This window comes from Triturus cristatus, chromosome 1_2 (genome assembly GCF_964204655.1).
Source record: "Triturus cristatus chromosome 1_2, aTriCri1.1, whole genome shotgun sequence".
Taxonomy (NCBI): domain Eukaryota; kingdom Metazoa; phylum Chordata; class Amphibia; order Caudata; family Salamandridae; genus Triturus; species Triturus cristatus.
In genome coordinates this window covers 752,132,211-752,204,299 of record NC_140580.1, presented here as the reverse complement: position 1 = coordinate 752,204,299, position 72,089 = coordinate 752,132,211, and positions in this window count along the sequence as shown.

Here is a 72,089-nt window from a genome sequence, read left to right as displayed (position 1 = left end):
GAGTACATAAAGCAAATAAGTCAAAGTTCTTCATGCACAAAAAAGACACATTTTATGCTCTTGGAACAGATAAGGTAATGTCCAGGGACAAAAAGGACTGTCTTGTAATTTCAAATGCTTAAAAATGTCAATTATTCCAGAGACATTTCTGAGAAAGGAAGCTATGATGTATTACTCCTAAGAGAAAATGTAACAACTTACTTGATGCCAATTCTAAACAAATCAAAGGTTTATTAGGTTTACACCGCACCATCAATCATTAAAACTGTGCTTCAGTCACAGCACAATAGATTCCCATTCCTTCCCTACATTCACTCATTCATTCTCTCTCTCTCTCTTTCTCCGCCCCCACCAATTTGCGATTCCCTAATGCACATGTAAGGAGCCTTTCCTGAATGTGAACTGTGTATTTAGGAAACGCTATTACCATCAACTTCAAGTAAATGGTAACCATGCGCGACTTTAATTATTGCACACAAATGCATTTTTCAAAGTGCTTAACAAGCGCACAATTTGAATTTTCAAGGTGCTTCAGGGGGACCTTAGGACCCCCGGCAACCTTGGTTTGGCATTTGCTAATTTGCGATTACCAATTAGGTAATCGCAAGTTAGATAATGCAAAACCATTCGCATCTATGGGCCTTTCAGTCCGAAGGAATGAATGGAGTCATATTACCTAACAGCGATTCGCTATTTAGCGAATCACTGTTAGGTAATATTAAGGAGTCTTAAAATTTTTACTGATTCCTTAATACATTGCATTCTGCGATTATCATATGGCAATTCAGTTAAAATCGCAATTTAGTAATCGCAAAATCCTGCTTTCATACACGTGCCCCATAGTTCTTTTCTGGTAGCGATTCCTACAGAGTAGGAATCGCTATTAAGAATTCGTTATTTAGGAAATGCTAAAACATAAATGCTTTTGCATTTCCAAATTTGTGATTTCCTAATAGGAAATCGCAAATCAAAATATGCAAAACCAATGGTGCCTATGGGCCCAAGGCCACACTTGATGCACCCCCCAAAAAAGTAGTGCACATGTAAAGCGCACAAATGCGCTAGGGGCATGTGTGTGCTACGTATAATAAATGCATTAGGGTGCATTTTATTAAATTGCACCTGGTTACCAACGACTTGGATTTGATGGTAATAGTATTTTCTAAAAGCCCATTCCACATTTAGGAAATACTTTGTACATGTGCTTAAGAAATGGCAAATAGGAAATCCCTATTTGCGATTTCCTATTTAGGGAATCGCAATCTGCAATTTCTACTGGGTAGAAATCGCATTTGTCACTGCGTTTAGGTATTGTTCATATTGAAAGGCAGATCTGTATTTCTTAACGGAATAAAAAATTGCGATTCGGTCCGCTAAGAAATGCAATTTCCTTTCGTACATCTGGCCCAAAATTTAAATTCTGCAGAGGGATGGATTACCAAGCTTTGGGCCTTGGCATTGCTTCAATGCAATTTCGTGTTGTTAGAACTGCAGGAATCATGGTGGGTATGGTGGGTATGGTGAGTGCAAGAGAGGTCAAGTGCTTACTTACAGTCACATAACCCAGCAATCACAAGATAATTGCTAATCCGCCTTGTAAACAGTATCAACATCCTGCCTCATGTCATGGATGGACATCCTCAAAGTGGTATTGTGACCCAGGGGTGCTCCCCAGCTGTCTAAATAACTGTTACAGCACCAGGACAGCCCAACATATGATTGGGTAGAGCAAGGGGCTTCAAGTGGCAGGCAAATAGTCCACCAACCTATACATCCTGGAGGCACTACAGATAGTATGTGTGCTTCCCCGCATGATGATGCTTGTTTGCAAGTGGACTTTCATGCATATTGAGAACTAATAGTAACAAACCGTACAGATGATAACTGGTGTGAGGCAGTGGTCGAAGTGGGGAAAAAAAAGTAGGGGAACTGTGGGCGGAGACTCAGGGGGCGGGAATAACCCAAGGATTGGATTAGTGGGCGGAGTCGGAGGTGTGGCTAGAAATAGCAAAACATACCAATTTTTGAACGTTTGGCATTTCACTGACCAGTTACAGCTTATAACATTATTTAATTCAAAGAATTAATAAACATGTTTATTTGAGGTTTAATATATAAGTTGTTTATATTTAATTCATTTACAATGTGGGACATGTTTCCAATCACAGAATATTCCAAATACGCTTATAAGTGGAATCATAAGCCATTTGTCTCCGAGCCATGCAGTTTCTTTCATCTGTACTTCTCCATTTTTCTAACCATTTCTGAACATAAAATTCAGGTTTAAATTCTATGACAGGTGGCCCCACGATATTTATGAACATTGTAGAAGACAGACGATTGATTGATATTCTGTTCCGCAGTGGTGTGAGCACATCATTCATTACACTAAAGCCCCGTTCACATTCAGCAGTTGAGGTACAAAAGGTGTTTATAATGTGCATTAATGGTTTCAGGCTTTCAGAGATGCAATTTTTATTTTGTTTGTACTCTCTGAAACCAAGGATGTACTGCCTGGTATCAAATACATGCAACCTGCTACAAAGGTTTTGTAATTCTCCCTCACCGTATAAGATGTCTACTGGATCTGGCCAATAAACTGGTTGTAGGAGTTTCATTCTATGTACTAACTCTTTGTATTCTATTTCATCATTGTTTGTGGTTGTGCATCTAGAAACATGTCATCTTTTTTCGCAGGTTATTTGCTAAGCTCCTAAAGAACTGTGCCCTATTGATGCTAACACAGCCTTTGTTCTGTTGCAGTCCTACACCAGCAAACTGCATCCGTTCAGCAGCATCTAATGCAGTTGTAGCAAACAAAGGGCCCAGGTGCATCAGCCATTGATTCAAACACTAAAATCTGCATCTGTATTGAACGATCGGCCTCATATATGGTCATATCACGCCGCTGCAGCCTTCTGGATAGGTCACCCAATTCTGTGAGCGCATCATATAAAATGCCCATATTTTCAACAAACACCAGGGAGGTTAATAAACGGTTTAAACCAGCATATTTCCTCTGCTCAATGTCACTCCTCGTTGAGTCTTCGGAAGATTCCATGAAATGTTTAATAAGTCCTTTGTAGTTATTCCAAACAGCTCTCACAGATCTTTCACTTGAGGACACCCAACGTACATCTAGCACCTTTCCAATTGCCAGAAGTCTTACTTCTACCTCCAGAGCACATTCCCCAAGCTCTCTCTGATTTTTCGGAGAGGCATGGTAGGTGGTATATAGTTTATCAAAAAAAAATTTGAGCTGATTAATGCCTGCGACTTCTTTACAAACATCACCCACAGCAAGCTCCAGCTTGTGGTTAGCACAGTGCCATACACTCAACTGTGGATATTTCAGTTTCAGAAGAGTTGCCACACCGGATTTCCTACCTATCATATTGGAAGCACCATCTGTTACAAGCTGAACCAAATGACTTTTTAAATACTCATCAGTAAAACCGTGTCTCTCTAAGCATGCAAGTAAGATATCTAAGATTAGATCTGCTGCTGTGCTTGGCAACTCAACAAGATCCAAGAAAAAGGCCAGTGGCTCATTGTGTTTATCAATACATGCTCTTACACAGATAATTAGTGTGGTCAATTTACTATTTGTGAGCTTAGGGACATTTTTATGGGAATGGTGGCGCAGGGCAGCACAGCAAGTTACTTTGCTGCGCTGCCCTGCGTCACAGGGAAAGGGTGGGAATGTGCCGTATTTATCCAATATGGTACATTCCGGTTTTCTCCCCCTGCACTGGCGCCATTTCGACAGCCTAGCTTCAACGCAGGCACACTTGCCCCATGGTGCAAGGGTGCCTCCTTTGCATGCAGGATTGTTTTTGTGCAGGAAGGGGCACCTTCCTGTACAAAAACAATCTTGAGAGGCTTTTTCATCTTTCTATGTGGGCTGCAGAATAAAGCACAGTTTGAAAGAGGAAAAAGCGAGGAGAAATAAAGATATTTCTCCTAGTTATGCCTCCTCTGGGGCAGCGCAATATTTTGCCGCATTCCCAGGATTACTAGTCCTTGTAAATCTATGAATGCGTCAAAAACCGTGGGGGTTGTGTGGGAGACTTTTATTATTGCAGGAAAACTACTGCGTGACAAAGCCACTGCTGCTCTAGGGTGTGCTGCTTTGGAGACCTGCCCGCAAGACTGGTGGTGAACCTGGGTATGAATTGTGGTGGACAGGGCTTCAAGTTTACCCAACTGGCCACCGGTAGGGTTCACCTGCTGGTGCTAAGAGACCAGGGCTTCTAAGGTCTAGTGGGGCCTTCTAAAGTCTATCATGGGTGCTCCCTCAGGAGTGGTCTGATGGACAAGGCATGAAGGCTGAACCAGGTTCCCCAGTTCCAAATTTGGTAGCTCTGGCCATAATGCCACATCCTATCCCCACCGAACACCCTTCTGCCCCACTGAGTGAAACTCGCACTGTCTTCACCTACAACCCAATTCTGCCCCATTATAAGCACCTGGATGTGACTCATTTCAAATTATGCAGTGCCTGAAAAAAAGTAACAACATTCTGGGAAAAGCAAATACTCATAGGGAATGCAGGATTATGTAAAGCATGCAAAATATAATCAGGAACGACATGTTACCTTAATGCTTTTACTCTCGTTCAGAAATCAATGAGTATTTTTTGTCTCAAACATTGAGGACATGAATATAGGGCTCCTCCTGTACACATGTGTTAAGCAGGGCTCAGAGACAAAGGAACTCTTCAAGAGAATCTGATCTGACTCACGGAAACCCACATGGGCTCCTTCTTATCCACAAATTGTGCACTCTTGATTGTCAGCGCCAGGATGCCTGTTAGGTGAGAGTGCGCTTTACTAGTGAGATAAATAAATAAATAATTCTTATTCATGTCAGCCAGCTAGCTGCTCAAACATAGTATAGCACATATGTATTCAAGTGTCCTGCAAAGAAGAATGAGTGCGAGTAAGTAAATGTGGGTGTGAATGATTGAGTGCCTGAATGTAACTGAGCATGAGTGAAAAAGTGTATGTTGATGAAAGTGAGAGAAAGTGAGTGAGAAGGAGTCACGTAGAGTAAGTGAAACTGTAAGTTAGAATGAGGTAATCAAGAGTAGGAAAAAATGGTTAGACTGAGTGAGTATGTGATACCAAATGTTGAAGAGTGAGTGCAAGTGAGCAATTTTGAGTAAAAGGGAAAGTGAATGAGAATTAATAATGGGGGTAGTGAGCCTGAGTGAGATAACATGTGAGCAAGCAGGACAAAACACAGGCCATGGCAAAGTGGAGGTAAATATTTACTTATGGGAGGAACATATTGTGCATCTTGAAAAAAAATGTGGTCAACTCCTGGGGATGTTGTCTTGGCACAGTAATGGCTTTGGAGAGAATTTGTGTAAAAATGGGGTGTTGAAAATAAAATGCAGTATTTGACCCTATAGTTTTTTTTTCAAAATTATCTTGGGAGTAGCAACACCCAAATCCTCCGGGCCCTCCTTTATCTCTTCTTAGTCTTACAAGGCCCAGTAAATCGCACTCTTTTCCAAATCTCTTTCTAAATATTATCACTCTCAAAAACTGTTTTTTCTATGTAATTTTCCTTTGATGGGAAGAGGAGGTTTCTGAGGTGGTAGTATCAGGCAAGTGACACTACTTGGGCTCCCTCTGTTCGAGTCTTCACGGAGGATCCCTCTTCATTGCTACCTCCACCTGACCCCAGACTCCGCAACGCACTCCCTTGCAGGCTTGATTATCCACTACTCCTCTCCAGTGCACCTTATCTCACAGCTGACCTTGGGCCCCAGCCCCATATCAGGCACCATCGAGCTCCACTTTCATTTTTCCCGGTAAAAACATTAGTAAAATCACCTTCAAATTTAAAACATTGAATATAGCAGTAAATATAATTAGCACACACTTTAAAGTATGTTCCACAGTAGCCCTTATGACCCGACTGCTAATTAAATAAACAAAAACAGAAAGGCCATGACAAGGCCGGCTTTAGCGCTGATGCGAAAGTCTTTTTTGGCGCCACACCAATAATCACTGCCATACGCCACAAGTGCTCATCTCCCCATAGCCCTTCCCCCTCATGACCTCCTCCTCGGATTCCCTCACTGCCACCCTCCACCAGTGCCCCTCATTTCGCTGTAGCCCCTCCCCCTCATGACCTTCTCCTCAGAATCCCTCACTACCATCCTCCAGCAGTGCCCCTCATCTCTCCCTAGCTCCCCCCTCCCCCCATGACCTCTTTCTCGGATTCCCTCACTGCCACCCTCCAACAGTGCCCCTCATCGCTCCATAGCCACTCCCACTACCTCCTCCTCGGATTCCCTCACTGCCACCCTCCAACAGTGCCCCTCATCTTTACGTAGCCCCTCTCTCATATGCATTTCATTTGTTGTATAGCGGTACTCATATCAGTGAGTGTGTGTCCGTACTTTACACCACGCACACATTATACAGAGACAACGAATCATACAAGTATGTAAATCAGCCTACAGGGAATGTCACATAAGCCAATGAGGATTGCAAGGTGTATGAATCACATGTCATCCATACTGGTGGGCAGTTATTTTAAGAGGGTTTGATCTGGAGAAGCACAAACTCAGGATTTAAAGAGTACTCCAGTGGTTAGGGGTTGGCTTTACTGATAAAAATGTATATCTGCCCAAAGATACTCATTTTAGCAACATTAGAATAATGAAAGACTGGGGAAGTTCTAACTATATCACAAAACAAAAAACGCGAAGTTCTAACTATATCATTCATGTTTGTATGCAGCTCTTTGATGACAGTTCATTGGTCACTGTCCTATGTTAGGATTGTAACTTCTGAACTGCAAGTAACACAAGGATCTCGGTCACAATGACAGTAACCCACTGAGCTTCCACATAAAATACAGTTCATCTGCACTTAACTACTAACAGAGAAATGATTGCTCTCCAGCAGGATCATTAATAGCCAGCGTTATCTGGGCATTTTTTTATTGTCCTATTGTTGTCCTGCATCAGCCATGATAATGATAAAAACGGATTAAATGAAGCACACACGAAGTACATGTCCTGCTGCGCCTGTGCAGAATTTATAAAGAAAAACAAATAGTGACACATTCTCCTACCTACTGCATTAGTCAATCTTAGTGTCACAGCCTGGTGTGATAAACAGCTGCAGGGGTTGGGAAAGGTGAATCAAAATAAACAAACTTCTTTTCTCCTGTGCTGCATAGAAAAAGAATATCCACGCAGCAGGACAGTAGGCAAAGGTTACCGCGGCCAAAGAAAGGATTTGTCGCCTTTCGCCATGCCCCTGTTGGAGATGAAGGGGTGAAAAAATAAATAAAGCCTCGTTAACATGTAAATGGTCTTTTAAAGACCTGTGAAGTACTCAGGTACGGCTGCGATAATCTCTGAAACTGTGTGTGCGCGCCCGGGCTTTGAAGCACTTTGAGCCCCATGGCGTTTCGCGCCTGCCTTCAAGCCCTTACTAGAACCGGGCCTGAATTAGGGCAGTCCCGGGACGCTTTTTTTAAATCAAGAAGTAGGGGAACGGACTAGCATAGTTTTTAAAAGTAGGGGCACGCCGTGCCCTTCCGTTCCCCCCCCACTTCTAACACTGGTGTGAGGACCAGGCCACGTGTGTGCCTTGGCATCAGCTCTTGGGTCAGGATCAGGAGACACTTGCTGAATCCTATCACCAAACCGCAGACCTGCTGTGCTCTGCCTCTAGCCGGCTTCCGTGCAGTCATTGCGTCGTTGCATCACCTACGGCGACGTTGCACACGTGCGCTGTGACGTTCATCTGGCTGAAGAGCATTGTGTCTTGTCATTGGTTGTGGGCGTCCATTTTCACTTAAATGTAATATCCACGTGCCTGCACAAGCACACCGTGTCCTGCACCTGACCGGCAGTTCACACTCACCTAAAAAACGTAACCTGGTGGTGCATTGACACATTCTTCTCTGAAAACGACGAGGTTGATAAGGGTCTTGTGAGAGAAATCCACCCGTCTCCAATTTAATTTTCATTCCTCGAAACAGAATTTTGCTTTCCTTTCTTGACCCCGCTTGTCTCTGCCATCACTCACCTGAAGTGCTGACAAGGCAGGGTGCACAATATCTTTCCTCTGGCATTGAGTTTTCACAAATGACCCACATCACCCGTTGCACCTGGGTTTGTGTTGTTTAATGTTATATTGGCACGCCTGAGCAGTGAACCACACACCAGGTGTACCAGTGCAAAACCTTTCCAATATACAGCCAGGTTGGTATATTTCCAAGACTTGACTTCCCAGAGGTAGTGCTAACAAGTAACTTTGAGTAAACGTATTCAGCTGAATTCCAAAGTACCTGAATGTTACTGATTTTCTAGGCAGGTGAAGCCGCCAGACTATTAGGGAGTAACGTAGGCTACAGATGCACCTGTGTCTTTAAAATTCTTATCAGTCATGTGGGCGCTCACTGAGAGAGAGGAGGTGGTGGCTGTTGCTTTTGTCATGGTGCTTACGATACATAAGAGACAACCTAATGTTTCTTTAAGGAGCATTCCAGACCAGTGGTTCGCCAGCTGTGGTGCGTGGAAGCCTCGGAGTCCATGGTGTCTACTCAGGGGCTCTGTGATGTTTAGAAAACGAAATAATATTAACAAATAAATAAATTACACGTAAAGAACCAAGCAAAATATAAAATTGAATATTTTAGAACGTTCTGTAAGTGTGAATGAACTTGTATTTGGATGCTAAAAATTTGGGAGCATATTTACGAGCCTCTTGCGACACTTTTGCGCCACGTTGCACCATATTTACAAAGTGACGCATCTAGGCAGATGCGTCAACTTGCAAACTCTTGCACCACAATATACTTGCGTCAGGTATAATGTATACAGGGTGTGCGTGCCCCCACAACAGAGCCTCGTAGAAGTGGCACAGTAAAATCTATTAGATTTCACTGCGCCACTTCTAGGACGCCACTGCGTCAAAACCTTACACCTGCAGGCGTAAAGGTGATGCAGTGCAATGTGTATAGGCCTCCTCCATGCATTACTGGAGTTGCATCATTCCTACGACACAACTCCAGCTATGCATGAGTTTTGCGCCGACAGATACGTCAGGATTCCTGACGCATCTGTTACTCCTTGCGACACGGAGCATAGTACAGTAAATATGGCGCATTCCATGGTGTCGCAGGAGGACGCAGTGTCAGTCAGTCAAAATCACTTTATTCGATTACTCAAAATCATAAAAGCATGTTAAAATACCCAACACGTACAAAACATATGACACTCAAAATCCATTGTTAATAAAATACAGCTCTAAAAATACAGCAATTAAATATAAAATACATAATGTAAAAGGGAGAATCCATTATACAGCTATATAAGCAATTAAGATTTAGTTTCTTTTTCTCCTAGCTCTAACTGTTTCAACTATAAAACTAGCGATATTAAAAATTTCCCAAGGGCTAGTTAGCATCTGTAGATATGTTAAGGCTGGTCTAACCTGGACAAAGCCTTTGTCTTTTAAAATTGGAACGATAAAACGCTTCCGAATTGCAGATAGTGGTCACAAAACAAGTATCTTGCCTCGAAAAACTATCACAAGAACAGGGTCCCAGATCCTCTAACTTCTTCTAGCCCATGGGTTTGGCCAATAAAAAGTGTAAAAGGTTAATCCTAAACCTCGTCAGGAGAAAGCGATGTTGAGGCTTAGTCACTATGTCCAAATAAGGCTCCATCAGAAAAGAGATTTTTAAGATCTGATTGACACGGGCTGTTGGTTTTAATAGCTCTATCACCTCCCTTTCTGCGGATGCTAAACGCAAAAACTAAGTCTTTGTCCACCCCAGATCTTTTTTACATATTATTTCAGGGTTGTCAAAGACCTCTGGGTGACCTAGCATCCTTGCTCTGTTGTTCACATGACTAAACCATGGAATACTGCTAGCCCTGTCCAGTGCAATGCAATCATGTATGATCTCTTGGTTCAGCACTAATTCTGGGTTACACCAGATCAAAATCCATTTAAGAAAAGGGGCCATTTTAATTAAATCAGTCACATAACCAACACCCAATTCTTCATGGACTGTATACGAAGGCGTGGACTGGGGGACTGACAGCAGACTTCTTAAAAATGTGTTTTCCACCATTTGAAGTTCTGTACAATTTCTATACCCCCAAATATCGGATCCATAACTTGCAATGGCAATACACTTGGATTTGTATATCTGTATCATTGCCTTCATTGATTTGTCACCCAACCTTCAGGCAAAATCAAGTACCGCACCTGAGGAGCGTGCCATGGCGATTTTCTTTGCCCTCCTCTGCGCAGCCCCGGAACACCTCTCGTCAAATAAAACGCCTAGTTACGGAAATGAAGAGACCCTGGTTATTTCAATTCCGTCACAACTAAACGTCTTACTTTTACTAGGCCTTACTCCCATGATCATGACATGCGACTTGGTAAAGTTTACATTTAGGTCCAAGGAACCCATAAAATTGGCAAAGGAGGATAACAAACGCTGGAGTCCCACCGCGGTACGTGCCAATAGGGCCGCATCATCTGCGTAAAGTAATACAGGGATCAAACGGTTCCCCACACGAGGGACATCCCTGGCAGTGCTACACAAGACCAAATCTAGATTATTAATGTAGAGGGTGAATAACAGAGGTGCCAGGATTCAGCCCTGTCTGACTCCTCTGGTGATATCGATCTTCTGCGTTAAATTACCCATTTGGTCAAACCTTTCTGCTGCCGATAAGTCCCTCTGCAGATCAGACAGAAAGTACACAATGTTCTTATCCATACCCATTGCTAACATCAGATCCCAAAGCTTAGATCTATTTACTCGGTCAAATGCCAAGGATAAGTATATAAGTATTTCCCTATTAATAAATATAGGTTAAGGCACTGATCCAGGGTGCTTCTGCCCTTCCTAAATCCATATTGAAGATTTGAAAAAATACCACATTCCTTGAACCATTCGGATATCCTGTTGAGGACCACTCTCCCCATCACCTTAACCGTAGAATCAATCAGGGCGCAGTGAAAAGTGTTGCATCACTGTTTTATCGCAGCGATGCGGCACTTATAATAAATGAGGCCCTAAGATGGTATCCTGTTTGATTCATGGAAGCAATGCAAGTGCATCAAATAGAATCTAGAGTGGATGCTTGGTGGCCTCAATTGAAATTAGAAAAAACCCAACCTTCTCTTTAAAATGTAATTTTTGATTTTTAATATTTATTTCTGAGTGAAATAAAATATTTATTGATTTGTGTGTTTGTTTGATGAATGCTTATTTCTGTATTTTTCTGCATTGCTTTAAGATTCAACTCATCCACATTGATTAGACTAGGTTCCCCGGCTTACAGTAGTGACATAGTGAGGGTCCCCAGATTTGAGTAATAATTAAGGGACAGATGTAGGTAATTTCGAAATACCGAGTCCTTAATAGCAATTTTTACCGAATCGCTATTAAGGACTCGGTATTTCCGACGTAGGTAAAAAATCGGTAAAAAATACTGATTCGGTAATAATCGCGAAAAATTACCGATTTCATACAAATCGGTAAAAAATATTAACGATTCCACATTACCGATTCGGTAATACAGAATCGGTAAATACAGAATCGGTAATTTAAAAAAATCGGTAATCGTCAAATCTACCAATCCTGTGCATCCACATGACCTCCCAACCAGGAAGTGGCCACACCCATGCAGGTGCACTGAATTTGTAGCTGTTGGAGAGGTAGGGAGCAGGAGCAAGAGCAGAGGAGCTGCACAGCCACCACCCAGATACCACATAGCAACTGCACCATGGCCTCACAAGAGAAAGGGAAAGATGCTGCCGGAAGGAAAAGGAAGCAGAAGTTCAGTGAAGGGGAGTTGGAGGTCCTCATTGAGGAAGTAGTCAAAGACCATGACCAGCTCTTTGGCAAGAGATCACTGAACGTCCCTGAGTCCCAGAAAAGGAGCATCTGTCTGGCAATTCAGGAGAAGATCAATGCTATAGGCGTCACACATCGCACAATTGAGGACTTAAAAATGCGATGGTACGACCTGAGGGCACGTGCGAAAGAGAGGGTGGCTGACCGGCAGAAACAAGCGGGGAAGACAGGCGGGGGAAGTTCCACTGCACCTGCACCAACTGCCCTAGACCAACTTGTAGAGTCCACCCGCCTGCCAGAGAGCGTCAGCAGCGTCGGGGACGTGGATAGCTCAGCCACAGCATCCAAGAGACAAGGTAAGATGCATGCACAGCATGCTGTCTCCCCTCCCTAACCCCAATCCCCCTGCAAAAATTCCCACTCCAGAACATGTTTTGTGTAAGATCAGCAATGCATCATGGGAAATGTAGTCACTAACATCTGGTAGCAATCAGCCAGCCCCCAATAAGCATAGGCATGTCACACACAGCAATAGATGAGTTAGCAGAGGACAAACTGCTAGAATGTCAGTTGTGAAATTCATTTGCAGACAGATGCTGTGAGAAAAGTGAGTAATAGTACATTCTGTATCCACAGGGGGAACAGCGCCCCGGGCTGCAGAAGGGGAGACTGGCGAGTCCTCCAGGGAGGAACACACAATTGCGGAGAAAGCCATGTGCCCTGCAGACAGTACACCAACATCCCCACCACCACCACCAAAGAGGTACACAGTGGCCACACTCCAGGAGATGGATGCCACAGAGGAGGTCAGGCAGGAAGCCCAACAGCCCACACCGGGCGATGACACCCAGACATCAGGGGCAAAGTCCCCCGTGGAGGCAACCACCACAGGTGCACGTAGACGGCGACAGAGGGAACAGAGTCCTGACGCTGATGGATCCAGTGTTTTCTCTGGACTGGAGGGGCAGATGCTCAATGTGCAGCGCCTGCAGGGGAAGAGAATGAGGGCCATTCAGCAACAAATGGTGGCTAACAATAGGAAGGTCGACGCCATGAAGGAGGCCATCTACTGCCTCAACAATACTGTGGCAGAGGGATTGAAGGAGGTGTCGGAGGCAGTGAGGCAGTTATGTGGCAGGATGGATGGCGAGCACGCTGCAAGGCGCAGAGACAGGCAGGTACTTGCAGGCTTCACCAAGTCCGTGAACAGGCTGTGCAATGCAACGCATGTGCTCAGTCGCAGATCTGTGGCCATGCAGCTTGAAATGGCTAAGTGCAGCCGTGAGGTTACTCAGGGACTGGTGACAGTCACCAGTGCCATGGAGGTGATGCAGACACAACAAATTGCTGCCACTGGTACAGGGGATGTGGACGACAGTGAGGAGGCAAGCAGTCGCAGCACTGTAACTCCCCCCTTGCCAGAGAGCAGGAGGCGCAGTGTGAGGCATGGGTCTGCTGCAGGACACAGTGCTGGTGAGGACAGTGTGGCTGCTGAACGCAGCACTGGTGTGCGAGGTGCAGGAGATAGGCACGGCCCTCTACATTCTTTCGGTTGTGGGTGACGTAACCCATTGGACACATAGCTGGTGTTACAGTGTGCTGGACAATTGCCTGCTATAAGGTCTATTAAATACTGTGACACAAATGCATTAACACTCTTTGTCTCATTACTTACTCAGAAATAATTTTGTGTGATCTCTGACCGTCTCTGTCTCCCATCTGTTGCAGCAGCGCCGCCTGCTGCGCTGTGCTGTGGCCGTGTACCGTCCTCATCCTCATCGTCCTCTTCAGAATCACACATTTCCACAGGTGTCCCCCTCTTCGTGGCAAGGTTATGCAGCATGGCACATACAGCTATGATTTTGCAGCAGACCAGGGGCTGGTACTGCCGTGCACCTCCACTTTTGTGCAGGCAGCGGAACCGGCTTTTGAGGAGTCCAAATGTTCGCTCAACCACATTGCGTGTCGATCTATGTGCAACATTGTATCACCTTTCACTTGGGGTGGATGGGTGCAGGTACGGAGTCAGGATGAAAGAGCGCACTGCATAGGCACTGTCACCTGTGTGTGAGAAGTAAGTAATTCACGGTCTACAATCGGAGCAACAGGTGATTACTTGAGGGGGTGTCACATGTACTTACCTAGCAGGTAGCCTTCTCCAAATTCCCCTGCAAGGAGACGGGTATAGATCCCCCTGTTCCTGAATATGTATGAATCATGGGTGCTCCCTGGAAATTTTGCAACTATGTCGGTGATAATGTATGACGCATCGCATATGACCTGGACATTAATCGAATGTGCGGATTTGCGATTGAGGTAAATGTTCTCAGTCGCAGCAGGGGGGCAGAGTGGTATATGTGTCCCGTCAATACAACCAATGACGTGTGGGAACTGGGCCTTCTGATAAAAGTCCAACTTGGTCTTCAGCAGTTCTGCCTGTGTGCTGGGGAATTTGATGTAGTGTGGCATCCTTTGCAACATGGCGTCCAGGAATTTCTTGAGAAAACGCGACAGGCAACTCTGTGAGACTCCACCTGCCACAGCTATTACCCCTTGGTAACTGCCAGATGCCAGGAGGTGCAGGAAACAGAGTACCTGTACATGAGTGGGTATTGCGTGCGCCCTTGGTGCCTGGTGCTCCAGGATTGGGTGCAGGTCCTGTATCTGGTCCAGGATGGTGTTTGGGTGTAACCTGTACCTCTCATGGATCTCAGCCTCAGTCAGTTGGAACAGTGTAATGCGCACTCTGTACACGCGCGCCTCCCGTCTCCAGGTCCTCATTCCTGCTGCTCGCAAACGTAGACGCCTTGCTATCACGTAGAGGGCCGCCATTGTGTTCACACTGTTGCATTTTGGGGCTGTTTATATGCAGTGCACCTGATTATATGCAGTGCACCTGATTACCACCTGCTTTGAGTCAGTGCTATTTACCGATTCTTAAATACCGATTTTCAGCAAATTCGGTCTTACCGATTTTTGGTACATGGCATTTGTGATTTTTTACAGATTCCTTATTTTCCGATTCGGTATTTTTGTCTGCAAATTGGTAAATAAGGAATCGGTAACTGGTTTCCCTTATTTTTACCGATTCCTTATTACCGATGGCGTTCGGTAATTCCTACATCGCGCAAGGCTAAATACTGGTCGGTAACGCTGAAATTTACCGAATTTCACCGTTACAGACCGGTATTTAGCCACCTACATCTGGCCCCATGTCGGCTCCACAGAAGTCAAAGGGTTTCAGAACCGCTGTTCTTACTGAACAGCTACATTTGAACTTTTATTTCTTATTCCGAGAGGCACCATAATTTTAACATAAAATTAACATCTTTTTACCGAAAGCACTTGAATTGCATAACTTTGGAGGAGCGTTAACATATCTGGTATTTGTAGATAACAAAGGTTTTGTTTGTGGTTATTGGTGTGACAGAGCACTGCCTGCATTTATACATTAAACTCTGAGTTGATTGCATCAGAATTACACAACTTTTCGCCATTGGTTTATAGAGAAGTTAGTTTTGGAAGTTTGTGTAGAAGGTGGACCGTAGCAGATGGTTAATGGTGTGACAGTGCACCCAAGTGTTAATGTGGACAGTAACTATATTATCTACAATGCTACTACTGCTCCACTACTTAATTTGAGCACGTGGTTGCAGGTGGGGCCCACTCACAGGGCCTTAACCAGGACCGGACTGGGAACCCAAAGCAGCCCTAGCAATGTTTTCACATCGACCCCCACCTGGGGGGTGGGGTAGCTTTGGGGGGGGGTGCTAGCGTGAAGCACAGATGCTTAACAAAAATCGCCCCCCAGCGCTGCTGCTTTAGTTACTGGGGACCAATATTGCAGCATCGCTGCAAAACCGGCCCCAGGAACAAAACCGGCCCCCACTGCTCCAAAACCGGCCACACCCTTCCAGCCTCCCAGGCAAGCACCCAATGCTCGCTAAGGCCAGTCCAGCCCTGGCCGTCACAGAGACCCCTGAAGCCCTGTGGTGCAGTGGGGCCCCAACTTACTTCAGGGGCCCCCCCATTCAACCCAATGCCATTGAATATCTGGGAGATATGAGTGACTCAGATTCCCCTCTTCACATTTTGCAGGCAGGCCCCATCATTTTGCGTTAAGCCATTGGCCAACTGGCATGCATTTTTGGGGACCAGCACTTATTTCTCCTCATCAAATCTTGATCCACAGCGAGTGAGTGAAAGGCACACAAGGGGGAAAAAGGAAAGACAAGAAAGACTGAAAACCCATAGCAAACAGAGAATGCAGGAACCTGCAAAAGGGAAATAAAGAGGCATGGAGTGTCGTGGTGGGTGAAAGAGACTTGAGGTGGAATAAAGAGAATGTAGCCTTCGGATTAGGCACATTCAAAGCACCAGCTGAGGGCTTCTGACCAAACCTTGGGACCTGGCAGGTATTACTTTTCAAATTAAACACTTTATTACTATAGGAAAGTGTTTCAGGAATGCTAGTGAAGGTTGCTTTGTAGGTGAGGAAGGCCTCACAGAGCAGGGGTCAGTGCAAGGAACTGGAGTGTGGCTTGAGATTGGTAAGGAGATCTGCAGGGGTTGTGGACTGTCAAGCAGGAGCAGTTCATCAGCTGTAGCTGCCACCCCTTTGCGGCAACAGGGATGTTTTTTTGCTTTCACAAATGGCCATTATAGATGCCTTTTTTTATGAACATTCAAACATTCCATCCCACAAAGTCGCGAGTGACAGAGCTTTATAACTTTTCACAACCTTAGATACTATACTATCAAGGATGGAGGCACTGGCGTCCCTCGTGGGCCAGCATCTGAAACACGTTCTGCACCTATTCAAGACAGGGCTCATCACCATGGTTTTGCAGGCGCTCAGCCTAACCTCTATGTTACACCAACCTCTAGGCCAGTGATGGCTCTGGAAGAGGGGTGCCAGCACATTGTTTTTACTTTTTCAGTGTCTCTTCAGAAATATTCAGCCACTACTGCTCTCAACGTAAAAGGCGAATAACAAACTTTTCGCGTGCTGGTTGGTTCTTCGCTGTAAACCAAGATTAGGCTTTTTAACACCAACGTAAAATCGGTCCTTCTGTATGAGCAGAACCTTGGACGGCAACAGTGACCACCACCAACAAAGTCCAGACCTTCATAAACACCTGTTTGAGGAAAATCCTTCAAGTCCCCTGGCCAAACACAATCAGAAACAATGACCTAAGGCAGCAGACATTCCAATTCCCTGCTCATGAAAAAATTATGAAAAGATGTTGGGGATAGATAGGTCACCCCCAAGCCTGCATGGCAACCTTACCAGGTAAGCCCTGAACTGGAACAATCAAGGGAAAAGGAATAGAGAAAGGCCAAGAAACAGCTGGTCGAGGCCTTGTGTCTGACTGCAAGGAGATGGGTTACACCTTGAGACAGATTGAAAGAAAAGCCCAGGACAGAGATGGCTGAAGAGTCCTGGTTGATGGCCTATACTCCAGTAGTAAGCATCAGTAAGTAAGTAAGTAAGTGCCTCTTCCAAAATGTTTAACCACTACTGCTTACATTGTTGTGGTGAATAACATCTTTTTCGCGGGCTGGTTGGTTTTCCAAGGAATGTTAATGCTAGCCCATTAACAGTGTGGTGCTCTCATCTGGATTTGAAAGACTGTCTCTGCCCTCTCATCCACAGAGCTTTTTATCCTATGATTTCCAACAGGAAAAAAGAATGAAAGTCAAGAGCTTAAATTTCATTTTGCTTCTCTCAAGCATGCCAAGAGGCAGTATGGCATTGCTCACTTTATAGCCAACCACAGTTTGCAATGTGGGGCTTGTAGTTTTGCTTTTAACACTTCATTTTGGGCTCAAAACCTCAACATTCAAAGTGCTATTGACAAAAAATACCAGAATTGGCTGATGGTGTTGTACTTGACATGGAGCCATTTGTCAGCTTGTTTAAAAAAAATGTAATCCTGTCCAGTCCATTTCAGAAACTACTCACATGTAAAACAGAAAGAAAACTGCTCACATATTTTGTGAGTGTTCACTTTTTCATTTACATCATAAAGTAAAACAAGCATAGCAAATGTGAATTGTTATGTCTTTTATGTAATGGAAAGCTTTATACCACACATAACAACACAACCAAGGTACAAAATAAGCAGAAGCTGCGTAACCTTCCCTAACAGAAACAGTAAGTGAAGGACTGATGGCAGTAGTAGAATGAATGTCACATGATTCTCTTTCTCACACACACACACACACACAGAAACACACATATGCATACGCACATACACACACACACTCACGCATACAAATATTTACACACAGGACAGGTACAACACGGGTAGCTAACACAACAAATAGGGAGTGAGGGAAGTTAAAGGAATGGTGTGCGCTCTCCGTAAACAGACATAAACATATAAGAAATCAAAATCCCCGAAAGAAACAGCAAAATCTCTTGTATGCATTTATGTACTCGTAAAAGATGGTTAACCCTTACCTACGTAGTGTGACATGCTTCATCAGTGGGTTCCTCATCTAGCTCTGGGAAGTATCTAAGAGTTTTGCTGTTCACTGTTTGCATGGGCTCCTAGTCATGGGTCCTTGGTTTTGGGTGAGGTTATGCCCCTTGATATTAATAAAAAGACTAAAGTCCGTCCTCTTTGCAGACAAGAAAGATTCTTTGGATTTTCCCTTCTGGCCAGCACCAGGACGCTTCTTTGGTGAAGCAGCTGTAGCGCTTTACAAATGAGCAGTTCGTTTAAATTCTCTTGTGTGCATTTAAGCTCTCCTTTTGTTAATCTGTCACTGTTAGGCCCAGGAGGCAGCCGGTCCGTATCCCCATTGAGACAATGACTAACATCACCCCCAACTGCTGGATGTGAAAATAGACCTTATTTATTGGCAAAATACAACAACCAATGATCAAAAACAATGGGATGCAAACATCAATATGCAAAAACAACAGTTGATGGACAGAATGCAGAACAAATCCATCATTTTTTTGCCCACCATGCCATTCCAGTTTGAACCCAGCCATATGCAAATCAGTCTTGACCCTGTGACTCATGGGAACAGTCCAGCCCGAACTGCCAAGCCAGGTCCTCCCTGGACTAGAAACAAGCATCCTAGGGCCGGTTTCGGGGTTTCACCCCTCTTCAGCCAGGATAGCTTGATTCCAGTGGCATGGAGAGCACGGGACCCACGTCTGGGCATCCCCGTCCCACTCGGGGTGACAAATGCAAAAACAACAGTTGATGGACAGAAAACATGCAAACATCAATAACCATAAGCCATGATTGATAAACTACTTAATTTAACATGTAGACACCTGATCCAAACACAAATGTCAACTTCGTATATACAGATTACATTTTTAGTCTGTCTCTGCACTCCTGCCCCATCTAACTAACAAGAGAACCACCCATGGCCATTTGAAGGGACCCCCAGGCCAACACCAACACTCGAGTGCCTGCCATGAAGTGTTAATGGCGACTTTCCACAAATTCAAGGACGAGGGGTCTCACTTAAGCAGCGAGGGGAGGGTGAGAAGCTGAGTGCTATTCACAAGCCGCACCCTGTACAAGCCACTTGAGCACTCCCCCCATCCATCGCGTATCAGTCTAAAACGGAGAGAGACACAGAAGTCCTGTCCAGAGCCAGATAGATCTGGCCTGTACTACTTAAAAAAAATTATGTTTACTAGTTATTACTTTTTCGGTAACCTTAGTCAAAAACACTGCCCCTCCCCCTTCAAGGCGACCCAGTCCCCACTATTATAACTCAAAAGGAATGGAGGGTGGGGATCCAGCAGTTGCAGTGCCAGGACCTGCAGCAATGTGGAGAAAAAGACCAAATAACACATAACCAAGATTTAAGTATACTAGAACGGTGAAGATTACTGGAAAACCCAACATCAACACGGCAGGGCGTCCCTGCCATGATGCTTTCCATGTGCCGCATGTGCAGGATGCATGCCTTGCCCCACAAATGGTAAGGCCAGAGTGTCAACCAAACTGATGGTGTGAGGGCTCTGGGCACCCATGGCCTAACATCTTCCCCCGCCATGGGGGCGGGTACAGTTGGTACTTGCTCAATGGGTAAGCTAAAAATATTTGTATGTGTCCATGGTGTTTCCCTACCACAAAACCAAAAACAGGAGAGTGAAGCAACGGACCCTGCTTATTTTTTCCATCAACATGTTTGGGCACTCAAATATTGCCCCTGTGGGGTATTGTGCCTTCTACAGGAGTATAGGTATCTCACATCAAATGCAGCAGTCCCTGTTCATATTGCATGTCATGTAATTGCAGTCGATACATCCCTTGTGTTTTTTACCATTAAACGAGGCAACCACAGTGGAAACATCCCTTCACAGAACAGGCACATCTTGGGCAGACACAGTGCTAGAGCCCCTCTTTCAGAGGACAGGTACTGCAAGGGCGTCAGCAGGGCAAACTTACCATCACAAGAAGGGTAAAATCGGGCATCAGCAGTGCAATCTTTGGTTCCTTACAGAGGAGGCACAGCATGGCAGTAGTAAAGCAAGCTTCCTCCTCTCACAGAAGGCAGTAAGTGCAATCTTGTATTCATCATTGAACAGATCTAGCTGGGCAGACTAGTGCAAGCTTTCATTGCTCCCAGAGCACATACAGCTAAGGCTTGAGTGGACTGTAGGTTACAGACAAATCTTTGGAGAGGGTGCAGAAGGAGGAATGAGGGATGTATAGGTGGATGAGTGAGTGAATATGTGAGTTCTGACACCAGCCTCAATTAGGTGATATTTTTCATAAGCAGGGATTGATTTGTAAAAGAAAGTGCCACGGCTCAAAATTTTGCGGAAACCAACGGCTGGCGCTGTCGAAGGTCAGGGTGCTAAATACCAGGGCTGTGTTGTCTTGATTTTATCTCACACATCTTTTGTCAACCACCAGAAAATTCCTGCCTCTTTACCTCACTCTTACAGGTTCTTTTCCATTCCCGTTTTCTTCCTTCCTCATTGTTTTTCCATCTTTCTCTTCTTCCTTTTTTCCCCCTTTTGTGTTTTTCTCTGTCTTACTATGAAACAAAGTCTGTTAAAGAAAAAGAAGTGCAAGTCCCTTAAAATGAGTGTCGGTGTGCTTCACCTGAAACCAACGACTCAAATTAGACATTGCATGTAAATATCCTCTAAATTCAATAGTTGTTACTCAAACACCTGCTTTGCTGATTCTTTGGCTATCCACGTAGTGAGAAGCAGCTGCGATCGGTAGTAGGAGTACCTGCAGGGCGGTGACGTGGGGAGGGGGAGGGGCAGGGTGGGGGGTAGTAAACTATGGATTACGGAGGTTTACAGGTAAGTTAACATATAAATTAATAAAACGAATTTCGTTGCGTGCACTGCATCCCCAAATGCGATGCAGTGCACGCAACAAAATTCGTTTTTATTAATTTATATGTTAATTTACCTGCAAACCTCCGTAATCCATAGTTTACTACCCCCCACCCTGCACCTTCCCCTCCCCACGTCACCGCCCTGCAGGTACTCCTACTACCGATCGCGGCTGGTGAGAAGTAGCCGTTACCTAGTAGATCATTGCTATTTGAAGCAATCCAGCCACAACCTAAGCTACTTTTCTCTAGAGAGGCACACATGTGCCGACCGCTTTGAAAAGCATTTGAATGTGCATCAGGTGCTGTGCAATCGCAGCTTCGGTGCTGCTCTTGTTCAAAATGTTGAGGGCCGCCACTGGACGGAGGTGTTACATTTCAAGTAATCATACGTGAATGAGGGTTTTTTCAACTGCAAGAACCCTAGACCCTGGTAAAAACAGGACAAGTGATCCATTCTCCCCTGATTACTTGATAACTGAATGGAAGCCGAATGGATCCTAGCTTCTCTCTCCCCCGTTTGATTAAAATGTGTTACATTTCAACCACAGGGAGTTATACAATGGACACCCAGTGAGACAACCCCTGCTCATCTTTTGCGATGATCAATGAAGTGCATGAAAAAATTGAATATATTTTGATGACTTTCCTTGTCCACCTGCTTTACGGTAAACATCGTGGTATTACTGACTTTGAGCACATGGAGAGACATGCAGATGCATTTATGAAATCAAACACTGAACTGAAGAGTGTGTAGACAGGAAGGAGAAGAAATCCATATGCACCCCTCACAGCTTGTCAGAAGCTGCTTCATTGGTGCCTCTCTCATCAATTGCAAGTATTTCAGATTTAGGGATGCCCCTGGTTGCACCTGCAACCCCCACAGATACGTATGTGTCCCAATGGCCATCTATGTACTGCTGAAAGGCCTTGCATCCTGAGCCCTGATTCAGAGGCCGACCTACAGCTTCTCAGCTGGTTATTAGATAAGAAAGGCTGAGGATACACTCCAGCAGTGTGAACCCCAGAGTTATGTTTGGCCAGAACAACTTGTCAATGTGTCAATTAAAAGTCTAAGCTAATTCTCCATATCTGACATACTTGGCCAATCTGGTAAAATCAGTCGCCAAACCATCAGTTGCAGACCCTTTTTGCAGAAAAATAGCAATTTAAGTCCTGCCCAAGCTGGCTTTAGACTGAGCCTTAGCAAGAAATTGATTCTATCCGTCCTGACCAATGAGTGCTGCCGACAGCAAGGGATGGTGGGGTCTCAGCAGTTACCTTTTCAGAATGATTGGCACCGTTCCATGCTGGGAAGAATGGCTCTGGGGTGACCACACAAGCTGCTGCCTGGTTGTTGCTCAGAGCTTCTCATTTTCAACAACTTTCCCAGCCAACTGGACCAATTCATTTGTAACCATGAGTTGTGCTTTTCGGCGCGTGCAGAAACAACACATTTTCTTAAGCACTGAATCTTCCAATTGCATTGCTGCTGTGCAAACACTGGATGCACCATAAAATTTTAAAAAGAAATGGTGTCAAAACAAAGGTTTTAATTGTTTTGCCCAAACTTCTGCACTCAGGGCCTCTCTACAAGAAAATTATGCAGCTCGGCGCTGCAAACCATTTTGCTGTGCCGAGCTGCATCATTTTCAAAGTACTGGGATGCATCGTACTAACAACAATACAATGCATCTCTGTGCTTTCCCCTGTATTGACGCAGAATTGGCTGCCATGCACTTGCGCAGGCACCCTTACGTCATTTTGCAATGGTTCCTGTGCTACGGGGATGAATGTTTTTGTGCAGGAAGGGACACCTTCCCGCACAAAAACAATAATTTATGTAATTTTCCTCTTTCTATGTGTGCAGTAGAATTCTGCACACATAGAAAAAGGAAAAGACAAGGAGAAATAAAAGTATTTCTCCTCATTGCGCCATTCCTACGCCTCCCCTGTGGAGGCGTAGGATTGTGACCATTACCAGTTTAAAAAACTGTTGTAAATCTGGGACTGCGTCAAGTTCCAAGGATGTTGCATGGGAACATACACAGCAACACCCACGGAACGCCCCTTTCACAGAGTAATGCCTGAAAGGGGCCTATATTTACAAGGCCATGAAAAGCCACGCAGGGTGACTTTACGTGGCCTTGTAAATATGGACAAGCCCATTGCACCGCCGGTGCGTCAAAATAAATGAGGCACTGTCCGCGCAATCGGCTTGTAAATAAGCCCCTCAGTGCTTCTCGGAGAAACTGCTGTGTACCTGCCCTTGCCTATCTCAGTTTTAAGGAACTTAGGCTCAGTTGAAAGGAACTTAGGTAGCCTGATCAATTATTGCTTCGCTTTTGTGCATCAAACTAGACCGACAATAAAGTATTTCCACTTTTCCCTGAAATAATATTACCTTCCATTTTGCTGTTTGGATGTGTGAGGGCTAGTCTGAGTCATCTCCAGGAGGTCCAACAAACAGCAGCAAGCACTGACCATTGTGAACAGGTAATACCCGGAGCTCGCTCAGCTTCACTGGCTGCCTGTAAACCAGCGACCCAAATTTCAGGCCTTGTTTGTGGTACGCAGGCACTCCCGTACGCTTTCAAGTTTTTGTTCAACAAATGTCAGTCTAATGTATTGCACACACAATCTGCACTCAGCAAGCTTTACAATTCTCTTCTCCTCCAGCACTGCCTCCATAAAAACAAGCATTGGCAACACCAATGGGTCTCAGCAGTGCCCAAGCTAACGGTCTTGTCAATGTGAATGTCTTTTAGCCATGTTGTCTAGCAGTATATCTGCTGTTCAGCATGGCTGAAAATCACTGAAATCCCAGAATCACAGGATGCTGAACCGACGCCGAGTCTCTTCGCACCCCATGTTGTGTTTATTGTCCTGTCCCTCCTATCACAAAAAAAGTACTATGAGGTGGCCTACCCTGGCAACATCATACCGATTGTTTCTGGAATTTTCAGCCATTCTGAACTGAAGATGTGCTGTTAGACAACATGGGAGAAAGACATTCACATGGACAAGGCCAAGGGCTCAGGTTTTGCTGAGCTCTATTGGCTTTGCCAACGCTTGTTCAGTGTTGACAGGGTCTTGCTGAACAAACGTGGAAGTGATAGTGAGAAACAATTGAGGAGATTTGAAGTGAAGTGAGGATGTGGCTAATCACTTACGCTTCCCCTTGCATTCAACAATGAATGTTTCATTGTGCGATATAACTGGTGAGCACTTAAAGCAATCCAATAACATTGGCTGGTTTTAGCACTATGGCAAGAGAGAGGACGGAACAAGCGCTACAATACCATCTGATCGTGCAAAAGAAAACACACAAAAAACACAACGATGAGGGAGGTAGTGGGGGGACGGGTCAAGCAGGGAAGCGGGAGAGGATGGGGAGATGGACAAGCAACGACAGCAGAGGGTGGGACGCAGCAACAATGAAGGGGGAAAACAACTTTAATTGTGGCAGGATCAACAACAAAAATGAATTGTGTCATTGTGGAATGTAGCTGGTGAGCACTTTAAACGCTCCAATACCATCGGCTCAATTCGCACTATGGCAAGGCGAGGGATGGGGCAAGTTCTCCCATGCCATCTGATCACTAAAAAAAATATATAAACAAGTGATTTTCGTGTTTTAACAGATTTTCAAGAATTGCATTTGTTTATGTACAAGCACATGCATTTTAGTGGTATGTATGCTTGTGTACAAGGAAGATGGCCTTAAAACACAAGTGCTTCTACGGAGTGCTTGAAAACGAAGATAAACTAGCTGTGAAAACCAGGAACAGTTTAAGGAGAGATGTACTTGGTCCATGCGCTATGGGAGAGTCAAACACAAGTAGAGGGCATGACGCCTACATGTCATGACGAAAGGCATCAAAGAAAATGATAGTGACACTGAGGTTTATCAATGATAGGAGATGGGTGGCTTGTAAGCCCACAGATGGAACACCACACGTCTTTTCACGACACCGCATGCGTTGTCTAGCCGAGACCGAAAAACAATACATTTCGCACAGACAAAACCTACTGACTTTATAATTGCTTGTTGTGTTTAGAAATGGGGAGATTAAGTGATTTATTCATAATCACAAAATGTGGAACTGAGGCCGAGCCTAGGATGATGATATGGCGTCCTTTTGAGAGAGGATGTAGCGTAAGGGCCAGAGCTGCCCACTATGGAGCTGGTAAACAAGGTTAGAGTTTCGGCTTTGCCTTAACATCTTTGATTTTGGGCAAATCACTTAACCTCGTTGTGCCTACAAAAATGAATGTGTCCTTGTGTAAAGTAACTGATGCTAATGTAAAGCGCACCAGCACCTTCGGGTGGTGTCAGCGCTATATAAAACTACACAATAAAAAGTAATTGGTGCTGATGTAAAGGCTCCAATACCTTTGGTGGTGTTGGTGCTATATAAAATTGCACACAAAAAAGTAACTGGTGCTAATGTAAGGCACTCCACCACCTTCAGGTGGTGTTGGCACTACTTAAAACTGCACAAAACAAATGTAAAAAACGGAGTCGGTGGGGGAGGGGATCTGTACAACAGAGTTCAGCGGGGGCATCCAGCAACGGGTAGGAGGTAGACAGGCAACCAACAGCAAATTCAGGCAGTCACGAGGAGATTAAGTGTTTTGCCTGTAATCAGAAAATGTGGAACTGAGACCGAGGCTAGGACCAGGATGTGGCATTCTCTTCGGAGAGGATGTGGCATAAGGGCCAGAGCCGCTGACTATGAAGCTGGGAATACCACCTTCGGGTGGTGTTGGCACTAAATAAAACTGTACAAAAAAAAGCAACTGGTGCTAATGTAAAGCGCTCCACTACCTTCAATGGTGTTGGTGCTATACAAAACTGCACAAAAAAACAGAAAGAATCACAGTGTTAGGCTGGTTTACAGTAGTGAACGTGAATTACATCGCATCAGCAACCACATTAATAGGACTACTTTTGCCATGGATGCTGAGGGGCAGGCAGACCTTGAAGACATGAAGACTCAGTCTGGCTCCTTTGAAGTGAATTCAAGTTAAGCAACAATGGCGCACGTGAAACACTTTACCGGTGAATGCAGAAAAATAAAGAAAGTGTCCCGATGGGAGAAATTTGAAGAAATGAGTCCCACCCTATGAAATGAGAAGCAACAAGGTAAGAAACAAACAGTTCAACCATTTTGCACAGGAGAAATGTGGCTATACAATTACAGCAGAAGACACAGGTACTTTAGAAGCTCTGATATGCCCTTTGCTAATGCACACCTGATTCACTTGATGTCTGATTTTCCAGCTATAAACACCATTGCTGAACCACCACATATGGTGCAAACATGCACACACACCTAGTACCCTCAACAGTGGAAAATAAACAGACACAACACGTTTGTAAAGTATAGCGCCTATGCAGACATGCTTCAATCAGCAGATCAGCTATACAGTAACAGGACATTAAAAGGCAGGATACCACCACTCACCAGAACGAAACAGAGTACAATGGGGTGTTAAAGCAGTGATGGGTCGGGGGAGAGGATGATCTGTGGATGGGAAAGCACCGGGAGGTGTGGGGGAGGAAGCAGAGATGGCAGGGAGGAGGTGGGGGAAACGGAAAGCAGCAACGAAGGGAAAAGAAGTGACGGGGAGGGGATGTTCTGTGGATGAGGCACAAGGGCGGGTGGGAGGAGTTGGAGCGGGTAAAAGCACGAGCACTGTGTAGAGTGATGAAAAAGAAAGAAAAAAGTAGGTCCTAAAATGGTAATAAAAACGAGGCAGTGGATGTTTACAAGTACTTGCTGCATTCTCTGGGGGGACGGCTAAACACAAGAAGAGACATGGCGATGCATTCCAGCGACAAATGGTGACAAAGAATATGAGACCGATGATGGAGCAAGCAAATGGGTAGCCTGTGGGCGGGCTGAAGCCCACTATTTAAACACAACATGTGTCTTCGAGACAGTGCATGCGCTGTCTAACCAAGATCTAAAAACCATTTGACTATTATAAATATTCGGAAGATATCGCTATTTATGGCCTAACTTGTTAGTTATACCTGGGATCTATGGGCCTGATTCACAAAGGTAAACTTTGTGTAAGTTTACGAATGTTTGCTATTCACAAAGGTATTTTACAAGTAGTATCTTTACAGCTGCAGAGTCTTCACACATAGGACTGATCTATCTTTTTATGTGCGGTCGTAAGGATACTACTTATAAAATACTTTTGTAAACGTCAAACAATCGTAAACTTACACAAAAGCGTCAGATTGCCTTTGTGAATCAGGCCCTTTGAGTTCAGCATTGGAGTAAAGCCTTCAGATACGCAAGTATGAAGTGCATAATAAACATTTAAAAGAAAGATTATCCTCAGACTTTGTGACTTTCTCTGACTCTGAGGTTGGACAGTTTTGAAATAATAGGCTGGAAGCCTAAAAGATCGACACTGTCCACCAGTGCTGTTGTCACGGATGCCTCAGATTGCCACCTGTGATAGGAAGGAAATACATTATTTGATAATGATAACCTGGCATAGTGTTCTTGAAGTCCAAAACATTACATGTTTAGGTTGTTGATCTCATGCAGATGTTAACACCTCGCACTGGAACATGAACTTCTCACCTTGGTCTACTTTTTACCCAAACCCGCACAGGTGGGATTCTGTGCACAGGAAACATTTTGTGCAACTCTTACTGAGATGGGAGGGTTCATACATAAATGCAATTTGTGGAGACACTCACACAGATGGGAGGGATCCTGCAAAACAAAAGTGGTTTTGTGACCCACAGGTGGGAGCGGTCATGCACAGTGATAACTTTTGGAAGTACCACTGGAGAAGATGTGTTACCCACCATAATGTTCAACTCTTTCAGGAGACATGAAATCAAATAAAGAAAGTTGTTGCAATTTGCGCTCTTAAGTTTGAATTGAATACCACTTATCAGACATCTTACAAAATATCATTGCCAAATCTCAGAAAGGCTCACTACATGTATTGTGGCTGAACAAGGAAATACCCACATACAGTTTTCGACTTTTGACCTGCACTCTTAAGGCTAGTCATGTATCAGCACAATAGACAGATGCAGACTGTTTGTTGATGCTTGTTGAAGATATTTCTGACCTTGTTTTCTGGGACCTTCCTCCACATCCATGTACGTTGCCCGGCTTTAGTGTTGGCCTTTGGTGTGAATAGTCCACCATTGCTTCTTCAGCTAGAGAACAAGCAAATTGAAGTTTTGTGATGTGGCTGATGGGAATGCTGCTGTATTGGCTAATTTGAGGAACCAAGAATTTTTGTATCTTATTCACTACTCCGCTACTCTCTGACACACAAATTTTCACCTCTAGTCCAGACCTTCGTGATCAAGAAGTTTCCCTACCTTTCATTGTAGAAACTGATGGTTTCACCACTGCCATTGGAGGTGACTTGTCTCAAAGGGATGAAAAGATTGCAGCTTTGCACCCAGTAGCATTTCATTCCCAAACCTTATCAGAAACCAACAGCACTATGGATAAATTATTGGCCATTAAAGATGCTTATGGATATTGAAGACATTATTTAGAAGAAACTGACTATAAAGTTTGGATAGAAAAAACATTGATTTCCTTAAGTCAATGAGATGTGAAAATCTTAGATATGCTCATTGAATGTTATTCTTTTCTCACTTTCATTTGCACATCAATTATACACCAGGAAATAGACACAGAAAAGCAGACACGTTGTCGAGGAATGGAAAAGACATCAAAGAATCACCACACCTGTTAATCCTTCCAGTAGTGCTCACCAGTCTTATCACCAGTGGCGGCTCCTCCACTATGGTGGGGGAACGTTGCACTACTGCTTTTAAGCAATGCGAAGTAGAAACATAAAATCATAATAACTTTGAGTTATTATCATTTTACACTTGTGCTGTATTGCAGGTGGTTAGATGGGTGGGCAGGGCTGCTCTGCTCTTTGAGCAGGGAAGGAGTGGTTTGCCCACTCCTAAGTGCACATGACTGCTTGGCCGGCCCCCCTCAGGACACCCAAAACAGTCATGCGCACTTTCCCTGTTCTCCAGACAGGCTGCATTACAGCCTGTGTGGAGAAAATACCCAGGGCCTCATTCCCTGGTTGAGCGTTGAACCAGGATGCTCAGTCCAATCACAATGCTGCATTACAGCAGTGATTTGATTGGTCAGGGGAGCCTGGCTGCTTACCAATCACAATGCTGCATTGCAGTGTTGTGATTTGTTAGTGGGGCCTGGCTGTCGATTTCATCGAGGAAAGCAGGAGCAGAGATGCGGTACCCGGCGGCAAGGTACGTTTATTTATTTTTCTATATTGTGCACTCCCGTATCCCCTCTAGCACCCGCCTGCCACCCGTGAGCCATGACGGCCGCCACTGCTCATCACACCTGATATTTTCTTGGAAGCAGTGAAAGAGGCTCAAAAGGACATTCCTCCATCAGAGAGGGCAGCAGAAGAGCCACCATTAGGACACTGTCACCAACAGAATATTTACAGAGAAAAGGAGTTGTTTGTACCTACTAATGATCTAGAAGATCACATTCTGCACTGATTTCATGATTCTCCTCTAGCTGGTCCTCCTAAAAAATGTTGCACAAAGAATCAATTGCACATTCATTCTGATGGTCAAAGATGAGAAAGGAGACGTTTCTGATGATGGGGATAGTGTCGTGGCTTACTCAAGAATAGATCACAGGGGTTTGCAGGCCCACGTGAGAGTTACGAATCAGAGGGTGGCTTGGCACTTGTCGCATTCAGGGATATGGGGACTGAGAAGTCATGGCTGTCGGTATTGGCGTCTTGCCTGCCCATGATGGTGGAGGTTTCCAGTGTAGGGAATAGGGGTTAGACCAAAGCAAGATGGTGCCTAGTTTCCTTTTTGGTCAATAGGAGCAGAGCCATATTTAAGGACTGCATTCTCAATCAGTCTGTCTGTTAACTGTAAATATTGCTGGGTTATTTGATCCTCATTCCAGGTTCCATTCAACCTCAATTCAAGTAGCTTATCCATCCTGAAAGTTGGCACCTAGAAGACTAGTTTCTATGATATGCTGACAATTTGAGAATTTTAGATTTGAACCATGGGTGCCTAAAAGAACAGTGATTTTTTTGGGGGGAAAAACAAGAAAAAAAAGGTTTGGACATTAAAATATTTCATTATGTTTCAGTGTTTGTGGACCTTTAAAGGTTAATAACGTCTTTACTGTATAATTTATAAGCCTTCTATCCTGCCCTTTGTATTTTTATGATTTTTCCTTCTTATATTTTTTGTATGCAGTGTAGTTTGTGTGTATTTTTATGATTTTTCCTTCTTATGATTTTTGTATACAATGTAGTCTCTGTGTGGTTTGTTGCACCTCTAAACGTTTGGCAATCACCTTGTGGCTACTTGAAATATTTAGCGAGCACACAAAAGTGTCATATTTTACTTGCAACACTTTATAAAAGCTCACATACAAACAATATGCAAAAGGCTTACATCAGGGCTAAAGTAGGGAAGATATGATGCCCATCAGTGAAGTATTCAGAGGTGTTGCCCTGCTTAGCGCCTTGTACTCCACTGAAGAAAAAAAGTGATGGTGGAATGCTTGAATTTATATCAGCTACTGGTACTTACTGAGTGGATGCTCCCTTTAAAAGGACACTTAAAGTGATGGAAGGAATGCCTGCAAATAGCCAAACCACTGGCGATTGCTCAGGGTAGCATTTCAGCCCTGCTCCAGCCCGAATTGCCAGGCCAGGTCCCCTCAGATGGGAACACAATCAGCCCCACTCCATGAATGTCATTTGGGGTCGTCAAGGGTTGCAGCTGTGACCTCTAGCTTGCCCCTGCTACACCTGGCACTTCCTTTGAGACTCCTGGCTTCAGAGTAGGCACATGTTTTGACCCCTCTGAGACCAGGAGTCGCAAAGGAAGTGCCAAGAGCAGCAGGGAGCAGGCTAGAGGTCACAGCTGCAACCCCTGGTTACTCCCAAATGACATACATGCCCCACACTGGCACCAGCCTAATTAATGAAGTATCACTTGAGTCCAGTGGCACAGTGAGAATTAAACCCAACCCACATCTGGTCATAGCTATCACACTTACGTTATCACAATAAGCAAAGAAAAAATATTCGGTGGAATGCTTGAATTAATGTTAGTGGCAGTTGCATCACAGCCCATTTTGTTTTGCCCACTTTGCCACCTCGACTGAAACCGACCATTGGGAAATCAGCCGTGGGCCTAATCTTAGAAACAGTCCAGAATAACTTCCCGGTCAGTTTCCTCTGAGCAAGAAAACAAGCAATCCCGCACCAGATTTGGCCTTCGGCCTCATCAGTGGGATATAGCTTGAGTGCTGTGGCACAGAGAGGACAGGACCCACGTGGGGCCTTACCCATTGCACTTAGGGCATCGTACTGATGGACACAAAAAATTGTGGCTGGCATGCTTGAATTATTCTCAGGCACTGGCAAGTTACTTGGGTACTCCATTGAGACAGAAACAATCTGGAAACACCTTGTGTATTGCGTTTGCTTATGTACAGAAACTCTAGACAGGTGGATGCCGCATAAAGGGAGCAGAGGAACAATGAAGCCAGAGCAAAGGGAAGCAAGACTGCACTACACTGTTAGAAAGGAATCCAGATGACCACCAAAAGGGGAAACAACCTTTACAACGCAGTTATTACACTACAAAACCTTTACAACGCGGTTGTTACAATGACTGCCTTGTTAGTATGCGATGCATTTACATCGCAAGTCTTTACAATGACTTCCACTAGGGGGCGCTGAGGTATTGGAAATGAATTCCAACACCTTCCCTACTGATCCAGATCCATTGAACGTACCATGTTCTGGAAACGCTAAAACACCATCACCTTTCGTGTACTCTACCCAATTTTCCAACCAGACACAAGTATGATATCCTTGTTCCATCATCATAAAAAAAGCAGGCGTTTTTGGAGGTGGCATAATAATTCCCTCTCTAGTCACTATACGCTTATCCTTTTTAAAGAAATGTTTAATCTTTCTAATCAACTTCATTTTTCAGACTTCTGTGACTAATTAACAGACAAAATTCAGAAACTGTTGTGTATTCTATTCACTAAACTTGCCTATACCAGCGCGACTCACACCAACAATCCAATCAGAGCTCATTATGTATCTTCCCTCCCAACCAATGCTAGCACAGCTCTTGCCTACTGTCCAATCAGAGCTTAACACACACCCACTGGTCGGAACAATGCCAGTGCGGTCCTTTGTGATGTTAGTATTTGCTCCTACTACTGACCCTCCCTTTACAATCTGCTTTTGTTACACGCCCGCTGTTTCAACCAATACCAGTGTGGCTCTCTGTGACGTCAATATGACTCCTGCTACTGACCCTCCCTTCACAAGGTAATACGACAATGCATTTTCTTAACTTCTCTTAATCAAGCTCCTGTTAGTTACAACGTAAAAACAGAGCTACTCTGTCTGTTCCACTAAACCACAGATAGTTTCTTTACTCGCTTCAAAGAGCAAAAATACTTCCTTTCACTACGAGTAAAAAAACACTGTTTACCCTTCACTTAAGCTCGGGGAGGACCTTTTACTCCTCTAGGGATACTCCTCCATCGAGTAAGGCCAGAGTTTCTCATGTGGACCCTTCGCTATCACTCACACTCTACTTTTATACAATATAGTCCCTAATATAACACCTACAGCCCTCTGTAGCTTGTTAGGTATTATGACAACAGACGAGTAACTTTCTGCAGTGTGATTTCTTTACCACACTCTTCTAAATTCCATTCCCGGGATTTCCAGATATCTCTGTACCTGTATTTCCAGACAACATAGAACACAACACTAACTCTTAGTGTTAAACATATAGAGAGTAATCAATAATCAATAATCATCAAACTAATCAATAATAACCATCCTCTGCTACCAGAAAAACTGATCCAGCATGAGAGGCCAAGGATGAATACCTTACACTCAATCATTCAACGGGCCCATATGCATTTTACCTAAGTCGTTCATCCACACTCCCTGGCCAATCCGTTGGGGGGGTCCAAGTTTTATTATGCACTCAGTTCTGATTAGTTAGTCTTCTGTAATTTTTACCAACCTATAGCAACATTACTTAACTAACTAATCTTTCACTGATCAGCACTCTTTCCTCTGGTCGATGGACCATTAGTTGAGTAGTTGATGGTGATATTAACTTTTAACTAACTAATTCATAAATCTTTAATAAAATAACTACAGACTCTGTGTAAGATTCATGAGTTAATCTAGAATTTTCAATCATGATTTGAACGCTCACAGTTACAAATTCACAGTGCAAACTCCTTCATTTGTTGCATAGGTGAGAACATTTCATTTACCATTCAATTATCAACCCAAACACATTCGGCAACAAATTGCAAAAGAGTGGATAGATGTAGAGACAGCAGGTCCAAGATAAATTACATTTGCAAAGAATTATGCAAATTCAAGATAGGCTTCTAATGACCTAATCATGGAATACTGGGAAAATCAATTCTCTGACCAAAGAACTGATGGGGGTCACCTGAATAGGAATCAGGAGACAAAGACTATAGGACAGGATCAGGACTGGACGAATACTTACCTATCTTCTCTCTAGAACCCGACGCACCGGTACGCTTCCCTCTCTTACACTCTCTCCCTCCTCGATATTCTTCCGAAATCTTTGAATCTAATCAGGCTGTCACTCGGGTCTGAATCTTCTCAGTCTGTTCCCTCTCTTATTCTTCTTCTAGCAGCTATCGTCTCTCCGCATCTCTCTTGTCATCAATAATTCTGCATCGAACTCCTCTCGCTCTTAATCATTATCAATGTCTACTCCCTCTACTTCTTAAGCTACTCTAGTTATAGTCTTAATTCAACATGTCCCACCCTCTAAAGTTGTAATCTTTGTGAATTACTGCATATGATTGGTCGGGGCACAGGAAGTTTTATCATACCATGCTGACAATTTCACTTTTATTAATGATTATATTGTTTTGCAAACCCACCCCTTTTGGCTCATTTAAAGTCTTTATTTCCCATACACGTATTGTTGCAATCTTTTAAACTTCTTAATACAGTCTTCATGTATGAGGGATACATAGCACCACTTTCCCACATCGCATGTCCTTGGCATCTGGCCGTCGTTCAATTCTTCAGTCATCAGGCACAATTATGATATACTAGGCATGCGCGACTTGTTTGTTATCCACATGCCATTTTCTTATTATCATAATCGTATCAGGCCCAAACGCACACTATTGATAAAAGAATCAAAAACAGTTGTTATTTTCTTAAACATATGATCCTCACTGTTCACCACCCACTTCTACTCGATTCCATGTTATTGTTATTTTCTTGAGCAAAAACATTAATAATATCAGCCTTCTTTTAAATTCAAGCAAGCAGATGCTGGGCATGTGGTTCCTCAAGACCACATATTAGTCCTTCTTGCGCATGCCTGAGAGTTTTTCCCTCTCAAAGCGAGTTAGTCACGTTATTACTACGCAATGCTGGTTCACACATGCGCAAAGCGGCTTCCACACATAAAGCGAGTTTAATTCACTTTGCATTTTTATTTCACATTAATTCAAGCACACGTAAAGCTTTCCTCCCCATATTGGTATCTGGTGCCTGTTAATTTCATTCCACTCACAATTTTAATAGTTAGTAAATGTTAACGAGGATTGCTCCGAGCAAGTTTTGATTTCTTGAATCCTTGCTCCGTCACTACTGTTGCGCAAACTGGAGTAGGAATAGCAAATAATACTATTCCTAAGTCCAGCGCACCCCCTAGTGGAAGTCGTTGTAAAGACTTGTGATGTAAATGCATAGGGTACTAACAATGCGGTAGTTGTAATGACCGCGTTGTAATAGCACGCAATGTAAAACATTGCGTGGTAAACAGCTATATTCCACCAAAAAGTGACCGTCCATTGACACTGTCAGCAATGTTCCTGAAGAAGCATCAGTTCCACAAGTGTGCATGCTGCATCCTCATAGGCTGACTTCTTAGGTGATTAAACCTTTAAAGTGGCCTCACAATGGGTCACTTGCACCAAATGGTATGGTGCTATTTATTTCTAGAGTAAGAATTGTGAATTATAACCCAACATGTGGCATTGAGCCTACGTATTTATGACTAATGAACCAATTTCTGATGGCGAAGATCAGAGGTGGGGACTCTCTTTAGCACTTAGATGGACAGCGGTGCATTTTTAAGTGTCTTTATGCTGTTGTCCATCATAAGGCATGGCGTTCACCATCTAATATGGAAATACGATTGAAGTTTGCAATGTATAATAAATTAGCAGCGAATCACCGGGAGCTTGTGTACCACAGTTTAGACAGGTTCACTGGGTCCAAGGCAGAATATGTCGCTTCTGACGTGGAGGGACGTTTTTCAAGGGAATGGATGTAGGGTTCTTTTCGTGGCTCTCCACAGTATAGGAAATAAATACCTTGAAGAGGTCTTTTCAGTAATGTCCCAAAGCAAGTAGTCCATAATTTAGGATCTCTGGGTCTGCTATTTATTTCGAAATCTAGTGGCAAATTGGACTTTTTTAATGCTTTTTTCTACGTTGTGGTAGCCTCTCAGGTATGATTTAAAAAAACGTGTGCCTGCTTCGGATCTATATTTGCCGAACATTCTCTCTAGTTTGTGTCAAATATAGTATGGTACAGTAGGATATAGTATTGTATAGTATCATATAGTATGATGCAGCATAATGTATCTCATTTGTGCCAAACTTGGCAAGGAATTGTATTTGGTTTGGTATGGTGCAGCATACCATATCTAATTTGTGTCGAATTTCGCATGGAATAGTATTTGTGCTAAATATGGCAAGGAATGGTATGGTATACTATATGGTATGGTGCAGAACACCGCATCAAATTTGTGTCAAACTTGGCAAGGAATGGTATGGTATGGTATGTGCAGCATAGCGCATTTAATGTGTGTCAAATATGGCAAGGAATGGTGTATGGTATGGTATGTATGGTATGGTATGGTATGCAATGGTATGGTACGGAATGGTATGGTATAGTGCAGCATAGTGCATCTAATTTGTGTCAAATATGACATGGAATGGTGTATGGTATGGTATGTATGGTATGGTATGGTATTGAATGGTATGGAATGGTATGGTATGGTGCAGCATAGTGCATCTAATTTGTGTCAAATATGGCAAGGAATGGTATATGGTATGGTATGTATGGTATGGTACATATCTTAGTATATTATTTGCATGCCAAAGCATGTCTATGCTGCCAAATCCTGGGGTATACGGACGGTGGCATAAAGCAAAATGATGGCGCCCCCTGCAAAATGGGAAGAGGATCCACTATATTCATTTGCTTTGGGTAGAATGGGACCCCATTGAAGGGTTCGGGGCTCTATGAAGGGTTGTGGGTCCCCTCGGCACTGCAGGGACCCGTGTTACGCCCTTGAATGCAGTTTAAACAAAAAGGAAATAACTCTCTGTTCTTATTGCCAGCTCTGGAACAGGAAGTTCGTCTCTAAGGATTGAAATACTCTATTTTAATCTTGCTCAAAGTCTTTTCATTCAGTATTATGATTAGCAGGAAGAGTTGCAAATCCTCTGTTATGAAAGGAAACTCCCCAAAAAACTTTTCTCTCCTCCGAGTGTTATATCTCAGACGAAATGCAATTCACAGAATTTAGCTGCTTTTCTCATTTTGTTTATTGCTTTTGTGGCCAATGTTAAGTCTATCCCAAATAACGTTTTTATAGTTGCGCAGAAATAAACCGATCTTGGCAAGTATGCACCGACATTCTCTGTGTTCACTACTTCAGAGCAGATAGCTCTATTGCACTCTGGTGTAAAATCCAAGTGTCCACGTGACCTGTATGGGTCCAGAAAAAAACCTCTACCGCATGGCATGGTCTTTTATTTCACCTAGCGTTGCAACTTGTCAGATCCTCAAGGGTACATGTATACCCTTTTGTAATTTGGACGTACCTGTTTGTGTGCATCCTGTGTGCAAGGGGGCAAGTACGTGTGTTGCCTGTTTGCATGGGTGCCTGTATCTGTGGTATCTAGGTGTAATCGTCTGGTAATTCTACGTATATTCGCCCCTCCAAATATGTTGTCTGTGTGCCTGGTTGCCTTTATATGTGTTGTTCTGTGTGGAGTTTGAACCCTGCAGCTCTGTTGATTTATGGGAATGTGTTGTGCACCTATGTCTACATGTTGCGCACCTCATAAAACATACACAAATAATTTCCAAACCTATTGCCTTTGACAATGTTTCTTTCTACTGTGACTCTGTGTTCATTTCCATCTATGGGTGTGGTATTTTAAGACTATTTGTTCCAATAAACCTTCTAGTGGCGGTTGTTTATTGCATCTGCTGTCTTGTCAGCTGTTTTTGGTTGTCAATGCATATGGGATCACAGTGATAAGGTGATTGATGGCCTGGTGAGTAAAGAAAATAAATCATAACTTTTTTTTGTTCTTTTTCACCTCAGACTCTGAATCTTCTCTTAACCATTTCCATTTGTGCCCTTAGCTTTCGTAGAGGAAGACCTTTCGACCAAGGAGGCTGCATCTCTCACCCTGCCCAACTTCAGGAGCGATGTTGTAAATGCAGCAAAGAGAGATAAAAAGGGGTAATCATTGGACATGGTATGTGCTCCTTAAGCTACTCCCTTATTAAGCCTCCTGTCCCCCGATCCGCCTCATCAGAGGCTGCCAGACGTTCTTCCCCTTGGAGGCTCCCCGAGCCTTATCCATCCTTGATATATATTTAGAAGTGCATCAAGCCACTCTGAGTGAAGGGGGGCATATCACCCACCCATATTCGACAGGTTCCCCTTCTCGCCTGAACAATAAAATAGAAGAGCAACTTTCTCATATTGCCACATAGCTCCTCCGGCCCCTCCACTATCCTAAACATAATCAGAGAGAGGCTTACCTTAACATCCACCCCCACAATATTCGAGATGGTCTTACTCACTTCTTCCCAAAACATCTGTATTTCAGGGCATTCAATGAACATGTGCATGTCTGTTGCCTTCTATAACCCACTTTTGGCACACTTGGCAATGTCCGCTTTCGGCATCTTAGAAATCTTGTACGGCGATAAGTAGGCTCTATGAATGGAAAAAAAATGATTTCTTCTTAAAAAAGCAGGCTTGACAACAGAGAATAAAGTGTGCATTGGTACTTAATAGATATCTTATAACTCCTCCCTCGGCAAGCTTCCTCCCCACATTTCTTCAGCCAACTTGAATTCCCCGTCCAAAGTCTCTCAAATTTGCCAGTACCAGATTGATACTTCCTTCTTCCCTGGCGGTTTCGCAATAATTGTTCTTATAGACGATTCTTAGATCCCAAATCTGCACCCAACTTTTCAGCCGTAAGTACTTGAACCTCCCTCCCATCTCCATATTTACCTCGTCCCCAGAAAGTAGCCTGCTATCATGGGAGAGATCACCCCAGGATTTCATGCCTGCCGTCTTTGATGGTAGGGCCAGTTTATCTTTCAGACTCTCCAGAGTGCCCGGGGAATCCTATATAAGAACTAAATAACTGTAATATTCTGCTTTCATTGCACGTCTAATACTAGACCACACCTTTGCCATGGTTGCAGCACTTTCAACTTCACCTTTTTGAAAATCTATGGGTCTTTAAATTTAAACAGGGAGTGCATTGCCGCCCCTTTAACTCCTCCTAGCATGGCCTTCAACAGAAACCCAATATCTGAATAATCTGGAGAATTAAAAAGCATCCTGGCATTCTTCAGTTGAAAGACCCAGGAGAGATCCCTTTATTCTCTCCTTTTGCACAGATTTTTCCATGCAATCCTCGGCCCTTTATATGCCCATACAAATGACTTTATTGCCTGCTCTATTTTCTCTAACCAAATCTTATTCAGATCTAATGGAATTGTGTTAAAGAAAAAACTCAATTTAGGCAAAATCCCCATCTTCTCTAGACTAATTCTGCCAAAAATCGTCAGAGGCAGATGAGCCCACCCATGCATCACCTCGCTTTCTTCCACCAGAGCTTTCTCAAGATTTGCATTCGGATTTTGTTGATATCCTGCGTGATCTTTAGTCCCAAGTATCTCATCTCATTTTTAATTAAAGGGTTATCCCTCTTCTGGTTCGAGACCATGATTTGGGTTGTCCCTGCATTAACAGAATAGCCCGAAACCTTGCCAAAATATATTGCAATCTCCAGTAGAGCAGAAAGAGCTGTTAATAAATCGGATGAGTAAACCATGAGGGCATAAGGCTAAAGGGAGACTTTTTTATCACATCCAAGACAACGAAAGGGGCTAATTAAGGGATCCTGCCTAACCCTGGTAGCAAGGGATTCCATATAAAGATTGAAAATTAATTGAGACGGGGACAGCCTTGTCTAGTTCCTCTAGATGTTTTGAAAAGTGGTGTTAGAATCCCGTACACTAAAATTCTTGCTTACGAGTCTTGGTAAATCAAACAAACCACTCTGCAAAATGTTTCACGCATATTACATTGTTTTAAGATTGTAGTCAGATAGATCCAGTTAACTCTGTCGAAGGCCGTCATTACATCAAGAGTTAGAACTGCGAGTGTTTTAAGATTGTAGTCAGATAGATCCAGTTAACTCTGTCGAAGGCCGTCATTACATCAAGAGTTAGAACTGCGAGGGGGACACTGTAAATTGTGGCCAATTCAATGGAGCCAACAAGTTTGAAAGTTAATTTGTGCAGGAATCTTCCTCTCACAAAACCCTTCTGATCACAATGTAATAAAACCCACCCCCACTACCCCACTCATTCTTTCTGCCAACACCTCTGAGAATATTTTATAATGGCTATTCAGAATCAAAATTGGTCTAGAAGACTCACAACACGTGGGATTTTCCCAGATTTTAAAATCAGGGTAATGGTTGCTTTGTTCCAGGATTTCGGTAGCAAAACAGAGTCCTCCATAATCTCCCCAAACAAAGCTGTCATAACAGGTAGAATGGAATCCCCCAGAAGTATATATAGCTCCACTGGTATACCATGCAGACCTGCCGCTTTGACTCCTTTGCTAGATCTTATTGGCGCTCTCACCTCTCACTGATTAATCTGTTGATTCAGGTGAGCCTGTTCACTGGGTGTAAGACTAGGCACATCATACGCCCCCAGCCAGTTTTCACATCTTCCTTAGTAACTGTCTCCTCTTCAGAGAACTGCACTTCAAAGAACTTCTGAAATGCAGTGTTTATGTCTGAGTTACTCGTCCACTTCTCCCTGGTCTGCCACAATCAATCTCCTTAATAACATTCCTGACTTGGTCCGCCTTGACCTTCCAAGCTAGCAGCTTGCCTGCACTCTCTCCATACTTGAATTGATCCTGGACTATAATAGTTCATCTAACTGGTCCCTCAACAATCTCAAACATTTTTTTCTAATGGGAGTCTTCCTTCAGTACATAAACGCACCACCAGTTGTTTCTCTGGCTTAGCCATCTTTATTTCTAACGACTCACTTCAGTCTTATGTTTCTTATTTCTAAAAACTCATGAGGCTTGTGATTTTCCCTCTTATGACAGCCTTGAAGGTGTTCCAAACCAAAGTCAGAGTGGCTGATCCCATATGTGACTTTAAAAATTCTTCTGTCTCTGTACGGAGGTAGGAAACCACGTCACTATCCTACAGTAATGTACGATTAAGAGTCCATAGCCTTGCCTCTTCTTTCAAAATGGGTTTGATTGTTAATACTACTGCCAAGTGGTCAGGCAAATGGGCAGATAGAGTAAATCATCACTTTGGCTTTGTAATCAATTATGGTGACTCTATGTAGAGGAGCTTATACGATTTAGAAGATTGTGGCGTGGAAAGCCCCATAGAATCTTTTTCTGTTCTGTTTATCAATCCAGCTTCACTTTCAGCAGCAAGCAGGACTCGGTTTACTATATAGATCCAAACCCACTGATTTGAACTCACACTTAGAGAGTGTTGGTGGAAGATTACACAGTGCAGTCGGAGTACGGTCTGGAACCAACTACCTTCAATCATACGGTACATGATGAATTTTTGGAGTTTAAATCTGAAAAATTGTTCCCATGATTGATTAGAATTTAGGTATTAGTATTCTTAGGTTTTTTTTGTATTTCTTTAATATGTACCTCTTAAATGTAATGGTTTGTGATGTGTTATGCTGTAATCTTTATTTTATTTTAACTTAGTTGTATCTCATTATATTGATTGTGTTTTTGTTTGTACTTTAAGGACTTAAAACTGTATATTTTCTGATGTTGGTTGCATGGAAACAAATAATAAATATGAAAATATGTATCTGATAGAGACTACTAGCCGCAGATTCCTTAATATAGAATTATCCCCTGGCGTGAGACTGGACCCGGAAAACTTTCAATGCCCCAGCATCTCTGCACACCGGGGGGCGGTGCCACGCGACTCTGCCCTGACGTCGTCCGCGTGCATGACGTCAGCGAGGTCACATAAGCCCCACCCCGGCCCACTGACATCAGTTTCCTTCTTTTCCGCATGCAACGCGGATCCGGATCTTGTCCCTGCCTGTTTTCAGGCCTTCTTTTTCACGCTTCGCGTGGTGGGACAGTGTGCGAATGCCTACGGGCTTTAAGGCGTGCAAGTCTTGCGTGCGTCAGATGTCAGTGATGGACCCTCATCCGATTTGCATGGGGTGATTGGGCGAGCACCATGATTCCACGGATTGCGACGCTTGCCAGCATCTGAAGCCTAAGTCCCGGCGGGAGCGCTGGATCAAGCTTCTTTCGGCCCGGTTGTCCAGGTTGTTGTCATCTCCGCGTTCGTCCCCCGAGGAAGGGTCCATGCATCGCCACTTTCACTTCTGACATCGCCTGTCACCGAGGCCCCTAGGGTGTTGCTCGCCCGTTGGTAAGTCATACAGCTTGTCCCCGAGCTCTGGTCCCCGCTTTGCGGAGGGCGCAGGTTCTTCGTGGGACATGCGGCCTCATCCGTCGCCACTCTACCCGCTGTTTCCCAGCGCTGGGGTGACTAGGGCCCAAATGGAGGCCTATGCTGCGGCTCTGCAGGCTTCCTTGGTCCCTCCTCCTCCTGGGATGCCCGCGGATCCCTTGCCACGTGCGGGGCCTTCCACGGCATCACCGGAGGCTCCGGCCCCTGCGCCGATGGGTTCGGCTTCAGATGATGGAAATGTGGTGTAGTAAGGACTCCCTTAATACGTACATACATTGTTAAGTTAGCATAACCACGTCAGAAGTTAGAAAGCCATCTTGCTGCTTTTGCACACGACACTGCGTTCACATGTTATTGCTTAAACGAACTGCTGACTCGAGTTTTGCCTCACACGAGAGCAATCTGTTGTTACCATCCCGAGCTCTGCGAAGCGACCTTGGTCTGCACACGATGTGACAAACAGTCTGAGTTGTTAGACAATGCATGTTTTCCACTCTAGGTTGATCGACCCACTATTTAGTCATAACACACGAGCAGCTGCACATACCTGAAAGTTGGTGCTTTTAATATCACGGACATCATGTTTATTATTCAGACCGAAGACGAGCCTTCCTGCGAGAAGACTCCTGATGCTCCTGTGATGTGATTTCACTAAGCTGATCTTTGAGGTATGGGGTCCCCTATTCAAGCCTAAGAGACCTTCTGTTAGTCTAATAATAATATTAGCCTCTTAGTAAAGGGAAAGTGGTAGTATCCACTGTCATTATAACATGATCACCCCTTTTATATTCTATGGAATTGTAACTATGTTGATGGTTTTGATTTTAATCATTTGTCTGCTTGTATTAGCCAAAGTACTGCATATTAGGACACGTGGTCTATAAAAATAAACTCTTTTTATTTTCACCGTGTCTCTGTTGATTCTTGTTGTGGACTGATGTGAGAATAATATACGAACAGGTATTTCCGATTCCCACCATTCCTGAGTATGTACTGAGTCGCGTGTTCTGGGTTGTCTTTTCATTGGGACCGCCGAGCTAAATCTCGGATAACGAATGGGACACTTATGCTAGCCGGATACTGGGTTCTGGGTTCTGAGGTGAGTTTCTGGTACACCACAACTCACTGAGGTCCTGGGGTTCTACGCATAGTTCTGTGTATAAGCAGAATCCCTGCAACATGGCGCACCTAACGTTTGGTCTATGAGTTGAAACGCCTTAGTAGTGCTCGCGTTTGTCCACAACACCCTCATTCTTGTTTCCGGATAACAAGTCTGACGGATTTAAACCTACCTAGGTCTATTGATATAGGTTCTTTCAAGCTTGATAAATTAAAAAGGTTATAGAACCCTTGTGCTACTGATAGTTTCACGTGTGTGTTGTCCTAATGTCGGTGGATATTGCGGCACATAGCCGTGCAGCTCTGAAACGTCATTTGACGCAGTATGGGGTACCGGACACTGGTATGAACGTCATCTTTGTAGTGGGAGCCGATGCGGCTCATCCCTATGAGTTGTTCTACTCTTGGGTGACGATTCCAGCGGTGGGGGATGATGACACCTTTCATTCTTACACTGCCGCTGCAGTGCCGGCGAACTATACGCCGTATAGGACACAGGAAATACCAATATCTGCTTGGCAGCACCATATTTGGTTTAATGGCGCCCTTCCCCATGTGGTTATACCGCCGAGAATGGGCCCTTTATCAGTTGCAGGGGCCACTTTTCCGGTACTAGCCGGATTTACGCCTCATCCCCGTTACCTCACGGTGACGGTGGCTGAGCTGCGTGTACTACACACTGCCCTCATTACGGTATATAGGGCGTTAGTGCAGTATGTGTCGCGCAATATGCAGGCGGGGGCACCTGCTGTTGCGGGACAGCCTACTGATCATCACGCGGTGGTCATTAGTCCTGTTATGGTCAATTCTGTTATGGGCAAGCGCCCCCAAACTAAGGATGATTTCCCCTTTTGGCTTGCTGAAAAATTTGACCAAATAGAAGCGGTTTATCCGAATACTACTCCTGTGGAGAAACACAGGATCCTCACCATTAGTTTGCCTAAGGACTTGGTCCCCCACATTGATGATTGTGCAAATTGGGGCAAGGTCTTTGCAGCGACGTACGCGCAGTGCTATGGCACTCCGTCTATGTTGCAGCTGCCCTCCGTAATCAAAAGAGTTCCAGAGAACCATGGTGCGGAGTCTGCGATAGAGTTAGGGATGCGGCTCCTCGGGCAATTTGACCTGGTGGCTACCATGATAATTGGTAACCTGAAGGGTGATGCTTTGCATTTCCAGGTTCGTAATGAACTGAAACGAGTTCCTGAGGAGGACAAACCGCAGGAAGTTGCGAAAATAATCGCAGAGGCATATCGGGATTTGGGTCGTAGCTCTTTAGGAGTTAAGCCTGTAATAAAGAATCCCGATCTAAAACAGCAGGGTAAGGCAGAAACGTCTGGTAAGGACGACCGGCCCTTTTTTCCTAAACAAAAATGGCAGGTTAAACAACAGGGAAAGCAGCAGCAACAGAAACAGGGCTCTCGGCCTGCCTCTCCCGTACAGTCAAGTAGCGAACGCACTTATGATCTGCGCGATCGTGCTGCTATAAAGTCTCCTGATAGATTTCAGGTTTCTGAACAGCGCTCTCCTCGTTCTTCACAGGAAACATCGGCTACACAGTCCGGTGGCGGAGGCGGTGGCAAAGGTCGGGGTGCTCCACAACAGCGTGACCAGCCCCGACAGACTGAGGGTAAAGGCAAGCAGGACGAATTTGCACGACAAAGACCCCCGTTTCAGAAGAAGAAAGTGGCGGCTCTGACGGCAAGGTATGCCTCAGATAGTGCGGACACAGCTTCGGAACCGGACATGGGCGCTGACGCTCCTGGACAGCGCAGCGGAAATTACCATAGTCCGTCAAGCTCTGCGTCCATTTCTGGCGGTGACAGCAACTGATATATCGGTTACTGTGGAAACAGCTGACACCAGAGTGGTTCCCCCTGATAGACTTTATGAAATAGTCTTACTAATTGAGGGTGACATACAACGTACAATAAAAGGGATTTTTTGGGATAATCTGACCACCGCCTATGATATCCTCCTAGCGGAGGCAGATTGGCCCCCAGCTTTCATTTTAGAGGCTCCTAGAGGGGAGGAAGTAATCCTCCCGTCCTTTGCGCACACAGTGCCTAAGGACCAAGCTGAAGTGTATGCTGAGGAGTGGGCGCTTGCGCTTGCGCCGGCGGTGTATCGTACTCAGGTGGGATGGGACAGATTGTCCCCCTGCCATGAGATTCCATTGCGGTCTATGCCCCAGCCTCAACCTCAATATCCTATGCGTCGTGAAGCGAGACCCCACGTCGCGGCAATCCTTGAACAATTGGAATATCAGGGTGTTATTGAAACATGTGTGTCCCCTATGAATAACCCTTTATTCACTGTAACGAAGCCTGACGGCTCGTACCGTTTAGTTTTGGATTACCGGCACCTAAACTCCCACTGCCGGACCTGCGCGGTACAAAATACACATAGCTCGGCTTTGGTCGACAGTCTCGTGCGTAAGAGATTTAAAACGACACTTGACATTTCCAATGGCTTTTTTAGCCACAACCTGTCCACACTGAGTAGCCAGTGGACAGCGTTTACTTCAGGCGGGAAACAAAAACAGTTTACAAGATTAGCCATGGGTTACAAAAATAGCCCTGGCGTCTTTTCTGCTCGCGTGGTTTCTCTTTTAGAAAGAATAGACCCCGAAGCATACTCATATGTTGACGATATCTATCTTACGGATGATGAGCTGATGCCGCATCTGTCTCGGGTTGACAATATTATCGTGAGTTTTGCTGACTATGGCTACAAATTCAATTTTGCGAAGTCACACATCGCAGAATATACGGTGTTGTTTTTGGGCTACGAGCTCAACAATGAAGGTAAGGGGTTAGCCCCCCACTTTCTGGAAAAGTGTGCACGCTTAAGTGCTCCTACGACACTGAAGAAATTACAATCTCTGCTGGGTTTTCTGAATTTCGGCCGTACGTACATTCCTGATTATGCCCAGCGTATCAAGCCGCTTTACGCCTTGGTACAGCCTTCGTTTTCGAAATCTAGCTGGCAGCTAGAACACTCTGCTATTTTACAGTCTTTACAGGCTGACCTTCTTGCTTCACAATACTTGCTGACACGTGATAACCGCACTAACCTGGTAATAAGAATAGTACCAGGCGCGGTGGGGTTCACGTATTTGACGTTTAATGAGGGCGACACAGTCTCCATTGCGTACAAATCCCACTTGTACACCTCTGCTGAATTACGCTTTTCCACGGTCGAAAAAGTTCTGACTGCTGTGCAGATGGCGATCCTCAAGGAACGCGCACTGTCGCATGGGAAACAGATTCTGGTTGTAACTCCATATCCTGCTTTAGAGGCAGTGACTAAAGCAAGTGTACCCAATTCTAAAGCTTTGCATCCACGGTGGATACAATGGGCTACAACACTGACGTCGCCAGACGTCACTTACATCTTTGATGCCTCATTACAGACTCAAGAGTACTTGCAGTATGAATTCGTTCATCCGGCACCTCTGTCTTTGCGCCCGCTCGAAGAATACCATTATGTCATATACACTGACGGGTCTGCGCAACCCGCAATTGGATCGAAGCACGCTTATTCAGCGGCTTGCGCAATTGTCGTGGGTACATTCGTAAATGGTGACTTCCAATCTGATGCAGTGCATACGCAGTCATTGGGTGATTGTACCGCGCAATTGGCGGAGCTCCGGGCTCTGGTGCTTGCACTGGAGTTTGCTGATCCCCGAGTCACTACTCTTATAGTGAGTGACTCCTTCTACTGTGTCCAGTCCTACAATGACAATTTACACTTCTGGTCTCAGAATGATTACCGCGACACTAAAGGTAGCACAATTAAGCATAAAACGCTTTGGGTTCGAGTGGCGGACTTTAAAGAACGTCTCCCTCTCGTTAGTGTTATTCACACTCTTGGTCACCAGCGGCTTGGTGTCCATGCTGTCGGCAACAGCTTAGCTGACGAGGCAGCAAAAACAGCAGTGGCTACATACTTAGTGGCAGCAGTTACAAGATCCAAAAGTAAGATTGATGATGACATCTTGGCAGCTATTGCTGCTACAGAGAAGGGAGGAGATTACCCGAAGGGTTTTCCCTCTCGGTATATTTATCATTTAAGTCCTGATAACGTCCCATTAGTGAGGATTAACGATGTTGGTGATAGAATAATTCCCAACGCGGACTGCAGACCAGCACTGATCTTGGCTGCGCACGAGGGGTTGGCGTCAGCCCACGCCGGTGTGTCAGCTACAATATCTCTGCTACAACAACGTTACTGGTGGTTTGGTTTATATAAACAAGCGCGCGCTTATGTTCTTGATTGTGACATTTGCCAACAGATTAAACCTTCTACTGTTGCGCGCCCACCACAGACACAGGTGTACATCTCTAATAAGCCATTTGGTTGTGTTTATTTAGATCACTGCGGTCCTTTTTCTTCTGATACTGCGTACAAGTACATCTTGGTTGCAGTGGATTCGTGCACACGTTTTCTATGGGTATGGCCACAAAGGAGTGCTGACTCGCGGACTGTCATCAGGGATTTGCGTGTCTTTGTGGGAACTTTTGCGTGTGGTACCTTCCATTCTGATCAGGGCCCTGCGTTCGCCTCTAAGGCTTACAAGGAGGCTATGAAAAATTTTGGGGTCCTAGTCAAATTTTCGTCTCCCTACCGACCTGAGGGTAATAGTGTGGTGGAGCGAATGAACCGTGACTTAAAGCAATCATTGACAGCACGTGTTTTAGCCACAGGCCGGAACTGGCTAGCCCATTTGTATAACGTCCAACGTGCACTAAATAATCTCCCTAGAAGGTCTCTGGGTGGGCGGACCCCGTACATGATGCTCTTCGGAATCAGAATGTTTGTTCCAGACCTTGATGGTCTAGACATTGCGGCGTCGACCGCACCCTTTGACGTAGATGATCACTGTGCTGTTTTGCAGACTCTACAAGAAGCCAGAGACTCTCTTTCGAAAGAACATTTGCCCTCCACGTCTGAAGCTGAGGTTCAGATTCCGGTAGTCGGCTGGCTACCCCGAGTTGGTGATCTGGTCCGTGAGAAGGTGGAGAACAAGAGTTCGGCCCCTCTTATCGTGCACCAGTTCCAGTGCTTGGAGTGCAGGGTACAAGAACAGTCATTTTACCTCCACTTCCTGGTCGCAAAGAAAACAGGTACATCTCTATTGACAATGTCAAACTTCAGCGAGTGGCCGATACTTCTTAGTATGACTCCGGCAGTTTCATGCCAGACAATGCAAAGAAATTCAATGATGGTTCCTGCTTCTACCACCTTGTCTGATGTTGCAATCGAGATGCATTCAGTTACTGATCACTTGCTGATACCACCGGCTGGTGGTTTGTCCGATGAGACTGAGTATGCTTATCCTACACGTGGACCTTCGCCTGTTTTACAATCTACAGCACTTGGCCAGTCCCGTTTTTCCTTTGACACTAACTCTTTGCCCTCAACTCCCCCATCTAACATTGCTGTTTTTGTGAGCTGGTTTAAGAAACATTTTTTGATAGCTCCTTGGACATACATCTGGTTGATGCTTTTTGGTATTTTTTTGTTTATGTCCATTGGATTTGTTGTAGTTTTCTTCCGTTTGGTGGATGGCCATTATCTCAAAGAGAGATCGACAATTAGACTTATCAATGGAACTTTGGCCCCCCACTCCTCATCCCACATCATGAAAAGGGACCAGACTTTTGTGAATATTACTGCCTGGCCCGTCATGGATGGAATCGCTTGGGATGCAGTTACATTTCAAATTCATGGGCCTACAGAGGTCATTAATGTGCCTAATGTATTTTGTGTTTCTATGGGTGATGCAGTTAAACAGAACATACGTTCTGATGATTGGGATGTACACGCCATTGAAGCACTGTTTTCAGATTTGAAATATTATGCCGCCTTTGATGCTGAGGATTTGTATGACAATGCGGCTAACTATGCGGAACAGTATTGTTTTCAACATTATGGCAATCACTTCTTGCATAAATCAAATTCGTTTAGAAATTTTGTAAATTTTACCCAGTGGGAACATTGTCCCACCCCCTCGTTTGGCAGTTCACACACATTAGTTGATAAGTTTACTTATTTTACTGATTTCAGTGTTTCAGCCCCGGCATCCTTTTATTTTAAAGTTAAGCCTGAGTCTGCCTCCAAGGTTAGACTGACACACACCAAATTGCTATATTCTAAGTCCTTTATGGATGAGTTGTCAATCAAAGGTTATGATCTATGGAAGGCTACTATTGATCTTAAGTCGGTTTTGGGTTCCAAACCGTGGCAGGTTCAGGGAACTGAAGCTTTACACCGTGCCTGTTTAGTACCAAATCATATGTTGTTTTTAAATGCAACCATCTTCCAAACCACCTGTTTCGGATTGGCCACTTCTAAAAAACTAAATTCGCCTTCTGTGCCGGATCTGGGTGCTTACCCAAATTGGAATAATCACACAGATCTGTCCCTTCCTGCTTTGCAGTTATTGGTTTCCAATTCGTCTTTCAATATTTCGAAATTTAATGGTGAGGGATGGTTAATTTGGCAAAGCAGTTCTGATACCTGTCAACGTCGTTTTCTAGGACTGAAACCGGGGTATACTCAAGATCGCGTGGACCCCCGGTTTGAGTCGTCACATACGGTAACTACATACTCTGTGGGGAAATTATGTCAGTCCTGGCTGCGACATTCCACCTTGGCATCTGTCAAAGTTCATTTATCAAAGTTACATGACAAAATAGATTTGAATGATTTTGTTAAAGGTCCTGTGGGTGGCAGATCCAAGAGATGGGCGTATGCTATTTACAACGAAGTATGGAAACTGTCGCAAATTGAGGCAGCTTCAAGATTGAGAGCTATTGATCAGGCTAATATGGAAAAAGTATTAGCAGTTATTGATAACAGCATTAACACTCTTTCTTCTCGCATTTATACGTTAGATAATATTGTATCTTCAATTGTTGATATTGTGCAGGATGATATGTCTGTGTTGTATCATGGTCAAAACCAGTTGCGTTCTGTTATGCAGTTTGCATGGACATTACAAACATTGAAGGCAGGGAAGGTCCCTTGGGACTATCTGAATACAACATCGTTATTTCTTCCCTTTAACCTTACTGACAAACAGCAGTTCATGTCCATGAAGGATGCTACATATTCCTTGCTCCATATTGAGAAATTGGAGCCGTTACCTTTTTCTGTTGCGGAAGTCGATTCCGCTGTGTGGCTCTTACACGGATTGATAAGTCTACCGTTTGCGCTTTTTAAGTTTACCTCTTGTATGAAACACTATGCTTTGGGTAGATATGAACAGCTGGGCACCGCTTTCATACATGAAGTCTGGTCCCTCCCCTTTACGTATAGATGTACAAGGGACGGTACTGAGGTTTATCTGAAGGGTGAGGAATGTACAACGTCACCTGATCATTCTGTTGTGTGTAGGCACATTCAATTGCACGGTGCTTGTAATGTACACGCTCCGAACTTGGCCTGCGTCCTCAAAGGTATCCCGGTACCAGTGATTACGCCATCTTTCACGCTGCTTGCAAACGGTAGTTATTTAATTTTAAACAATGAAGCTTGCTGCGGGATGTTAGTAGGGATCCCGTATATAGTAACTGTAACACAGAGGGTTGTCTGCTGCAATAACGTCCTGTTTCCACCCCCGCATGGGAGGCTGGATGCTTCTATCTGGCCTTCAATTCCAACCTTGAAAGCAGAGTTCGACAAAATGAGCAGAATAAGACTGCTATTGTCCCAAAAGGAGGTGCCATTGACTTCCTCCCGGGAAACATTTGTCCTTCACGTAGCAAATACGCGCACCGAGGTACAGGCGCTTTTGAATACTGACCTCCCCCTGCATTTTGGTGCTTTGATCCAAACAATTTTCAATGCCTCGTCCACGACTGGCCTGGCTCATTTTTTTAAACTTGTGGGCTCGGGCCTCGTGACCTCTTTCCAAACTATTTTTGGTGTGATTCCGGCATTTTTTCATTCTATTTTCTCCAGCGTCTTTGGAGGTGTCCCGTTAATTCTGGCTCTAGTGGCAGGTGTGCTACTTTTACTTTTCATCTTGCGGAATGGCTGCTCTTTCTGTGCCACACGACAGCCTGTCCCGTCTGCAGCTTCTTCGTGACAGGATGCTTAATTACTATGGTGTCCTGCCGTTGGCGACTTTGAGCCTGGCATATGGATTATCCTTCCGGTATTCCTACTTCACCTGCGTGCAACCTGTCTTCCACTGCCTAGATTGTCCCTTTGAATGGCCTATGGATTTGTGCTTAACGAACATGGTGTCTCCGGACCCGGATTTTGATCGACTGATGAGGCCCTTAGTGTCTCACGAGTCTGCCTGTTCTGGTGTTCGGATTATGGCCTGCGGTGCGGCGCATGGTATCCTGGGTAATTGGGACGCCGTGAGAGCGGCATATGACTTCTTGGATATGAGTTACTTGGAAGTACACGCTGGTTGCCCTCTGATGGTGCTAGAGGCTCCGCTGATAGAAGAACACGTATGTTCCTTTTCTTTACTTAACTGGATGGCTGAAACCTTCAGTGGCCGTGCCAATGATTTTCTGCTGGAAGCAGTGGCCACATATGCTGCATATACTTTTATGGATTGAGTGAACTTTCATCCACAGTGTTTTCCTCACGTGTCTTGAACTGTCCCTGTACGTCTGCACTTCTGCCCGGTGAGGCGTTTTTTCATTTTTTCACCTCCCACGGCACGTTTGAGGTTTTTTGTTTTTTCTATCTCTTTTTGGTTTTTTCCTGTTCGAACTTTGCCTGAACTGACCTGTTCCTTTTTAAATTGGATACGCCTTGTTCTGCTCTGTTGCGCTTGAACTCTGCGTTCTCTCTTTTCTTGCATACTAAGTAGTGCTTCGATCAAGGGGGCATGTAGTAAGGACTCCCTTAATACGTACATACATTGTTAAGTTAGCATAACCACGTCAGAAGTTAGAAAGCCATCTTGCTGCTTTTGCACACGTGTACTGCTCGATTTTTCCGGTCTTATTGTGTTGAAGGGTGATTTAGGTGACTTCAGTCTCTTCCCATTCAAGTCTAAGGGTTAGAGTAGTGTATAGAGCCTATTTATTAGGCACTTCGACATGATCCTGTGTTCTTCCCCATAGATCAGGGTTTGCATATACATCCTAGGGGATAGATTCGTTAGTATTAGGGGTAATCTGTTCTGTAGTGAGGGTATTTCATGGAGCCGTGCTGAATTCAGGCCTGGTAGGCCTTAAACGGGAGAGACTCCATCTTTCCTCCTGCTCTGGCAGCTCGGGATGTTTCTAGGTCATAGGCAGTGTTTTAGTTAGGAGGTGTTATTCGCTTGGAGAGAACCGGTTCAGGCCGGCCCTTATCGAAGGATTGTATTTTTCTTCATGCCGAAGACACTACATCAGGCCGGCCGGCTGGGAACGTGTCCTTGGCACGGGGAGGTACAAGAATTTGGTGGGCGGCAGGTTACGGGCTGGAATTTTCCATGAGGAAATGCACGTCTATATTAGTAAAAGTTTGAGGCAGATACTGGCACTTGCTTCTAGTCCATGGGCGGCACCTGGCCGTTAGTAGTAAAGCTGCTACTTATTCCAGGGAAGACAGATGACAAACTTGGAGGTGGAGAAAAAACGAGAAATAGATATTCCAAAGAGAAGAGAGTAGCCGATGAGGAAGAGGTCCCAGTGACCCGGAGAGGGAGACGGGAGTAAGCCCGTGATTGCGGAGGTGTGACTTCCAGGCGAAGCTGAGGCGCAGACGAGAAGGGAACCTAGATGACCATTGAGTGCAGGCTACATACGACCAAGGTGATGTCAACCCCTTACTATTAGAGTGTACAACTCAATCTCTCACTTTTCTTTGCAGGTTATGTGATATGTATTATGTTCCGTGAGTGTGTATGTAATAACTAAATAAAGTAGTAAAGCAATATGTGCTACGTGTTCTTGTGTAAGAGGGTAACCTATTCTTCTAGTCAGCTGTGACTTGACATGGACAGATGTTAATCCTGATCAGGTAGGTGGTAACTGAATAAGGGAGAAAGGAGCCCTTCGAACTGGGGAACAAGTTGTGCTCAACTAGCTGTCTTTGTGTGATCTGATATATAGTAACACTGATTATGTTGTGGTAATTATAGGATGAACTCGTGTTAAGGCTGCCGTCTGGGCAGGAAGTCCTGGGTCCGTTTGGGACCGCGAGGCTGTGACTGCCGTCTGGGCAGGAAGTCTGTGGCTGCCGTCTGGGCAGGAAGTCCTGGGTCCGTTTGGGACCGTGAGGCTGTGACTTGTCTAAGGCTGCCGTCTGGGCAGGAAGTCCTGGGTCCGTTTGGGACCGCGAGGCTGTGACTGCCGTCTGGGCAGGAAGTCCTGGGTCCGTTTGGGACCGCGAGGCTGTGGCTGCCGTCTGGGCAGGAAGTCCTGGGTCCGTTTGGGACCGCGAGGCTGTGGCTGCCGTCTGGGCAGGAAGTCCTGGGTCCATTTGGGACCGCGAGGCTGTGGCTGCCGTCTGGGCAGGAAGTCCTGGGTCCATTTGGGACCGCGAGGCTGTGACTGCCGTCTGGGCAGGAAGTCTGTGGCTGCCGTCTGGGCAGGAAGTCCTGGGTCCGTTTGGGACCGCGAGGCTGTGACTTGTAGGTCTTGGTATATATATTATATAGTAGGAATTCCCTGTCCTTAGGTGGTACATATATGTGGTTATTTAGGTGTGAATAGGCCCTAGGGAGGGGGTAACGTTCTGGTTTGGGTTAGAGAGGCTCTGCTGAGCGGGTTCTATCTGATCCGAAAACCCAAGCAGAACATTTGGCGTCACGAACCGTTTACGAAACCTGTGTGCGTTGTGGTTGTCTTGTGTTTGCTTTCGGCGCGTGCGTGGTTTTGTTTGCATTTTATTTTTGTATATTTGTGTGTATAGTTTTTATTTTTCTTCCTTCTTTTCTTTCTCTTCTTTTCTTCTTTTTCCTTTTTCACGATGTTTTCTAGAAGGTCTAAATCTACTTTTAAGTTGCCCGTTGATATTCCCGGATGGGATTCAACGCCTTATGAAGCCTTGGCCCGTGAGTGGGCTGATTCTACTGGTTTGAGTGAGAATTGGAATTCTTCTTTGGAGCTGGCAGAGCCGGCTGATGTGATTGCTTGTTTGCAGAAGGCACCCGTATCGAAGGGTGAGGAGATTCCCATTTTGGGGCGTAGAGGTTGGATTCTTTTGTCTGCATACAGGATTCTGCATGAGAGACTGTTGAAGCTACAGATATCTCTTAAAGATGTGGAAGCGCACTTTGTTGAGATTCAGAATTCTCATACTTTGTTGCGGTGTCAAAATAAGTTGCTTGCTGATAAACTTGAGACTTACCAAACTATTGCCGAACGGGCGGCTGTGCGAATTGCTCGTTATAAATACAAGAACAGGCGCGGTCGGGTTTCGACGCGAAAGGTGCGTCTGGTCGTGGCGACAGCCGGGCTGGATTGGAATCCTGATGAATGGGATGGTAATATCTGGAACTCGACTGATTCTTGTTCCTCGGGTGAGGAGTCTGCCAAGCGCGAGTCTTCTCGCTCCCGCCATGATTGTAAGTCTGCTTCTCGCACCTTTGATGGTGCACCCCGTGATTACGCTCGTTCTTCGAGTGGGATCAATGCTTCTTACACTGATTGTCCCTCTACGAGTACTGATCAGGCTCCTTGTGATGCTCGTCCCGCGGTTTCTGCGCATCCAGTTTTCCGTCGGAAGTTGCAGCAGTCTCCCAATGCTCTGCAGGGTATTTCTTTGGACTGTTTAGAAGACTTTACTCAGCAGGAAATTAGTGATATTTTGCAGCGATTTCGGCAGCGAGCTGGTGAGTCCTTGCTCACATGGATGGTGCGCCTTTATGAACTGGGCGCTGCTGGTATTATGTTGGATACTGGCGATTGTTTAAAGTTCTGTTCCTTGAGTTTGGATTCTACTGTGCAGGATCATTTTCGTAACTATAATGGTGTTGGTCAGATTTCTTTACTCCAATTGGCGACTGAGGGTTGTAATCTAAAATATCCTACTGAATCTGACTGGCCTGTGAATGACAAGCCGTGGTATACTTTGCGTGATGCTGCTCAACGTCTCAAAGAGGAGGTGATGAAAACGGCAATTTTTCTGGGTACTGCTGACAGGTTGCTTGATGGTTCATTGACATCTTCTGTGCGGAACCGTATCATTCGATCTTCCCCTGTTGCCTATAAGCAGGTCATGACGACTTTATTGATTAATCAGACTGGTAACGTATTATCTACGGTTTTGGAATCGGTGCACCAACTCGGTGAGTTGGGTGAGTGGTTTAAACCTGAACGTCAGTCCCGGCCTGACACTCGTACTCCTGGTGAAAATAAACTTACTAGACGTGATATTTTTTCTGGTCTTCTGGCTGATGGTGTGCGGAGGGAGGACATTGATGGTGAGACTACCGCTCGTTTGTGGGAGTTATTTCGCAAACGTGGCTTGGATCGAAAGGAGGGTGCCCGGCGTGTTCGGACCACTGAGTGTGATCGTGGTGGTTCTGACGGTAGCGGTGATGACGACCGCCGTGGGCGCTCTGTTCGTCGTGATGATCGACGTTCTGCACGTGATGTGTCCCCCCGTCGAGAGAGAGACAGGGAGAGAGAGGGGGAAAGAGAAAGGGGGAGAACTGACTATGTTTACAGCAGACGTAGAGATGATAGGGATCAATCCCCTGAGGTGAGGAGGAGAGAGGATCGTCACAGTTTGGTCGATCGTAACCCGCAGTACAATGCAGAAGATACGAATCCGTTCCGTACTGGGAATGGATATGAACAGGAGGTACCGATACCTAAGAAACGTGAGAGTCTTTATCCTGATTTATCCTGGTACACAGAATGCAGTAAGAATGACTAGGAAATAGGTCAAGCTCCGGTACGCAGATGGGCTCACAGAGATAATAGACCCTATGTAGATATTGATATTTATTGGAGACATCGTAATATCCAAAGGGCCCGAGCATTGGTAGATACAGGAGCGGAGGCCACTCTTATTCATGGAAAATCAAAGAAGTTTACAGGTCAGCCTTTTACTATTACCGGATTAGGTGGAAAAGAAACCCCTGCAGTTCAAACTTTGCTTGAAGTGAGAATAGGTAGAATTCCCAGAAAAGAGTATTCTGTACTAGTAGTGCCACTTCTAGAATTCATAATTGGGATTGATATTTTGAGAGGAATGACTTTGCATCTAGATGACGGATGTTACCAATTTGGAACAACGCATTATATATCGTCCAGACCTATACGGGTTGGTCGTTTAAGAATGCCCCCCATACAAGTTCCCCATGCGACAAAAGTGGTTTGTCAGAAGCAGTATCGTATTCCAGGTGTTCATGAGGAGATTAGTACCACTATTCAGGAGTTAGTGGATGCAGGAGTCATAACCCCAGTTACTTCTGCTTGGAATAATCCTGTTTGGCCGGTGCGTAAGAGTGATAACTCTTGCCGCATGACCGTTGATTATCGAGAATTGAACAAGCACACACCCTCTTTGACTGTTGCAGTACCGGATGTTATTACACTTATTGAGAGAATCCAAAAGCATCCAGGTACATGGTACGCGTCCATTGATATTGCTAATGTTTTCTTTTCAATTCCGATTGCCCCAGAGTGTCAGGAACAATTCAGTTTTACGTGGAACGGGCGTCAGATGACGTTTAGAAGTCTTCCCCAGGGCTATGTGCATAGTCCTACGATATGTCACCGGCTGGTGGCAGAGCATTTGGCTGAGGTACCGGTTCATCCCCAAATTCAGATATGTCATTATATTGATGATGTTTTGATCCAAGGCGAAACACAAGAGGAAGTTCAGACCCAATTAGACAGAGTCATTGAGTGCTTGCGTGAGAAATGTTGGGAAATCAACCCAGATAAATTGCAAGGTCCGTCCCAGGCTGTAAAATTTTTGGGTATTAATTGGCATGAAGGGCACCGTGAAGTGATCCCCCAGGTTAAACAGAAGATTCTTGATTTTGCAGTTCCTAGAAATAGGAAAGAAGCCCAGAGCTTCATTGGTCTGTTTGGCTTTTGGCGCCAGCATATTCCTCATTTGAGTCAAATATTGGCCCCCTTGTACCGGGTCACGCGTAAAAAGAATGCATTTGAATGGGATAAACCACAGCAAGATGCGTTTAGTCTGGCAAAAGAGGCAATTCAACATGCTTTGGATTTATGGCCTGTACGTGATGGTGACGTGGATTTGAATGTGTCTGTACAGGGCCTTTATGCAAATTGGAGTTTGTGGCAGAAACAAGGCAGGAGTAAAGTACCGTTAGGTTTTTGGACCAAAAAGTTACCTGATGCTGGTGAACGTTACACACCCTTTGAGAAACAGTTACTTGCTTGTTATTGGGCTCTGGTGGATACCGAGCAATTGACTTTGGAACATGATATAGTTCTGCGTCCGGAAATTCCTATCATGCAGTGGGTTCTGAGTTCGCCGAGAACTCACCGAATTGGACACGCTCAAGAGGCGAGTGTGATTAAATGGAAATGGTACATACAAGACAGGGCACGTGTGGGCCCGAAAGGAGTTGCTTCTTTACATGAGCAGGTGGCGCGAGTGCCATCGACTGAGACTGAGAGTGAATGTTCCGTACCTTTAGCACAGGAGTCTCCTGTCAAGTGGGGTAAGCCTTTTGATGATTTGTCCGCAGCGGAAAGAAACCATGTTTGGTTCACTGATGGTTCAGCGAGGTTTATAGGGATGACACGGCACTGGAAGGCGGTGTCCTATAATCCGATCACACAGAAATTGTTGAGCACAACTGGTGAAGGTAAAAGCAGCCAATTTGCCGAGCTTTACGCTGTTTACCAAGTTTTGAAACAAGAGTTACCTGGTACATGTCATATTTTCACTGATTCTTGGTCTACTGCCAACGGACTGGCTGTTTGGTTGCCAACTTGGCATTCCCATAATTGGAAGTTACATTCCAAAGAATTATGGGGAAAAGAGTTATGGCAAGAAATTTGGGAGATGCTCCCACAGAGTACTGTTACAATCTTCCATGTGGACGCTCACACCCCGATAGATTCTCTTGACAAATTTTTTCATAACATTGCAGATGAGAAGTCTAAAATTGCTGAGGCAGTGGTGGACAGGCAAGATTCTGATATTGCGGGATTGGCGAAATGGGCACACCAGAAGGCAGGACATTTTGGAGAGAAGGCCACTAGCAGGTGGGCTGCTGATCGAGGAATTTATATTCCCTTAGATTTAATCAAAAATGTTATTTTACACTGCCCCGTTTGTCAGCATATCAGACGGCGTAAGGTGCCCCAAATTGTTAAAGGTCATTTACATCGCGGCAAATTGCCCGCTCAAATTTGGCAGATCGATTACATTGGTCCACTTCCCATGAGTAGGAATTGTCAATATGCTTGCACTATTGTTGATACATACAGTGGCCTGCTGGTAGCCCTTCCCTGTAAGCAAGCTACCCAATTGAATACCATTAAAACATTAGAATTAATTATGATGTACTATGGTGTGCCATTCCAAATTCAATCTGATAATGCATCCCATTTTCGTGGAAGATTGGTACAGGAGTTCTGTGCGGAAAACAATATTGAATGGATATTACATATCCCCTACTACCCACAGGCCTCGGGCCTGGTGGAGAGATTGAATGGCCTGCTAAAGAACCAGCTGCGTAAGTTAACGGATGACAAGTATAAAAATTGGCGAGACTTTTTGCCCCAAGCACTATTGATTTTGAATAATCGTCCTTTTTTAAATGCTGAATCTCCACTCATGCGTTTGTTTCCCCCGAATGCTGAGACTATGCCTAATGAAATCAGAGAAACTGTGATGTATTGGGAAATTACTCCCGGAGCTTTGGCTCCATGTAGAGCGACCCCAGGGTCGGCAGGTTTAGACTTGCATGCTATGGATGACATTGTTATAAAAAGTAGAGATCGAGTCATCATAGAGACAGGTGTTGGTGTTCAGATACCACCTGGAAATTTCGGATTGATCGCCCCTAGATCGGGGCTGGCTGTAAAAGGCATTCAGGTGCTTGGAGGAATTATCGACAGTGATTATCAGGGAGAGATTAAGGTGCTCCTGCTGAATAGCAGTGAGGTTGACTTATTGATACATCGCACTGACCGAGTGGCTCAATTACTCATAATGCCTGTTTTCAGTGGTGTATTAATGAAAGGCACTGCTCCGACGTTGCTAACTGTACGTGGCCAGAAAGGTTTTGGCTCCACGGATAATCCTGGGGCCAGAGTTTGGGTGCAGTCGCCTAAGAATCCCCCTGAACAAGCAGAGGTCATTGCCACCGGTCAGGATAATACCATTTTGGTTATGAGACCAGGGAAAGATAGCTGGGAAGCGGTCCCGGCTGATAAATGTTATTTACGAGAATGATTAATGCCTGTATTTGGTTCTCTTTCAGATCATTCTTTGGATTGTTGCTGCAGGATGTGTCGGAGCCGGACTGTTTTCGGACTGGTACGACGAGAAAGGAGGGATCCTATCAACCCGGGATGAACTGGGAACCCGAGTGTTGCGTTCCTTCGCTGCATGGGATTCATCATCGAACTTTTGGACCGCACTTGCTAAGAGGGTGACTGACGCCCCTCACTTCTGTTTGACACCGATGAGATCTGTACATGATATTCTGGCGACCTGCCTGGTTGCTGTCCCCGCCTCATTGGAAACTTTAACTCATATTTTTAATGTCTCGAAGGCCCGTCCCAATATTCTCCTGGGTGATTTTGCTACCCATGTATATTGCCCCCTATGTATTGAATTGCCGAACGAGCAACCCCCCATCCAGTCCCAAATACTTACTTATAATATCACACAAGGTGATTTGTGCTTCTTTCTTACGTGTAATCCTAGTGCGATCTCTGAATGTCTGCGCCTAAAACTAAAAGGCGCCACTTCGTTTACAACTCACGAACGGACTTTGTGCTTTCAAAGGACACCGACCACATGTGTTTCAGTTCAGAACAATATGACTTGTAATAGTTTGGTAGTTACCCCCAGTCACTATCGCACGATGTTACTACCTGCCGGATGGCTTTTCTCATGTGGTAATACTTCCTGGCCATTTGTCCCTGCAAACATTTCCGGAGGCCCTTGTGCCATTACGAGACTCAGTTTGTTGATGTTCGCATCGCATCCGAATGCCAACTCTCTTGTGCTTCGAGATACTGTAATGTTACAGGAGGATTGTGACCCATCTTTGCATTTATATTCCAAGTCTGAATACCTTAGCTTAGCTGTTTCAATTATTGGTGTTCCTGCTTTGGCGGTTTATAATGCCAAATCTATTGGGAAAATGGCCTGCTGGATGGTGAAATCTATTAATCATACTTCTACAATTTTGTCTGACATGCTATTAGACGCCCAGGGTGAACGTAGGGCCATTTTGCAAAATAGAGCAGCCATTGATTATCTTTTGCTTAAACATGGACATGATTGCTCGGACTTTGAAGGTCTCTGTTGTTTTAACTTGTCTGACCATACACAATCCATTCGTGCTCACATCGACAAGTTGCGTGACTTAACAGAAGAAGTTAGAAAACACATTGACCAGGGCTGGTTTGACTGGCTCTTTAATTGGTTACCTGATATACACGTGCTACGCCAAATATTAGGTGGTATTTTGATTGCTGTTGCTGTTTGGTTTGTTGCTTTATTCAGTGTATTCCTTCATTATTTCAATTCTGCATACTTGGTACTAGACATAGATCAGTTAGCTTTGTTTCATATTATTCTTCCACAGATGTTAGCTCCATTTAATGAATGTATAATAGACTGAAGTCAAGGGTGAAATGTACTGCTCGATTTTTCCGGTCTTATTGTGTTGAAGGGTGATTTAGGTGACTTCAGTCTCTTCCCATTCAAGTCTAAGGGTTAGAGTAGTGTATAGAGCCTATTTATTAGGCACTTCGACATGATCCTGTGTTCTTCCCCATAGATCAGGGTTTGCATATACATCCTAGGGGATAGATTCGTTAGTATTAGGGGTAATCTGTTCTGTAGTGAGGGTATTTCATGGAGCCGTGCTGAATTCAGGCCTGGTAGGCCTTAAACGGGAGAGACTCCATCTTTCCTCCTGCTCTGGCAGCTCGGGATGTTTCTAGGTCATAGGCAGTGTTTTAGTTAGGAGGTGTTATTCGCTTGGAGAGAACCGGTTCAGGCCGGCCCTTATCGAAGGATTGTATTTTTCTTCATGCCGAAGACACTACATCAGGCCGGCCGGCTGGGAACGTGTCCTTGGCACGGGGAGGTACAAGAATTTGGTGGGCGGCAGGTTACGGGCTGGAATTTTCCATGAGGAAATTCACGTCTATATTAGTAAAAGTTTGAGGCAGATACTGGAACTTGCTTCTAGTCCATGGGCGGCACCTGGCCGTTAGTAGTAAAGCTGCTACTTATTCCAGGGAAGACAGATGACAAACTTGGAGGTGGAGAAAAAACGAGAAATAGATATTCCAAAGAGAAGAGAGTAGCCGATGAGGAAGAGGTCCCAGTGACCCGGAGAGGGAGACGGGAGTAAGCCCGTGATTGCGGAGGTGTGACTTCCAGGCGAAGCTGAGGCGCAGACGAGAAGGGAACCTAGATGACCATTGAGTGCAGGCTACATACGACCAAGGTGATGTCAACCCCTTACTATTAGAGTGTACAACTCAATCTCTCACTTTTCTTTGCAGGTTATGTGATATGTATTATGTTCCGTGAGTGTGTATGTAATAACGAAATAAAGTAGTAAAGCAATATGTGCTACGTGTTCTTGTGTAAGAGGGTAACCTATTCTTCTAGTCAGCTGTGACTTGACATGGACAGATGTTAATCCTGATCAGGTAGGTGGTAACTGAATAAGGGAGAAAGGAGCCCTTCGAACTGGGGAACAAGTTGTGCTCAACTAGCTGTCTTTGTGTGATCTGATATATAGTAACACTGATTATGTTGTGGTAATTATAGGATGAACTCGTGTTAAGGCTGCCGTCTGGGCAGGAAGTCCTGGGTCCGTTTGGGACCGCGAGGCTGTGACTGCCGTCTGGGCAGGAAGTCTGTGGCTGCCGTCTGGGCAGGAAGTCCTGGGTCCGTTTGGGACCGCGAGGCTGTGACTTGTCTAAGGCTGCCGTCTGGGCAGGAAGTCCTGGGTCCGTTTGGGACCGCGAGGCTGTGACTGCCATCTGGGCAGGAAGTCCTGGGTCCGTTTGGGACCGCGAGGCTGTGGCTGCCGTCTGGGCAGGAAGTCCTGGGTCCGTTTGGGACCGCGAGGCTGTGGCTGCCGTCTGGGCAGGAAGTCCTGGGTCCATTTGGGACCGCGAGGCTGTGGCTGCCGTCTGGGCAGGAAGTCCTGGGTCCATTTGGGACCGCGAGGCTGTGACTGCCGTCTGGGCAGGAAGTCTGTGGCTGCCGTCTGGGCAGGAAGTCCTGGGTCCGTTTGGGACCGCGAGGCTGTGACTTGTAGGTCTTGGTATATATAGTAGGAATTCCCTGTCCTTAGGTGGTACATATATGTGGTTATTTAGGTGTGAATAGGCCCTAGGGAGGGGGTAACGTTCTGGTTTGGGTTAGAGAGGCTCTGCTGAGCGGGTTCTATCTGATCCGAAAACCCAAGCAGAACAACACGACACTGCGTTCACATGTTATTGCTTAAACGAACTGCTGACTCGAGTTTTGCCTCACACGAGAGCAATCTGTTGTTACCATCCCGAGCTCTGCGAAGCGACCTTGGTCTGCACACGATGTGACAAACAGTCTGAGTTGTTAGACAATGCATGTTTTCCACTCTAGGTTGATCGACCCACTATTTAGTCATAACACACGAGCAGCTGCACATACCTGAAAGTTGGTGCTTTTAATATCACGGACATCATGTTTATTATTCAGACCGAAGACGAGCCTTCCTGCGAGAAGACTCCTGATGCTCCTGTGATGTGATTTCACTAAGCTGATCTTTGAAGTATGGGGTCCCCTATTCAAGCCTAAGAGACCTTCTGTTAGTCTAATAATAATATTAGCCTCTTAGTAAAGGGAAAGTGGTAGTATCCACTGTCATTATAACATGATCACCCCTTTTATATTCTATGGAATTGTAACTATGTTGATGGTTTTGATTTTAATCATTTGTCTGCTTGTATTAGCCAAAGTACTGCATATTAGGACACGTGGTCTATAAAAATAAACTCTTTTTATTTTCACCGTGTCTCTGTTGATTCTTGTTGTGGACTGATGTGAGAATAATATACGAACAGGTATTTCCGATTCCCACCATTCCTGAGTATGTACTGAGTCGCGTGTTCTGGGTTGTCTTTTCATTGGGACCGCCGAGCTAAATCTCGGATAACGAATGGGACACTTATGCTAGCCGGATACTGGGTTCTGGGTTCTGAGGTGAGTTTCTGGTACACCACAACTCACTGAGGTCCTGGGGTTCTACGCATAGTTCTGTGTATAAGCAGAATCCCTGCAACAGTGGTGTCGTCGGGGTGCGGCCCTGCGCAGTTCCCCTCTTCGGCCCACGTCGCCTCTGCCACGCTGCAAACCCCTGAGGGGGTCCCTGTGGTGTCGCAGGAGGTCGTCGGGACTCGGGGCTCGTCCCCGGGTTCCCCTCAGTCTTCTGCACAAGCGGCGGCCTTGCCTGAAGCCGAGCTGACGCCGTTCAGGTGCCGACGCCTGTCGGCCCTGGCGGCGCCACGGGTGCTCACTAAGGGCCGGGGCGCGTCCCCGGGTCCCTCTCATTTCTCCACGCCAGCGGCTGCCTCATTGGAGGTCGAGTCGGTGCCTTTTCGGCACCGTTCTTTCGCCGACCCGCAGCCAGCCCCGCTCCATTCTCCTGGGGCCCAAGTGGTGGAGGAGGTTGTCTCGGCGTCCCCTCCGGCGCCGCTCCACAGCGTTGGGCCGGCATCGGAGCGTCGACTCGTCTCCGGAGGCCCCCTCCTCGCCGGAGGTTCATCAACTTTTTGTTTCTTCTTCCTCGGAGACGGGACGCCGTGTCGTGGCTTTTTCCCCGGCGTCTTCCAGGGAGGGCTCTTCGCCATCCCCGCGGTCTCAGCCTTCACCAGAGGCGCCTCAGGTACCCCACTCATCTGTCAATCTTCCACCATTCCGGGGCTGGCCATTTCTTCCTCCAGCTGGATTCGGGGATGGCAGGCTCAGTTTACAGCCATCTCCCACGGAGGAATTGCTTTCCCCCCTACGACGCCCTATGGAGGCAAGTGCGGCCTTTGCCCGGGCCATCTCCACGAATGCTGGAATTTTGCACATGGGTGACCCTGCCACTCCATTCCCTACGGATCATTTGCTGGAGGTTCTCCATCAGGGCTCTGGTGGACGGGAGCTGCTTCTTCCCTTCGAAGCATGACCCAGTCTGCCTTTCTTTCCACCCTTCTACCCAGGGCCTTCTTCTGCAGACTGCTTTTCCTTCCCTGCCTTTGGTGTGGTTTCCTCCATCACAGGAGGCCCGGTGGTTAGATTGATGGGGGCGGAATCTCTTCGCTTCCTCTAGTGCTGCTTTGTGTGCGCTCAACACCCTTTGTGTGTTGGCTAGGGCTACTCCCAGCTTGTGGGTTTCCGTGGAGTCCCTTCTGTCTTCTGCCTCTCCGGACGATGTCTCCGCCGACCTGCGACGCCATATGCTAGATGGCCGGGAGCTGGTCGTGTTCATTCTTCGTTCGGCCCTGGATGTTTCTGATGCTCTTGGACGCACAATGGCCAGTTCATTGGCTCTCCGTCGCCATGCTTGGCTGAGGGATAGCGTTTTTCCTGAGAATTTAAGGGAGCATCTCCTTGACCTGCCGTTTGATGGGATGCTCTTGTTTAACACCCTTGCGGATGCTGCCATTCAGCGGCTCCTTGCGGGGCTCCGTCCTCCTCCTCCCCATCTGTAAACTTGGCTTGTCGGTCCTCTGCTGCTTTATGGGCGGCGTTGTTTGGTTCGACCATCTGTCTGTTCTGGTGGGTTGGTATGCCTTCGGGTATTTAGGTGGACCCCCCTTTGTGCTGTTGGCTGCTGGTACAGCCCCTTCGGGTTTTGTGGTTTTTTGGTTGTGGTCCACCCATCTGTGTCCTCCGGTTGGGCCTTTTCTGTGTTTTTTGATTGGCTAATTGACAAGCCATCTGTGGTTCAATCTGCAGGTCCTTAATGTTCTGTCCTCTGCTGCTGGATTTTTCCCTAGGAGGTGTTCCCATGTTTTCTTAGGACGTATCATAACCTAACCTTATGTTCTGGTCCTCTGCTGTGGGTTTTTCCCTAAGAAATGTTCCCATGTTTTAGTGGGACATATCATACCCTGTGTGGGGTACTTGTAGCTATTGCATAGCTCTGTCCTGCGCTGAGGAGGTATGGTTGCCCCTTTTTCGGGTTCCCTACCTTTCTTGGCTTCACAGTATTCCACTGGTGCGGTCTCTTGTGTCTTGTCCGGGGGCAGCTTGCGCTGCTCCGGGTTCTGTCAGTCTCGGTGTTCACTACCTCGCTTGAAAGTTTGCCATGCTGTCTATGGTGTCGTGTTGTGGCGTTTTTGCCTTCCTGTCCGGCGTTTCGGCCTATCTGGTGTTCCAGGGGGCTGAGTTTCTCCTGGCTTTCCTGTGTTCTGGTTGGCGGCTTAGCCCATCCTCCGTGTCCTTCCCTTTTTCTCTTATGGCTGGTTCCGTTTCTCTTCGTGGGTCGGTGTGTGTGTCTATTGCACGTTCCTCCTTTGGGGCTTGCTCTGCATTTTCCTGGCCTCTGCCCTCGGCCTGCGCCTGGCTTGTTCTGGGTGCGCTGCTCTATGGTGCTGTCCGCTGCCGACTATGCATGCCTGCTTGTGCTGGCCCACTGCCGTGGCCCTTGTTCTGCTACCTTGTGCCCCTGCCTCTTGTTCTGCTGGGGTTTTGCGCACCTGCCCCTTTCTTCCTATGCCTGTGTTCCTTGGCTGCGGAGCCATTCCTGTCTTGCCTGCTCCTTGCGGCTGATGCCTGTTCCTCTGTCCTCTGTCACAGTGTGTGTTTTCCTGCGGCAGGCTCTGCCTCCGGTTCTGCCTCTTCTCCCTGGAGTTGGGGTTGTTCTTTCCTCCTGGGTGCTCCTCTGCGGCTGTCTTTCTCTACGAGGGTTTGTGGCCGGTGTACCTTGAATGGGCTTGGGGTCTCCTAGTCTTCCCTTCACCTTGTTCTTGCTTCCTTCTGCTTGGTAGGAGCTGGGCCGCTTTTCTTCTCCCTGTGACACATCCCCTGCTGGGGCCCTGTGTTTCCTCCTACTGGGGAGGTTCTCTCGCAGGCCCTCCTCCCCTCTGGGTATGGCTAGGGTATCTATTCTACGTTAAGGAATCTGCGGCTTGTAGTCTCTATCAGATGTACAAGTTACTTACCTTTGGTAACGATGTATCTGGTAGAGACGTCTCTAGCCGTAGATTCCTTCACGGCCCGCCCTTCCTCCCCGTTTTGCGAGGACCTTCAGTTGGTTTTCTGCACTCGCCTCCCTCCAGGTGGCTTGTCTTCTGTGGGTGTCCGCCTCGCTTCCTCCCGGGCAGGATGCTTCGTTCTGCTTGATTGTTCCACCCCTTCCTTTATGATACATGGTCGGTTGGTTCATGTGTGCTTCTGCATCCCTCTACCCTGGTTTTTTCTCTGGTGTAGGGGCCTCTTTTTACTCTACTCCCTTTGGCTTGCGTAGGTTTTCTGAGTCCCTTGCGGTCCACTGCGTTGGGGGTTGTTTTGCCTGTACCTCGGCCTTTTCGCCCCTTTCAGGGGATACGGCCCTCCTTGATCGTGTCGTCTGGGGTGGCTTGCTGTTATTCTTCTGTTTCGGGCTTGTTGCCCTTCACTTTTGTGGATTGTGCTTGCTTTCTCTCTCTCTCTTCTGCTATGGCGTTTTTTCCACATGCTTTCTGCCTCCTGGGAGGCTGTCGCCTTGGCTGGCGAGGGTGTTCCTCAGAGCGGTACTCTGCTCTTTCGCTGCTATGACTTTCACCGCTATGGCTTTTTGTACCTTCGTGCTTGGTGCTTTCCAAACTAGTGCAGTTTTTTATCTTTCGTTTCTCTCTTTTCTATTTCACTAATTTTTCGCACACTGTTCCCGTACTCTCCACAGTTTTGTTTGTGATGGCTCCGTGTTTTGGCGCGGAAAAGTTCTCCGAAGAAAACTGATGTCAGCGTGCCGGGATGGGGCTTATGTGACCTCGCTGACGTCACGCCCGCGGATGACGTCAGGGCAGAGTCGCGTAGCACCGCCCTCCGGCGCGCAGAGATGCTGGGGCAAAGAACGTTTTCCGGGTCCAGTCTCACGCCTGGGGATAATTCTACGTTAAGGAATCTGCGGCTAGAATCGTCTCTACCAGATACATCGTTACCGAAGGTAAGTAACTTGTACTTAATATTTAATATTATCAAATATGTTAGGGTTATAGTTGAAAATCCTCACAACTTCATATATTTTTCCATCCCTTGACAGTGCATTGATCAAAGTGAGATTTCAAGATTTTAGCACATGGCATCATAGAAATCCAGGTCATGCTACTGGACAGTTGGCTGTCACTTGGTGTTGATTTTGAAGTCTACAATTTTGTATCAACCAGCGTTAGCTCGATTCTTCCTGTATGAAGTCTTAGCTGGTTTCCTTCTATCCGGGCTTTGGTGATGGGCCTTTTGTTGTTCGGCAGTCGACTGTCTATCACACATTTCCATCCACTCTAGAATTCATTATAAGCTTGTGGCACAGGTATAGAAACTGACACCTGGATGATAAAAAAGGCAACAAGTGAAGTAGTTCTGGTAATCTCTGTGATGATGTTAATTGCTATTAGTGGCCAAGTAATCCTTGAGTAACCAGATTTAAGCTTTAGCAGCTTAAACGCTGAAATCACCACTGCTTAAGTCTTGTGAATGTCCTGCATGCGGTCGTGAATGTGGGTGGCGCAGAGTAATAATGGAATGTTTTTTTCTGCTCTGATCATTTTTAGGTTGTAGCCTACCATAGAGCGCAGCCGTGTGGTATTCAAAAGACAACTTCGGGAGTTTCAGAAAGTTGACCTATGAATGCATTCTGCCCGTTGCTTGCCAATGGTTTATAACTCACCAGTCGCTACTGTTCCAGTGTACCAGTTGTGGGGCGGGGAGGGGGGGAGGAGAGAATGGGAGGGAAGGGTGTAAAAAAAAAAAAGAATCACTTGCCTGCTGGCCGCTGCTTCTCTTCAGTCCTCTTGTCCTCTTCCTGGCTCCTGTTGGAACAGGAAGCACCCAGGATCCCCATAGCCAATGCAGTGTTGTGATTGGTCTGAGCACCGTGGTTTGGCGCTCAGATGGGGAATGGGAGTCTGGGCATATTCTCCACCCAGGCTGTAATGCAGCCTGAGTGGAGAACATGCATAGTGAGCATGAGTGTTTAGCCTGCCCTAGAGGGCCGGTCAAACATTCATACGCACTTAGGGGGGTTCCACCACTCCTCGCACTGCTGCCCAACCTAGCCCTGCCCCCACAAAACTGCCTCAGAATGGAAAAATAAAATGATAAGAACATCGCGTTATTATAGGTTTTATTTTTCCTTTTTGCCGTGTAGAAAGTCAGTGGGACAACGCTCCTCCACCTTAGTGGAGGAGCCGGCCCTATTACTCAAGTGTTCTTGCTTCCCATTTGCTGGCTTGATTTGCTTTAGGCAGTCCAGGTTCAGTTTGTCCCGCCCACTGAGAAAGCCATGCTCAATTAATTCTTCAACAAACTAGTTTTCTGTCAACAGGCCTTTAAATCTTGTTCTTATCTCATCACGTTTGCTGGGCATTCAAAGACTCTGGTCAAATATCAGGCGCTGTCAACTCCCTCCTAGTGCACCCTTTCTGTAAACAGGCCTGCAAATCTTGTTCTTATCTCGCCACATTTACTGTGCATTCAGACTTCAAAATGAGAGCGTTTTTTAGGAAAGAGGAATGCATGTTTTGTTTTTTTTGCAGTGTTGCGAAGAGCTCGAGTTTGTGATATATAAGACCATCATAACATTATCATTTTTTTTATTTAGGCACGGGGACATTACATTCATGGTACTTTTTTGGTTTAGGCACGGGGAGATTAAGCAATTTACTCAGACTCACAGGTTGTTCAGTGCCGCCGGGACTCAAACCTGGCTCCTCAGTCAGCTGTCGCTCGATTGTATACTCTGTGTGCCCATTCTGCGTGCAGATTTAGAACACCTGTGGCACTGCACATGTAATAAACAGCACAGGTTCACTCTCACTATCTCCTGAGCCATATGTGCATAAGTTAAGGGAAGCAGGCAGAAACACTGCCTTCGGATTAAATCTGGATGTATAATACCAAAGTCCAGCACAGAGAGCAGTCCGGGTGCTCTTTGTCTGAGATATGTGCTCCCCTGTGCAGCAGTGAGTATGCAGGCACGCATAGACATATCGCTGGCAATCGTCCAGCCTCTATCTTGCTCTAGTAGTCCTAACAGAACCGATGTGTTGTACATCAGAGTCCTTCTATTAAGAACAATAGTATACAGAGAGTTCAGATAGTTATCGAGGGTATGTCTCACCTGTGCCTGGCACCGAGGGTGTGGTCTGCACTCTCTTACCCCACAGCACTCTAAGTAACCAAAGCACATCTGTGAGCATAAAGCCTCTATGCCACATGCTGCAACTCATCGTGCAGCACAGAGTGCAGTACAGTCACAGAGTGGATACCATCAAGGAATGCAAATTAACAGCACGTTATACAAACCCGACATTTGTTTTTACAACCAGGAGGATTTATTTAGTACTTGGCGTCAGGTGGTATTGTGCTGTGCACAGTACAGTCGGTTTCAAATACATAGCGTACGTTACACAGACTGTTCATCGTTTCATGAAAAATATGATGTGCTACACATCTTAGAGCTGTCAGTGGCATGTGCACTGCACAGAAGTATACATGCTGAGGATGCAGTGTTCATAAGAACGCACAAAAGCCATTTCCTGCAAATCTACGAACTGTACATTCGAAGGCCCCACACAGTAGTCTATGCCATATGCGATGGAACACTGCAGAACACCAAGAACAGCCGCTGGACTCAATAGACCTGTATACACTTATATTCACATCACATGCACTGGGCAGTTCATCAGAGCACGCACAAAGCGCTTGTAAAACACTGCAACAATAGCAGTAAAAGCACTCGCCAAAGCAGCGGCTTTTAAGACCCACGTGTACAAAACACACATGCATATTTTTGCCATGTGTTGGTTTAGGTTTTAATCTTATGTTTTGCTAATTTAATTTTGCTACAGAACCAGTGCTTTAAATGGGAAAAAATAAGTGCAGGTACTCATTAATATGAGCTAGAGGTGTGGTGAGTGGGCGGGGCTAGGGGCGGGGCTTAGGGCAACATATGACGATACATCATGACTTCTATATCAGTTGCAGCAACTATGAAAAACACATGAGAAATGTGTTTATGTAAACAAAACCGGTTAACTCATTACACAAAATGATATCCAAAAAGGATGATATGTGAACAGTTTCTCGTTTTGTAACATTTGCTGCTTCTTAATGCCATACTGTTATGTCGCACAATACTATATACTCTTAAGAGTGCACACACACACACACGCACGCGCTCTCTCTCTCTCTCTCGCCACATTCCCTCAAATCTACGGAGTCTCCTGATTCTCTCCCTTTTCTCTCCACTTGCCTCTAATCTTTACCCAGCCTCTAAGCTTCCCTCACTAGCTCTGCTCCTCTTTCTCCCACCTTTTGCTTACTCTCCACAAGTCTTACATTTTCTCCATGGTTTTCCCGTACTTGTCTCCTGTTCTCCCCTCCATGCTGTAATCATCCCATAAATTTGCCATATGGAAAATTCAAGTTAAGACATGCACCAGATTTATGACTTTACAGAAATGTGTGTTAAAATACCATTTCCCAGACGATTCATGATTTCAAAACTCAAATATCCGGTATTGTTATCCGAAAATAAGTGGCAATCCTACCTTAACCTGCCACCGCACTTCTTTACATTCATCCATACTCCTTCCATCCACAAAGAGAAGCAGCTCCTGTCCTGAACAAAAAGATGCAAAGAAAACCAGCTTTGGCGAAGGCAGAAGATTTTGTTGGGCTGTCACTTGCTTTAAAACGGCCAGAGCAATCAATATCCTAAATAAGACTGGATTACTGACCGACTGCCCGTCCCAACCCATTTACACACCTGATGGAGAGATGAATAGTCCTCGGGCACCTGATCGACAGTGAAGGGTCTGTCTAGACTCTGTCCTGTTAATCACAGCCTGACGCAAGGCAAGCCCTCCTAGACCACTGCAGTCTCAGGCCATTCACATGGGCGCTGCTGGAATCTCCAGCAGTGACTATGCAAGAGACTTGGCGCGCTTACAAGCTCCGGAGAAGCAGAGCGGCATCTACCCTGTGCTAGAGGAGATAAATAACCGGAGCCTGCAGTGCCATCTATTAGGGTACAGGTGCTCTCCCTGGCTAATGAGAAGTGCCGGTACTGAGGGCCAGAAAATTCAGATGTGCCGGTACTCAGTACCGGCGAGTACCAGCCCATTTAAAGCACTGTACAGAACATGTATGAAAACATTTTGTTTTGCCAAACACACACTTTTATTAGACAGGTTTGCCAGTCAGACTTCTAAAAGGAGCCAGTAGGGGGTTAGCAGAGGAGCATTTTGCAGAGGAAACATTGGGTGGTCAGGAATAAATAAAAATGGGTGTGAGAATGCGGCCTACAAATAATTAAAATGTATTAAAATCATTGACATTAAAATTACCGTCAGTGGCAGGCGATTTTCATACTTACACAGTACAATGATTACCCAGAGGATTCTTGGCTCAAAGTAAAAAACCCAAATAAAAACCAGCATTGGCAAAGGCAATAGTTCTTGCCTATGCGATATCAAACTGGCTTTGTCAATGTTTCTTTAACCATATTGTACAGCA